General features: G+C 41.8%; 4 protein-coding genes and 1 long non-coding RNA gene across 5 annotated transcripts in view; 1 reads left to right on the forward strand and 4 right to left on the reverse strand.

Annotated features, from left to right (window-relative positions):
• Nucleotides 1–262: 262 nt before the first annotated feature.
• Nucleotides 263–6,674, reverse strand: twnk (twinkle mtDNA helicase). Its single transcript, XM_085760685.1, has 7 exons — nucleotides 6,282–6,674; nucleotides 5,094–5,760; nucleotides 3,542–4,244; nucleotides 2,432–2,672; nucleotides 1,803–1,910; nucleotides 1,545–1,686; nucleotides 263–1,190 (listed from the first exon to the last, which is right to left on the reverse strand). Exons 2-7 carry the CDS (start codon nucleotides 5,733–5,735, stop codon nucleotides 870–872), a joined length of 2,157 nt encoding a protein of 718 aa, XP_085616811.1. The 5' UTR covers nucleotides 5,736–5,760; nucleotides 6,282–6,674; the 3' UTR covers nucleotides 263–869.
• On the forward strand, nucleotides 6,551–8,718 carry mrpl43 (mitochondrial ribosomal protein L43). Its single transcript, XM_085760686.1, has 3 exons — nucleotides 6,551–6,849; nucleotides 7,634–7,740; nucleotides 8,171–8,718. The coding sequence occupies exons 1-3, from the start codon at nucleotides 6,719–6,721 to the stop codon at nucleotides 8,380–8,382; spliced, it is 450 nt and encodes a 149-aa protein (XP_085616812.1). The 5' UTR covers nucleotides 6,551–6,718; the 3' UTR covers nucleotides 8,383–8,718.
• Nucleotides 8,719–14,847: 6,129 nt separating this feature from the next.
• sema4gb (sema domain, immunoglobulin domain (Ig), transmembrane domain (TM) and short cytoplasmic domain, (semaphorin) 4Gb) lies at nucleotides 14,848–57,199 on the reverse strand. Its single transcript, XM_085760684.1, has 16 exons — nucleotides 57,084–57,199; nucleotides 50,904–51,155; nucleotides 35,003–35,151; nucleotides 34,545–34,607; nucleotides 34,115–34,213; nucleotides 33,923–34,016; nucleotides 32,739–32,852; nucleotides 32,201–32,355; nucleotides 27,155–27,330; nucleotides 23,830–23,968; nucleotides 23,091–23,313; nucleotides 21,487–21,602; nucleotides 20,911–21,065; nucleotides 17,882–17,943; nucleotides 16,386–16,933; nucleotides 14,848–15,647 (listed from the first exon to the last, which is right to left on the reverse strand). Exons 2-16 carry the CDS (start codon nucleotides 51,046–51,048, stop codon nucleotides 15,228–15,230), a joined length of 2,658 nt encoding a protein of 885 aa, XP_085616810.1. The 5' UTR covers nucleotides 51,049–51,155; nucleotides 57,084–57,199; the 3' UTR covers nucleotides 14,848–15,227.
• A 1,411-nt stretch (nucleotides 57,200–58,610) lies between these two features.
• On the reverse strand, nucleotides 58,611–59,913 carry LOC146967429 (uncharacterized). Its single transcript, XR_015034394.1, has 3 exons — nucleotides 59,829–59,913; nucleotides 58,811–58,910; nucleotides 58,611–58,669 (listed from the first exon to the last, which is right to left on the reverse strand). It is a non-coding gene; the product is annotated as an uncharacterized LOC146967429 (long non-coding RNA).
• Nucleotides 59,914–68,011: 8,098 nt separating this feature from the next.
• The window catches only part of LOC146967430 (alpha-N-acetylgalactosaminide alpha-2,6-sialyltransferase 1-like), a 7,231-nt gene continuing 3,719 nt past the window's right edge, over nucleotides 68,012–71,523 (reverse strand). The window contains exons 7-8 of the mRNA XM_085761524.1: nucleotides 70,164–70,263; nucleotides 68,012–68,205 (exon numbers count right to left, since the gene is read on the reverse strand). Coding sequence (XP_085617650.1) covers nucleotides 68,014–68,205; nucleotides 70,164–70,263 — 292 coding nt within the window. The 3' untranslated portion in view covers nucleotides 68,012–68,013. The remainder of the gene's footprint in view (nucleotides 68,206–70,163; nucleotides 70,264–71,523) is intronic.

A 71,523-nucleotide genomic window follows, 5' to 3' on the forward strand; every position in this document is an offset into this window, starting at 1 on the left:
TGGCACCGTCTAGTTAACTTACCCGCTGAATTTGGGGTCCAAAGCTGCAGGAGTAAGAAGAAGCCCGTTTGTTTACAAATAACACAGACATCTGGGGCTAATTGCTAAATGTTAAAACAGTCCCAAGTGAAGCTTGTGAGGCGAAGCTGAATCAAACGCACATGTTTGTTTGTTTTTTACAGTCTATGGTTTGCACTGGGTAACTTATAGCCACAATTACGTAGTAAAGAAAAGCAGTGATGTACTGTGACCATTCAGTGAACTGTCGTGTGTAAAGCACACACTGCCACCTGCTGGCTGCCACGTAGAAACACCGACCAAAGAAAACAACCGCTGCATCATAGCATTTTATTTAAAAAAACTAAATCAAAAGTAGCTCATGTAATATTCAGTAAAGAGTCAGTAGAGTTCACACAGTGGTACTGTGCAAGTGCTTCATATCAGACGCTGGTAGTGTTTTACCATGAAGTACAGGGCATGAAAAACAGTATTTGTGTCACAGTATGAGTTGAAAGTTTGAGAGTTTAACTGTTTGTTTGTTTGTCTTTTTAAACCATTAACACTTATTGAGAATTCAGTCTTATTATACAGTGGTACTACCTGCATAGAAAAGCTTAGGATCTTTAACACTTTTAGCCATCATTATTTCACATTCTGGCTCCAAACTTCATTACACAGTGAAAAACATCTTCCGTGATCTGAAACATCGCTGGGATTTACAATCAACGCTGTTAGCTCATGAATATACATCTTATTTGATATTAACTTTAAGTTTTGACTTGGCATCATCTTTTCTGACAGAAGTGATACGACAGAGAACTATACACTTTTTTATATATATAGGTATATATAAAGATACTTGGATGGTTTCACTTTCCAGTTGCAGGAGTCTTTGTTGTTTTGTTTGATTTCTCCGCCTTCTGCTTCTTGACCACAACCTTCTTCGGCGCCACCTCGTACCCCTCGTTCCCCTCCACGTCCTCGCCCTCCGCCTTGTTGTGGACCTTCCTCAGCTTGTGTTTGCCTTTCACCGGAGCTGAGAAGGTGAGCGAGGTCTTGATGAAGTCCAGAGGGAAGATGCCCACGTCGCCGTCGAAGCGGTTCTTCGTCACCTGCAGAGACCGGCGGCCGGGACACGTCACCAGCTTCTTCTCCTGCAGAATGAGGACGTTGTCGGCTTCTTGACTCGCCTGGAGGGGAGTGAACACGGCAGATGTCAAATAAAAAAGGTTGTGCAAAGTGTATGGGAGCAATTTTCCTTTCTTTATAAGACAGAAGAACTTCTTAGTATTATCATTAGTCTCTCCTCCTACACTTTATTTGTCTACTTTTATATTTCAATGTTTGTTTTGTTATTCATCTCTTTATTCACTATGTGTGTTGCTGCCTTTTTTTGCCAGGTCACGTTGTGAAAGAGGTCTTAATCTCAGTGGGTCTTTTATCTGGTTAAATAAAAACATAATGTAGCTGTGCAAGAAACTCTAAATACATTTGGTCCCTAATCTAATAATTTTAAGCCATGATGAAGCATTTCCTGGTCTCACCTTTGCAGAGCCAAAGATAGAAGCTGTTTGCAGCTCGCGGTCGTCCTCCTCTTTCCTGGGGTGAATGATCAGAGTGACGTGGCAGCTCGTGTTGGTGGCAAACTTCCTGAATGCCCCGATGATGTGGTCCTGGACCGCAAACCTGGATCAGATGGAAAACCACAATTTATTTCCATATATGTCACAGATAGTCCACCTTAAAAAAACATGCATGAAAAGGTGGATAAATAATAATAATGATGATTGACTCTTCCTCACTTGTCCACTGAGAGGTTTTCCTGGCCCATCATGAACTGCAGGTTGTCAATGATGACGTGATTTATGTCATAGACGTAAACAGCATGTTGCATTGTTTCCAAAACCGTCCTGTGGAAATGGAAGAAGAACAGATATTGATCAGGTTTGGCTAATACAATTAAACTGCTTATTAACAAATAAACAATGTTTTTTCATTCTAAATCTAATCTTCCAATTTATGTGTCCAGAAATCAAGCTCACAGATCTAATAAATACTCAATAATTATAGTTTATGGTGAATTTCCAGTTTAAAATGATATAAACAAACAGAGGCATTAAATTCTGACATTTTAAGAGCTGGAACCAGGAAATGTTTTGCATTTTTCATAAAAAAAAATCCATTAATCTATGCTGTAATGGATTGCCACAACAGCCATTTATCAACTGATGAATCATCTAATACTCGCAGCCAAGTTTAGCAGATATTTATCTAAATATCTGATGCAAGCACTGGTATATTAAGGCATTGACACATTAATATGAATTGAAAAAGGCTTTATCGACATTATTCTGTCTTTTATATTATGATTTATTGATTACTTGATGAACTCTAAGTAGAAAGACGGCTGTAACATCGTTATGTGTCTTACTTGATGTTCTGCTGCCCGTGGAAAGTCATGAAGTAAAGCGGCAGCTCCTCAAACTTGTCCGCCCAGAAGTCGTACTGCTCCAGGTTCTCCTCCAGCCGCTGCATGGAAAACTGTGTGAGCATGATCTTAGCCAGACGCACGTTGTTGATCTCAAAGCTGCCCCACAGCGTGTTGACGCCCTGCATGCAGAGGTCCAGCGCCACCTCGCTGATGAAGGTCGTCTTCCCACTGCCAGTAGGACCTGGTTCACAGAGACACATAAAAAACATAGTGAGATGAACTCTATTATTTGTTTGATTGTAGACTGTGTGCAGTGGGCGAGAGATAATGGAAAAAGTAGAAAGTCACATATTCAGACTCTGGTTCACAGTCCAGAACCAAAATATCCTTTTCAGGGCAGTTGGATTAAAAATAAACTTTGATGTACTGTGTGTGAGTGGTTTTTTAATCTATTCATTATTTCTTATCATTTATGTAATCCTACTCTATTAATCCATATTTAAACAAACAATATACGTAAAAACATGGAATATGAACCTAGTTACAAATTGATTAATTATAATAAAAATGCATTTTTAAAGCTGCATGAATCAAATTTGGACACTTAAGATATAACGATTTAACGACTGATTTATTCACCATGGATCATAATAATTTGCTAATGGTGGGCACATGTGTCTATAAATAACACTGGGAGCAATTTATCCTCTTTCAACGCCTTCCAACACAAATTTGTAACCAAATCCCATTTGCATTAGATATAATCTACATGCCAACTTTAAATCTTAACTTTCCATAATAAACTCATACTGTCATATAAGATTTTTGTTTTTTCCACCAAGAAAGATATCCACAGGTTAGTGATGAAAATGTTTTATACATTTCCTCTCACTCAGAAATGATTTCAGAAACTTAAAAGTACGGTAGAAGAACGGTAATATTCAAGTGTTTCCACCACTGGTTGTCGCCTTTTTTCACTCTGGTTTTTAGTGTTTATCAGAGTTTTTATGCTGAAAGAACTGCAACCTGCTGTGATGTGGGGTCAACAAGGAGTTTTGTTATTAAACATGTACAAACCAGGATCATATATGAAGTTTATTGTTGTTATACCTGTGAAAACCGTCAGCTCTCCCTTGCGGTGTCCCTTCAGGATCCGGTTTAGTTCTGGGAACCTCGTCCACTTCACTCCGGCCACCTGATCCGTGTTCAGCAGCTCCCCGTACACGTCCTCCCTGAGCTGCTTGAAGGACACGATGGACTTGTGAGCCGCCGATATCGAGGAGTTGACGATGTGGCTCAGGTTCTTCCCCCGTGCCAGCGCCTCGGAGGGACACGGCCGGTACTCGCCGGGTCGCACCAGAGAGCACCGCCTCAGGCCCAACTTCCGTGAAAACAGCTTCGACGCCTCCCAGGAGCGGATGTCGCCTCCCAACCAGAGCGTCACCCGCTTGAACTGTTCTAGGTAAGGCAGCAGGACCGGGGGGAGGCAGCTGACCCCCCGGGGGAGAGCGACACTGGGGAGACCGGTGGCCTGACTCACGGCCAGAGTGTCCAGTTCGTTACCGGTGAGAACGACCTCGGAGTCCATGCGGCCCAACAGGGGCAGGCCGAACAGGTTGTAGTAGGAGCTGCACTTTGGGACCGTGGCTTCGTTGTACGTCACTTTCTCAGTGTCTGTGTTCTGGGCGGAGAGGAGCTTCACCCCCTTCAGGGAGGAGTCAGGGCCCCCGAACCAGGGGAAGACCAGACTCTTGGTGGGTTTGAAGAGTCTCACACCGAACTTCTTGAGGGTCGCATTAGAAATTTTTGTGATCTGCAACAACAAATTTAAAAACATTAACATCATCTGAGCTTAACTTAAACTAACATCTTTTCTCTTTGCTTTTCATTGTCAATTTAAATGTCAATTACAAATACAAAGTCTCATTAAAGGGATAGCTTATCATTTTAGCAAATTATTCGCCTATTGCCATAATCCATATAGTCATAGCAGTAGGTTCATTACCTTTAATTATCGGTGCATGTTGTTTTGAGATTGGCGGGGCAGAGACATGAGCTACTCAGTTAACACAATGGAGGTGAACGGTACAGGTCCCCTGTCCCTCATCAAACTCATCAAATACACAATCCAACAACTCCAAAACGCTCTGGTGGACAAGTTGTGACCTGCACATTCACCACGCTATGAAATAATATTTGCATTAATATGAGTATTTGCTTCATGTGTCGTAATGTTACATAATTAATAATTATGTAACATTGCTTCATGTGTCGCTTCATGTGTCGTAATGTTACATACGACACATGAAGCAAATACTCATATTAATGCAAATATTATTTCATAGCGTGGTGAATGTGCAGGTCACAACTTGTCCACCAGAGCGTTTTGGAGTTGTTGGATTGTGTATTTGATGAGTTTGATGAGGGACAGGGGACCTGTACCGTTCACCTCCATTGTGTTCGCTGAGCAGCTCACGTCTCTGCCCCGCGGATCTCAAAACAACATGCACCAATAATTAAAGGTAATGAACCTACTGCTATGACTGTAGGGATACGGCAATAGGAGAATTTGCCAAAATGTTGAACTATCCCTTTAAGTATGAGACCAAATTTAAACAGGAGTGAAATGGCGACACATCTCTCCCTACTTCACTCTCAGTACCTGGAACATGGTTTTAATGAGCTGGGCTTCGTCCTCCTGGAGGTCAGAGAAAGGCATGGAGCTGGACCAGATCCTCTGCACCTCCCTCAGCTCCCGCTCCCTCTCCTCCTGCTCCTCCACACTCTCCGGGTATCCCAGCAGCACCCGGGGACTGAGGAAGTCCTGGCCCTCCTTCTGCATCACCTCCAGACAGTCCTGCAGGTCCTCCCAGCTCCCCTCCACCAGCGTGTCCTTACACAGAAACTGGCCCGTGGTTTTGTCGATGAACAGCGAGAAAGTGTCCTTCCTCTCCGGGGAATCGACGAAGATGCTGGAGATGTGGAGGCAGCTGTAGCCATCGTGGAAGAGAATATCTTTGGAGCGTAGGTACTGTTTGATCTCTGTGACCGTGATGGGACTCGCAGGGAACTCCACGGTGGACTTAGCATCTTTTTTATACGTCCTAGTGCCGCTGTGCGCCGGGAAGAAGCCTGCACCCCGGAGCCTGAGCAGCGCACACGGAGCAGCTGCAGATCTGTGAATGAGTCTGTGGGCGTCACACAGCCTCACACACAGGGAGGGGAAATGTCTTTGGTGGAGAAACTTTGGCTTTGCCACCTGCAGGACACAGGTGGTGCCCCTCAGCAGCAGCCGCCTCCACATTGGTCACCTGGTTACGGCTCTGCACCTGCAGCAGACACGAGAAAAGGCACAGAACAGGACAACGACAAATAGTTTATACCCCACAGCAACAACCACACTCAATACCATTAGAACCTAATCACAGTGCAATATGGGGTTGAGCAATTCAGCATATTGAATGTAAGGTTGTGTGTTTGTTTTGTTTTATTTTATTTCATTATCAACATTATTTATTATAGCTATAGCTATTTTTTTAATGCTCCTTTACAGTCTCTTTTCTTTTTTTGGATGGTTGCACCGTCTGGTTTGGCATTTTAAATTTCGTTGTACATGTGACAATGGCAGTAAAGGATATTCTACTATATTCTATAGAAAATGAACAACTATCAGCCTGTAAAACTTGCAGTGGTTGACCCAGATTAGTCGGGCAGTGATGCAGAAAACCGCCGTTTTTCTAGTAAACTCAGACAGACAATATGTCAAAAAATTAGCGTGGAGGCGTAAGAAAGCTTTAACTATGAATAAACTGGGTTAATTAAATAAATGAACACGTTATATTGTACTTACTGCCTCTGTTATCTGCACTCATTTTCCTCCATGCTCCTCTCACCCGGGCTTTTCCGCGCGTCTTCAAAACACGTCCGAGTGAAACATGCGCCGAAAGGAACCAAACCGCTAAAGTATATGAGTGAAATACATTTATTATGTACCTATACAGTTTATTAAAAATTAAATATATTTAAAATGTGTTGTTTTAGAAGACATTAAGTGTTATATCGACGTTTTTGATTCAGTCTAGGTTTTTTAATCTGTAGTTCCTGTTACACGTTTCACGTCGGACCCTGTTCTGGACGGACTGCGCCACCCATGCCCGTGAAGTCGTCCTCTGTGAAAACCAGAGCAGTTTACCGTCTTTAACCGGGCTGTTTTTGTCCAGACGTGTTGTACCGGTGGATGAGTAGTTAGCGGATAGTTAATTAATCGACCCTAACCCGGTAGAAACGATGACGTCCAGAGGGACACCGAGCCGCTTCCTGCGCAGCGTCCTGCAGAACGGCGTCGGTCGCTACGTCGGTCAGCTGAAGAGGGTCTCCATCATCTTCTCCAAAAAAGCACAGAGCTCGTTGGGAATCAGGTAAATAAATAAAATAAAATAAATAATAACAAATATAGTATTGTTGATTATATGTAGGTAATATGTGCACTCTCGATGATCACTTGATAAGGAACACCGTACTAACACTGTAGTAAGCAGAGTCTGATTCTTATAGCTGTGTAGGTACAGTGCCTTAACCCTTGAACTTTCCACATTTTGTCACGTTCGTTATTGGGGTTTTATGTGATAGAGACCAACACAAAGTAGTCTTTGGTTTTCACAAATCAAACACCAAAATTTAACTTTTGGACATGCAAAACGCTATGTGCTGTTTCCTCGCCGATGTATCTTTGTCAAAAAGGCTTTAAATTGCAGAAATTATATTCAATATTTTATATGATCTTGTAGTGAGGAGAGTGGTGGGGTGGGGGATGAGTGACCTGTGATACAGCAGTTTACAAATAGAAAAATGATTAAGACATGATTATTATTTTCAGGCCTGATTAATATACATTATTACCTTTGATAGTTTTAATTGAGGCATTAACACATTTGTAGCATGATCATCTGTTCTGTGTGTAAAGTCTTAATCTTGTAAATATCCAGTAGCTACAGAGCAGCTACTAAAAAGTTCAGTATTTCACTGTGAAAGTAGATTAATTTAGTGGATAAGTGGAACAAATGACTTCTAAACTGATTTATACTGATAAATATACAGTTGAAGTAAAAGTGCTTGCTTATATTGCATCATGGTGAGTAATGGAAATAAGCATCATCATCACTAACAGCATCAATTCTTCTGGTTCTTCTGGTTCTTCCTCAGGGACTTTATTGAGGAGGGGGTGGTGGATTACGCCAAGACGAACCCGGGGACTGTCGTATACGTGTCTCCTCAGGCCTGCAGGATTCCCAAAATAGTTGCAGAGTACTGTAAGTACTTTTTAATTACTCAGAGCAAGTTGTGTTAAATATTCAATTCTTATTGATTTGAAATCCAGACATTAATCCATTTTAATAACCTGAGGGTTACCTCTAGGCAAACACCTCAGCTGCATTAGTTCCTCTTATGATTTGCACTTATCACATTAATTACACAGAAATTTTAAGTCACATGTCCAGTCTTTTATTTTGAAGTTTAAACTGTGGTTTTTGGGAAGATATATGGTACAAGATGTTTGTAAAGTGAGCTGTATATTTGTTACTGCTCATAGATGCACTAGGGGGCAGTATAACACCAACTTTCATGAGGTAGAGGTCTGTTACCACTGGAGGTTTATAAAGTAGTTTCACTCTTATTGATCTTCTATAATAATAATTATGTTTGTCTTATCAGTGATTTCCTCTCTTTTCTCCCCTCCAGTGAACGGCAACGTGAGGGAAGAAATCGTCACGGGCAAAACGTCTCCGCAGATTGCAGAGCTTCTGGCCAAACTGACCAACCAGTCGGGTCTGGACATCATCCGCATCCGCAAACCTTTCCACACGGACAACCCCAGCATCCAGGGCCAGTGGCACCCGTTCACCAACCGGCCGCCGACCGTCGGCCCCATCAGGCCACAGAGCCGGGACTAGAGACAGTTTCAGTTCATCTTTGAGCTCTGCACAGACGGGTTCTGGTGTTGGTGCTCCTCCTGTTCCCGGTGTATCTGTTGGATGTTCCTGCAGGAGGCGCCGTCACACTGTTTTCTGTCCGTCGCTGGCAGCAGAGAAACGTGAGCTGAGCAGGAAGCAGCTCTGAACAGACTTCACATGAATCCACCTGAGACCTGTCAGCTGACGTGATTAAAAAAAAAACTAACAAACCAAAAAAAAAGCAGGTAACTGTTTTTTTTTTAAGGTTATTTGAAGATTCATGTTAAAGAGCAGATGGAAGTTTGTATGAAATAAAAAAATATATCAAGTGCAAAAGCTGCTGTTGGTGTTTTAAATTTAGATTTCGTTTGAAGAGTTTATCAGAGACACATCGACAGAGCAAAGCCGACTCCAACGGCGCATTCGGCGTCTAATTCACCTGCAGTTGAAATCCTCATCAGACCAGACACAGATGTGCACAGGTTTTTTATTTCAGGGAAGAGGCGACACCTGTTTTTTGAGGGTTTTTTTTTTACAGTGTAATACTGCTGTGACTGAACGTGACAGATGGTTGTGTGATAGCTTGAGGGACAACTCTTAACTTTTCAGCACAGAGCTGTCGTCTGCAGCGTCACAAAACCAACACGTCTCTTCAATTCAACAAGGTGAGGTTGGAAAAACTTGCTGCTTTTCTTTACAGTTCACATCCCGAATTCATTCATTCATTGGTTTGTTGTTGTTTTGACTGCGAGAAGCACATCCTGCTTTCCCTGCATAGATAACCTCACTGTTCTTCCTCATATACAGACGTATACAAGTGAATGCTCGTTGTTGGATGAATACAAATGCACAGTGTGAATGGGGGAAAAGATGCCCCAGGACAGATTGTCGGTTTCAGTTGATTGATGGATACAAGTCTGCTGACATATAAAACTCTGCCTGCAGGAAATGGTTCGGCTATTTGTAATAATATATGTGGAATAGGAGCATGAGGGAGCTGCAGAGACACAGCAGTGGAGCTCTGCAGCTGGATGATGCTGCTGATCATTTCACTCATTTCCTCCCAAGTATCTGCACTTGAGCTGCATTTATGATAAGAGGACGGACGCAGCTTCCCTTTAAATTACACTCACACTCAGATACTCAGTATTTCATACTGTTACCATTTCTAGTAAAAAAAATAAGGTTCATACTTTAACGCTTCTCCTTGACGTCGTAGTTTTCCATTTCCTCTCTCAGCTTCTCTGTGGATCGCTAGTAACAACAGGTCAGCCAATCAGAGGAGAGGAGGCTGTGAGTCTCTCTTCTGACTGGTTTTCTGAGTGATTCAACAAAGTTAGAGCAGATTTCAGGATAAAACCCAGAGAAACCAAATCTAGCAAAATGTTGGATGGTCGGTTTAGGTGGGAGGGGCTTGATAACTGCTGTGACATCACAAAGTTAAAGAAGTCTCAACAAATTGTTTCTAGACAGTTTTTGAACACATGCTATGTACATTTTGTGCATGGATTACACATTTATAGTATTAATATAAAACCTAGACTTGCTTTAATCAAGAAAGACATAGACCTTTGTACAAAATAGGACCTCTAAATCTTTAAATCAAAACTACAGTAGTAACAGCAGAAAACTGTTCCTTAAATATTAAAAAAAGTAAAAAACACTGATTATGCAAAATGGTTGGCATGGTAGAGATCATTTTAAAAGCTGTTTATGCTGTTATTGTTGTTCGACCTATAACATTTTATGTAGAAACTATTAATTTGTAAAGTTAATTGTATCTTAGGTTCTTAGTCACTGTCACTGTTTAGCCAATAGAAGTGACTAAATTTAAATCATCTGTATAATTCATACGACCACGTTCAGGTGGCCCGTGGCTGTTTCAGTGGAAAGACACTGAATTAAAGCACCAAATGTCTAATGATGCTCATTTCCTGCATTTTCATTTTATCTATGGCACCAATTACATTTATCAGAGCCACGGTGCTCTCATCACACCCGCGCTCTCAATGGGAACTGGCACAACCTGACCCACGCCAGGACTCTAAAAGGCTCTAAATAAAGATGCTGTTGCTAAGTTACTAGCCTTGAATGCTGCTTTGAAAATGGTCATTTTATCCCCACCTTGGCTTATGTTATACCTCTGACTCTGTTATATACAGTATTTACGTATGCATGTGAATGACTCTGGGATCACGTGGGCTCCACTCCCGGTGGAGGACGGTGACCGAGTATCACGGCGTCTTGAGGAACAAAAACCAGTGTGAACATGTTTCTTTGCATGTCATTTCCTGACTTCCCCTCGAGGCTGTTGACAATGAACATCACCCCCCGACCCCCCCCTACCCCCACCCCCTCCCACCCCTTGAGCTGAACATAATGCAAAGTGTTTCTTTTGTTTTATCTTCACAAAAAAGCAAGTGAAAATTTAATGAATTCAAATAAATAGGACATGAGACTCAACATAGAAAAAGTTCTTTCTCTGAACAGCTGAAGTGGTTGTTTAACTATCATACAATAAGCAGCAATGTCGTTTCAGCCAAGAAGACCACATGGGAAAAGTTCATTATCTACATCAGAAACTCATACAGAACCAACATGATGGAAAGTGTCACAGTTCACAGGGGTTAACGACAAAGTATTTACGTAAGAACAGTGCAAAATGTGGACTTTTACTTTTTACACCAGTATCTTTGGCCAACACTTAGAGAAACGATCTACGTCTACATAAAATATACTGTAGCTTGCATATTGAATCAGCTGGGAAAGAAAAAAAAAGAAATGCAAAACTGGTAGCCGAACACATTTGATATTTTTACATAAAGTCCATAATAATAGAGAATGCAGTGTGGAGCTGTTGGCCGTTGTAAACAGATTGTCCATGAGCGAGGAAGAAGCAGCAGCAGCAGCAGTGATGGTCGCAGATTCAGACAAACTGTCCAACATCAAGATTGTCCACAAGTTGAGCTTTGATATAATACATGGGATGAGTGCAGCAAATTTTTACAGATTGCAAATGTAACCCAATGGAAACACATCCTGTGAATCATACCTTCTATGAGTTATCATCGATCAGAACATCTTATTGATCCTGGTCAGACTTTCTGAGCACTGTGGGTCGGGTGAAATTTATGCAAATAGATAAATCCTCACTCAGTCCGATGCTCATGGGTAATGGTACGATTAAAAACAATTTCATAAATCACAACCTCAGCTAGAAATGTGTGAGGAACATTAATCGTATGTTTGATGTTTAACTAATGCAGATAATCTTCTTGTTTTTTTCCCCCCAGTCCCCCTCGCTTTCACCGACACAAACTCAAGTGCTCTTTGAAAACTGGCTCTAATTGATTAGCGGCCATCACGGCCATTTGTAAACTCAGCAGGGTCCTTGAGCGAGAGTGTGAATGTGAGCAGACAGAGTAATAGATGATGCTGTCATGCAGGGGGGATGAGATGGGAAAAGAACAGAAAGAGGCGACAGAGAGAGAAAAAGAGAGAGGAGAGTGGAAAGGAATGAAGATGAGGAAGAAAAGAAGTAGTAAAAGGCTGAAGAGGCTGATGGAAATAGAGAAAGCTGAAAAGCTCTTCTCTTCATAGACAGCCAAGGTTTTTAGATCAGGTATAACAACCAGGAAAGGTCAAGGGACAAAAGAAACCACCACTCAAAAGCACTTTTTTTCTCATGTACGGATAAAGGAAAGGTGGTGGGTTCATATAATATTGATTTACTGAGGTCTAATGTATAAAAGTAGGTCGTCTGCATAAAGGGACACTTTCTGTTCACTTGCCTGCTCTTTTCCTTTATTCACACATAAGCAAGTAACTGTTGCTCGCAGGTATATGACAGCAATGTAAGCCAAGTTGAAAAATACTTCCATTTGTAAAACGTAGGCTCACTCCACCCAACTAAAAGCTTTTTTTTGTCCTCTCTGGCAGCCGGAAAAAAAAGTCTGTTTGTATTTAATCTGTTTTATATGTTGAAATAATGCAGGACCGAACACCTTCTACTTTCACAAACAACTTATGGGCAGTATCTGTTACTCTGGATGTTATATTTCCTACATTTGTATAAAAGCGAGACTAGTGCTTGGCGAATGTAACATCACACACCAAAAAAAAAAAGAAAAAAAGAATCAGCGGTCGTTTGTTTAAATTTGTGTAACGTTGAAAACCAACTGGGTAAGGTGCGTTAAATGGAGGATAACAACACATGTATTTACTGCACAGTCTCTCCTCAGTGATATTCACGGTGCTGCACTCAGAGGTAAACACAAACAGGGACAATGTTTGCTGTGCAAAGTCTAAAAAACAAAACAAAACAAAAAAAGAGAAGGCTTCATACACCAGCACAGAGCCAGATAAGGACTTCCTCTGAAGCACTGGCTGGGCTTTATATTCTCTCCTCTCTCTAAAACAAGGTTCATAATAAAGTGGCTTTCAAGGAAAAACAAGGGGACGACATGAAACCTTCGAATGCAAAACAGCTCCTGCCTCATTTCATCACCATCTCCTCCCTGCATGGCTAACCAGGACACGGAGGTCAAACGTTTCCTGTCCTACCTCCACCTGCAGAGACGACAAAGAAGCCGCCGTCCTCCCTCCCTCCCTGCCTCTCTCTCCCTCTTCTCTCTCCACTGGAGTCGAGCCAAACGCTGCTGTTGCTGTCAGCGACGCTCTGACAGATGAACGCCGCGGGTCGCCACAGAGGGGCCTGCTGCTGAGCCGCCGCTACAAGAGCTGAGTCAACACTTTGCCTGCAAAGACAGATCTTTATTTACCACTGGCCGTGACACGTTTACAAACTACCCCCCGAGATTCATTTCTGTCACTTCTCCCCAACTCGTACAAGCGCTGTTTAGTCATAACACTGTTCACCTTGCCAGAGAGAGAGAAAAAAATACAGTACGCTCTGCAGTTTGTGTTGTTTTGGCATTGCTCTGATGTCAGGTAAACACTGGGGATGTTTTTTTTTTTGTGTGTTGCATGTTTGAAGGTCCTTCACAGCAGACAAACACGACTCTGTCCTCCTGACCAGATTAAAAGCCGCTGCTTCTTTCTCTTTGTAACATCACGATTGAAAGAATCCAGTGTTTTCAGATCGCTGGCATGACGCTGCTGTCTTCATGTCTCACGAGAAGGTAAAAATCTTCAAGGTGTAGTGAATAATAATCCAAAAATAGAGCGCCAGGCAGACAACGACAAAGTAGAAGTATATAGGTGTATAAATATAACAACAAGTAAGGATTTACTTTACAGTTTTTACTGCGTGTTGTTTTTCCGCTCTCAGCCTCCTGAGCCCTGAAGTCAATCTGTGGTCTTCGGTGAATTGAATCAACCTGACCACAAAGTGACTGCTGCTTTAATAGACTGTAGACACAGCTCTCTCTCTCTATTTCCCAACACACACTCTCACACACACATACATACAGATGATAAAACCAGAGAGACACTGATGATTGAACAAAGAAATAAAGTCCAAGTCGCTGCAGAGTCGGCTACAGGTGTTTCCATCGGGACGGGCACAACACAGAGCTACTAACAGCTGCAACAGTGATGTCATCATTATTGCTATTTACATGAGAAAAAAGAGAAATGAACTAAAGTGTTTGATTTGTCTTCACACCTGTGCTCTCGTGCACTGTAACAGAACCGGCTCCTTAAAGTGACACTCCGCATAAAAAATCTACATTTCACGCGCCAAACACATAAAACAGGAGGCTTTGTGAACGATTAATAATTTAAGTATAGTGAACAGGTTTTTAACTGGTCAGACAAAACAAAGAGGTTTTCCACTGCTTATCTGAAAGTAAATGTTTTGAGTAAAATAAAGAATCACTTGACACATTAATGGATCATGAAAGCAGTAGTTAAGTGCAGCCCTAAAACAGACTCCAGTTTTCACTGTGGGGAGAAAAAAAACAACAAAAAACGTGATGAGCTTCTTCTGCTCGTCCGTCCATGTGCTCAGTATTTGGCAAACACAACTGTTTTGTGCAAATATGGAAAAACAAACAGATCAAAAGTCTTTCAGAAGTATAAGAAGAGACTGTTGTATTACTGTCGGGGAGTGGGATGTGGTAGGATGAGGAGGTCTGATTGGACGGAAAAGCAAAGGTTTGATTTGTTGTTCTGTACTGTGCAACAATTAGACTGGACCCATCCGTCTCTTCTGCCCAGAAACCAGCCGCCAAATCAAACCACAGAGACCATCAGACTTTGTGTTGGCGCTGCAGAGTCAAACCTCAACGCCCCACAACGCACAAACACACACACAGACAGGAGCAGGCACATCATGTGGATGGTACAACGCCATGTTTTCAATGATTGAAGATAAAGGAGTATCACATTAAGCTCCGTAGAGTGCTAATATTACATGGCATTAAAAACTTCCTGAAATCTTCCAAAGTTGGAAAAATACACGATCACCTCATGGCCTCATTATTATTATTTTGATTATTATGATTATTTTTTTTACCCATGTTGCACTTTTTCCTTTTGTGTCATGTGACCACCGTCTTCCAAACAGAGGAAGCGTCGCTATAGGCTCCTCGCTTAACGGTGCAACTTAAGTCTCGGGGTCGAGTTTTTTTCACAGCTTCGCTCTCTGAGTAGAAATCTCTGGTCAGTGTCGAGTCCCATCCGTCGACGGGAGTGAAAATCTCAGGACGTTCAGTCACAGGAGACACAGGAGGCAGCACGTTTCACATCAGGTTAGGACACAACCTGCAGGTTTCTCTGACACTGTGGGTAAGTAACAGCAGCGCTTTGATACAGTCGGTTCTTCCACACTTGGGGTGATAATAAATAACTGTGGGACAAAAAAAAGACGGAGAGCGGCGTTCCTAGATGGAGCTCTCGTCGGGCTGCAGGTCCAGCTGTGTGTGTTTCCTCTTCTCCAGGATCCTGTTGAGCTCCTCCGTGAAGGAGTGGTAGAGCGGCGACATGCCCTCGGGGTCGGCCTGCCTCAGCAGCACGTAGCTGTTCCCGTTCATCTTCCTCAGCACGCTGGGCAGCGTGGCCGACAGCCCGTTGGCGTAGTCCATGTTGGGGAGCGGAGGCGGCATGGGGAGGGGAGGCGCCGGAGGAGGCGTTTTACACGGAGACATCTGCCCTTCGCCGGGGACGATCTGGAGGAAACCGTCGCCCAGGTCCGCGAAGGTCGGCACCGAGATGGAGCGACGGCCCTGACGGCCGTTGCAGTGGCTGGAGATGGTTTTGAGCTCCAGGTGGGAACTCCTTTTCCTCTCCGAGGCGCCCAGCACCTGCATATGGCGAGCAGATTTAACATTTAAAAGCTAAGTTTGACTATCAGGAATTAACATTGTAGATATCAACAACGCCTTTCTGACTTGTCGTAATTACATTTTGAATAGTTGGATTTTTCATTCAAGATATCTGTAATTCAGTTTTGCCGAGTCAAAAAGAACATTTCTGATATCCACAACTACTGATGTAACTTTTGCCATTCATGTGTATGGGGTTTGTCATTACAGATATCTACAATTCAGTTGCAGATATCCACTATGTGAATTACGGATATCTGTAACTGAATTATGACTAGTACTAATTCCAGTTTGAGATACTGTATCTACAACGTCATTTTGACTATAGTCAAAACTTAATTTAAGATATCTGAAAAGGGACGTGCAGATATCTTAAATTGAGGTGAATTAAAGATATGTTGAACTGGAATTATGACTAGTCAGAATCAATGTGTAGATATCTCAAACTGGTATTAGTGCTAGTCGTAATTCAGTTACAGATATCCGTAATTCACATAGCAGATATCTGCAACTCAACTGTAGATATCTGTAATGACAAACCACATACACATGGGAATACACTAGGAAGATCTTAGTCGTGGATATCTGAAATGACAGGATAGGAAGAATGTAGTTGTGGATGTCTTAAATATTCTTTTTGACTCGGCAAAACTTAATTACAGATATCTGCAACACATATCCAGTCTGGCTTTTAAATGTTAAAGTGGTTTGCCATACCTGCAGCCCTTGGTGGGAGTACTTCCGTTCCCGAGCGGCCCGTCTGGTGCAGAAGCTGACGTAGAGCAGCACCACGGTCAGCACCAGGCACAGGCCTCCGAGCACGGCCACCAGGGAGATGTACACGGCCTCCATGTGTCTGTAGGTGCGGAACTCGGGCTGCGGGGGCATCGGCGCCGGCGGCGAGGGCAGCGGCTGCTCGGTGGGGCTGCTGGTGGAGGGGACTGCGGGGCTGGAGACGGTGGTGGGGCTGGTGGTGGCGGTGGGCTCCACGGGGAAGAAGGGGTCGGTGTGCACCCGGACCGTGTAGAGATAAACCAGCACCGAGACCGAGTTCTCCACGGCGAAGCAGCGATAGGAGCCGCTCTGCTGGGCGCGGGCCCCGATGATGAGGAGGCCGTCGGTGCCGATGCGGTAGCCCGAGTTCAGGTCGAATCCCTGCAGCTCTTTGCCGTTCAGAGTCCAGCGCGGGGTCGCCAGGTTGGATCGGAGCTCGCACTGCAGCAGCACGTCGTCGCCCGACATCACAGAGCGCCGCCGATGGACCACTGAGGGACAAACAAACAGAGAACTGAATTTGGTTTTTTTTTTTAAATAAAGTGCGATGCCAATTTCTTTTGGAAAAAATTATCGCATCAAATCAAGACAAGATAGAAATGCATAACAAAAAATGGGAAAAACTTAATTTTGAGTGAATGTATAGGCTACTAAGTAGTTAGCCTACTGTTAATTTAATTTTAGTAGTTTCACATCCTTTCTTTGTTGTAGTTGTTTTGTTGTTTTGTTTTGTTTTGTTTTAGTTTCTTGTGCGTGTTATTTTTTTATTTTTCTGTCCTGTTTTGGTCATGTTTTTGTTGTGTTGTTGAGTTTGCTCTGTCGTTTGTCTTCTGTCTGTTTGTTTATTGGTCAGTGTATTGTCGGTTTATACATTGTATATGCCTGTTCCCATAAAAAAACAAAAAACAAACAAAAAAAAAAACAAACAGAGAACAGATTTAAAAAAAAAAAAAAAAAAAGTGCAGAGGAGACAGGATGACAGGAGTGCAGCAGGATATGGAGAGAGAGATGTCAGGTCGCCAAGGTTACGATTTCAAAGTGCAGGTGAGCAACCTTTCAACATCACTTTCTATTACATTTCATAAGCCTCCTGAAATGTGCGGGGCCCTGCAATGCAGCCAGCTCGACCGACTGACCTCCAGCAAGAGAGGAGCTGATTAAAATGTGTACGCTGGGACCGGGGAGAGGAGGGGAGGGGGGATAAGAAACACACACCTAATGAAATCCCTTAATAGCTGCTAAGTGCTGGAGATTTCAGGCAGAGAAAAGAAGGGATGGACTTTTTTCACCCCATAATCCACGTGTGAGTGGGAGTGTGAGATAAAGAGAGAGAGAGAGTTGTGCAAACTAATCAAAGAGGAGGTGAAATACGGAGCAAAACTTTACAAACATTAAAATAGATGAGGCGTGTGTGTGTGCAGGTGTGTGTTCAAACGTACCATTTCCTGAATTCTCCCTGCAGCCCCTCACCCCTCTGAGGATGTCCTGGGTCAGGTTTGACCTGCAAAAAAATGTGAGTGATTTCAAGGTGAGTTACATTACTGAAGAAATTGGTTTTTCACTTTTATTTCTTAGAGCTGAGTCATGACCATGAAAACGCTGAACAAAACACGCCACGAAATGACAAAATAAGAAGAAGGTGGTTTTGAAATCACTTCTTCAATCAAGATTTTAATCTTGAAAACAACCTTTGTGCCACCTCAAACAAAACAAACTATGATGGGAGACAATAACTTGATGTAATCTTCCACTCTGAACAGACACTACCTCCATGATTCATTCAGTTATTTACTGATATGACACATGACATGTACAGTATATGACAGTACAATATTAAAACTCACATCCACACGTACATCTACATGTATATTTATCATATTGTGTATTTCAATATTTATCTTTATTTTCTATCTTTATCCACTTCATTTCCTCTCTTCTTTTCTAAGGAATCAACTGTAATCTACTAATTTCCCCCTTGATGCTACTGAGGGACAATGGAAAACTCAAAATGTGTTCCTGTTTTTAGTAAATGTATCTACTTCCCCTTAGTTTTCCCTTGAATTTAGTGTGTACTGTATTGATAAATATGTCTGCCTGTAACTTATTGTTGTTATATTGTATGTCAGATCTATTTTGACAGTGAGATCGTCTGTTTGAATAAAATAAAGTACCCCGACTTCGAACAATACTTTGAAGCATTAGCAGTCAGAAGAAGAAGAGAAGTTTTTCTGCAGCATTAATTTGAATTCACAAAGGGACGCCAGATTTCGCAGTTTTAAATCTACCTGCAGAAGTTTCCAGACGGCCTCTACAGAGATCATTTTCTACGCATTTAAGTCTGTCTGTCCACACCTCTCTGCTCTCCAACACCACAGAGCGAAGCCTTTATAGAAAGCTCAGGATGACAAAAAACAATCTAATTGCTTTTAGAAATGAAGTGGATATTGTTTGTTATAGACCGAGGGGACCAGGGAAGATCTCCCATTAACTTTCGATTCTTTTTTTTTTGCTGCTTTCAGCGAATGTGCTGCTGCTGCCCTCGGAAACTCCACAACAAATCCACAGGAGAGGCCGATGTGTCTGCTGCCGTAATGGAGATTAAGATGTCTGAGACTCACTCATGCAGAGTGAATGGAGAGAGGCACAAACAGCCACCAGTGCCAGAGTAAGCTAAAATATGTGTGTGTGTGTGTGTGTGTTTTCAAGGTGTGTGTGTGTGTGTGTGAGAGAGAGTTTGGGGCTTGAACTGGTTCCTGTCTGTGTAGAACCACCACTTCCAGTTTGCTCCGATACAAGATTAAAAAGTTTAATTAATTTTTCCCCACTGTTTTTAATTTAAAGGAGTCACAGTTTTGCATTCAGAATAGTATTTCTGTTTAATTGTGATGTAAATGCTGTGAATAGTTGTTATTTGCCTATAAAATGTATATACAGTATGTATATATAAGCTTATGCATTATTATAGATAAGGCCACATCCAACAGCTCCAACAGTAAAATGCCAATTATACTTTAAGGCATAGGAAATATTCGTCTGTTCCAATATGTTGGTAAGAAATGAGAGAGGATTTTCTGCAGGTTTGTAATTTTCCAATAATTTACCCTAAAACTCTGCAGGAAGACTTTGGTGATAGTTAGAGGAAGAAGTGCAAAGTCATTATTCATTTATTCTTTAATCTCCAAACAGCACATGTTGAGTTATTTTCTTCCTTGAACACAAACGCCACGTTCTTTCTTTACATGTTGCTCTGACCTGCTGTGCTCTTACTATTGTAGTCTCTCTAGTTAATTTCACCAGCAGTTACATGAAATTAATTACTTGAAACTGTGCCCATTAAACACTGCATCTGTTTTCTGTATAATTAGTTACAAAGTTGTTTCCAGTGAAGTCCTGGGAGATTATGGTAATTGTCACTATAGATCCCGGCATAAACATGAAACAAATAAACTGCAACACAATTAAATGCAGTTTTTTTCAGATATAAGTGTTAATGAATGTGTTTGTAGATATATATAGTTAATAAATATAAAAAACAATGAATTACTGATATAATCTATACATTACAGAACCCTTTTTATGCTCACAACTACATTACAGTGTGTTCATGCTCATTTCTTTACTACTATACTAATTAAAGGGATTTAAAGTCAAGTGTTTCCAAATGAGGTCGGTCAGTTTCACTTTTCTTCTCTTCTAGTCACAGATTTCAGGTGTTTTTAAATCTGAATGTTTTTTTTTTCTAAGGTCATAATTGAAAATTCAAAACACTTCCCACTCCAGCAGGAAGCTCCCGCTGAGCTGATGAGGAAAAATTGAGGTCGACTACATTGTCTTAGACCTGCTTTCATAAAAATTCTGTTGGAAGGGAAAGTAAGCTGCATAAATAATTCATCAGACTCCAGGATTGCTGTTGGGCCCAGAAGGAAGAAGTAAACATCAACTAAAAAGGTCGAGTAATGCAAAAAAAATGAGCCCTGTGTCAAGATTATTAATTTCTGCTTGGAGCTTTATTACTTATTTCAAGAAGGTCTAGTAATAATCATTATTCTTAATGTGTAGTCTGAGGAATTCACTTTGACTGTCATGTTAACAAAGAGCTCTGAGAGAATAATATATAATGTCACTATATCTTTTTTTTACCTGAAAACAGACCTTTATTTTCACTTTTCAACTTAGCGAATCACTCTTTCTTTTGAAAACTCTGATATTTCCATACAAAAATGGACACACGAGCAGATGGAGAACAAACAGAGAGAAAAGTGTAAAAATAGGCTTCATGAGCAGAGTTGACTGATGCAACTGCAGAGCGGTTTTGAGGGTTATAGACTCAGGATCTATGGGTGAGCAGAGTAAATTTATCTGTCTGGTTTTCTAGTCTTAAGTACACACACTCTGTGTTTGCCTCCTCGCCTTGGCGTCTACATGAATCAGTCTGTGTGTGTGTGTGTGTGTGTGTGTGCCCACTCACCTCTGTGCACGTGAGGATATCTCCACACACACCCTCCCGTCCCAGCCACAGAACGGGTCTCTGGCAAACACGCAGTCGTAACAGGAAGTGTATCTCTGACAGGCCGACATCGGCACCTGCACGACTCCGGAGTGGGAGCCCACGTAGATGCTCCGCTGTGACACGACGACAGATAAATGATTCATCTGTTTCCGCACCGTCACTCATTCTTTTTTCAACCCGCTGAGCTTTGAAGCCTCAATTTACAATAAGCTATTGTAATGCATTCAAATACTAAGGAGCATGTTTGCTGAAACACCATCAATTATTAATGGATTTGGGAATGTCAGTGGAAATTTATATTGTCTGCTAATTGTAGATTAGCTTTTTATTTTGTACAAACTTAGGTCCTGAAATATAAAAATTGTATTTTATATTTTCTAACTTAATTCAACAGCATGTTTCCATGTTTATGAGGTAGATTTATTCACCAGAACGTGATCTATCATATTTTCATTTGCACCGCTTTAGCATAAAAAGGCCATTTAAACCCTCATTATTTTTAAATGTATTACTCTGCATTACATGAATACGTACCAGAGCTGATGATATGACCATGCTCTCGATGGGCTGCGGTTTGTCAAACAGCTGCAGCTCTTCTATAATATGCATTTCTCCATCGATGTCTACGGCTCTGTGCAACCACCCGTCGTCTGTGGGAAAAAGAAACAACCTTGTCAAACAGGATGAGAGAGTAAAACTGTGCAAAATGAAGTCAAAGCCGGTTTGTCTCTATAAAAAAACAGATCACAAATATACAGTTTAATTAAAGAAGGTCAGGAATTTCCTAAAACAGCCGGCACAAACAAGATAACAAATAGCGTTTGGGGTTATTTCCAGCAGCAGGATGTGCACATGGGAAACAAATTACAGTGTCCATGGTTCATGATGAGGGGACGTGTCACCCAGTGCAAGATCACGTCCATAGACTGGTGTGTTTTTAGCCATTTAGCAGCAGTGCCGCCCCCTTCAGGATGATCGGTGGTTGTTTAACATCGTTATTAGAAACCGATCACCTGTACCAAAGACGGTTAAGAAGCAAGACGCCCCACGACAAGTCAGTGTATCTGTGTCTCATCAGCAGCATCAAGTCTTGAGTGTTTAAATTTGACTCCAAAGGGAGAAGTAGAACAGATTTGTTGATTATTTTGCCCAATAGTCTCTGAATACTGGAGTCATTTCTCACAAACTTCATATCTGCTGTCTCAGCAACTGCACACTCTCACGAGATTTATTTGGCACAGGTCTCCTACGTAGGCTAACACCAAGGAACGTTCGTGAACACCAGCGCTAACTAATCGTAATGGTAAATATTGAATGTTATCATATGAAAATATAAATAGCTCACTTTCTACTACTGTCTACTAACAACTTTTGTAAATCGACACACTGGTTCACAACACGAGGAGAGGGGAACCGGTGACCATGCCCACTCAGAAGACAGTAAGTGTCGGTATACCGTTTCATTGGCGCAGTTTGTAATGAGCCGTATTGTCATGGTAGAGTATCTTTGCCTGTACTTTGTGTTAAGCGCTGATTAGCAAAGGTTAGCATGTTAACACTAACGTGGTGAGCATCGCAAACAGTTAAGATGCTAAACATCAGCACGTTGAGCATAAAGCCACATGGTGTGGCTTTATGTGAGGAAACGCATTTCTTCTGTAACTCCAAGCTCACAATCCACTAAGTCTTGTTTTTATTAAACCAGTTGCATCAACACTTCTGCAACTTGTACCCTACCGATAGATGTTAATGCTGCTTTCACATGCAAACTTATCGGCTGGTAGGCTATTAGCTTACAATGTTAACACCAGCTAAACAAAAGGGTTGTTTTTCCTACTTGTTACCAACTCATGAATGGAAATCTGGTCAACTTGGATGTGACGTGAATCCCAGATCTGAATCCCAACATCCCAGGTAAAGTAACGAGTCAACAGCCTCAAAAAGCAGCTAGATGCTCCTACATCATGGTAGCATTGTGAAGTCGCATAAAGTCTGAAAAAGCTGCTTTTATGATTGTAGCTACACTCAGTCCTGATGCACAGCAACAAAGCAGCTCTGTGCCAGACACAATCAGGCCTCAGTCACAGTCAGATTGATTTATCGATCACAGGTTTTGTGTGTTGAATAGTGAAACCCACCAGTTCCCAAAAACAGGACGGTATAAATCTTCCCGTCCAGCGCCGTCTCCTTGTGCACGGCTATCTTGACGTAGTTGACGCTCCTCTTGAACAGGAGCGGTCGGACTCCCATCGGGTGAACCTGGGTGGCCATCAGCGGGTGCCGTCTGGCGAACGTGAGGACGTTGTCTGGGAGGTCTCGGGATGAGTTGATGCCCTGTGATCTGTGCAGATCTGTGATACACTGGGAAGAGAAAAAGAAAAGACAGGCCGAGGAATGACGACAGATGCTCTTTTGTTGAAGGGGCCGTTACAAAGAGAGGTTTTGGCAACCCTTTAATTTACAGGCCGTCCATTATGTGATAATGTCAAGAAATAGCCAAGAAATAGCAACTGATTGCGTAGTACTGCCAGAAATAGCCTAGAAATAACAGTCAATTTCATAGTAATGTTATTCATAAAGGCAAAAGATTACACATGCTTTTCACGCTTTGAATTTTTTGAGAACGGCCAGATTTTTTCTCCACCAAGTCCTTACAATTGACCCATATTTCTGGGCTATTTCTATGCAATCAATCGTTAGCCTATTTCTTGGCTATATTTCTCGACATTAATATGAAATTGAGCGTCATTTCTAGGCTATTTCTAGACATTATGACGCAATTAATTTTTTATTTCTTGGCTATTTCTCGACATTATCACTAGGAAGTAGCGGCCTGTAAATTAAAGGGTTACCGAGGCTTTGACTAATGAAACTCACGGATCCAGGTCTCGGCTCTGGCACCTTTCCCGTGTACTCCCTCCACTTGGAGTCCTGTACCTCCATGTACGGCCCGTCGAAAACCTTCTGTACATCTGAGAAGGCGTACTGGCAGATAGCAGAGGCTTTGATATTCTTCCTGAAAGGCAATATCCACCACACACACACACACACACACACACCACCACCACCGCAGAGGACACACTCAGGATTAATGATTCAACGATGAATAAACACTGAGGGGTTATTATCTGGGGAGCAGCTGCCACACAGATCGAATTTCAAACCCATCACAGGTCGTCAGTAGCCACTGACAGGTGAAAAGGTAACTAGGCTACTGAAGAGCCTCCTCTGATCTCTGAAAACCGTGGGTGTCACGGTGGTTAGGTTTAGTTTTTTCTTTTTTTTCTTACATTTTCATTTTCCTGTTGGATTTTAACAATTTGTCTTGCATGGACATGTGGGAGCGGTGTCACTGACAGGTGTGTAATTTCCCTCTCTTTATCTCCAGCCACTTCTCCAGAAGGAAATATTTGTTTTGCATGTTTTTTCAACACCGCACTCGCAGAGCTAAAATACCCACTCCCTGTGAGTCATAAATAAAGTGGTTTTGGTGGCGCACCTGTGAAAGAAAAGATTTGTTCAGCCACATAACAACAGCATGAGTTGGAGAGTTGGGAGCCAGGTGACCCTTAATCTTAAACCCTAAAGGTGAGATTAGTAATGGGGGGTTGTGTGCGTCACATTCTTGGGTCCATTGTGTGCCCACCTCAGTCTTCAAAAGCATTCAAGTGAGGAAAATGAGACAGAAGTGAAACCAGAATCTGTCTTCAGAGCTGGTGAGCAGCACAGCTCCGGGGCTTTACTCACGCTCACACACTTCAGTGATGCATAGTAATGACTGCGACTCACACAGGTGTGTCTTTTTTTTTTTTAAGGAGACTAGAGGAAGCTTCTGTACTGAACAAGACGGCAGAGGTCGAGCTCGAATGTCCACAAGAGAGAAGCACAGGAGTGAAAAAAAAAACACAATAAAAAAAAAGAAAACACGACAGACAGTGGAAAGCAGTGTTACTGTCCTGTTGCGATGCGATCCTCCTCCATCAGAATCCAAACACCCTTGGGACGGTTTTATGCAGCATGACTCTGCATATCAGCATAAACACACACACACACACATCGCTGCCAGATATCCCACTCGTCCTCTGACACTGTCACACAGCTCCGACTGCAGCTGAGCTTCTCTGGTTTGATAACGACTCACCTAGGGTTTGGAATAACGAGTTTTTTCTCATTATCGGTTCATCTTTTTTTTTTTTCTTTTCAAACAATTTATCATTTGAAACAAGTTCCCAGAGCTCAGGGTGACATCTTTGGGAAACTTGTTTGGTCTAATTTATCATCCATAACTCCACATTTAACTTTTACTGCCTTTACAAAACCTGCACAAAATAACATTTTATAGCACCAGGGATGTTTATAATACATAGGCTGCAATAAACCATAAACACTTTTCTGTGGTTCTGCACTGAGCCCTGATCTCAGTGCCTCCAAACGTGTCTAGGATGAATTTAAATGCAGACTGCAAACCACAACTTATCACCCCACATGAGTGCTTGACCTCACTAATGTTCTCGTGTCTTGCTGTGCCTGGAGTTTCTTCTTGCAGGTTGTGGTTATTTTATTTTTTTGTGCTCACAAAGGAACCCTTAAAGGTAGTGGAGGAGATCTTGGATCTCTGGAGTGTTTTTTTTCACTGTATTGCTTGAAATCCTCTTCACATCCCGATTGCGACCAATTAATTAAATGCTTTTTCACGAAAATGAAAAAATTCAGTCACTTGTGTAACGGAAAATCCTTTTGAACGCCACCAACGAATTCATTGGATCGTGATGTGACTATCAAACTTTCCTCTGCCCCTCCCTCCTCCCTCGGCACGTACCCTTTTTCGTGCACAGGCTCAGAGTCTTCAACGATTTACAATATGGAAGAGACAACGCCAGAGCTTATGCTAGTTTACTAAATTCAACAAGACAGTTGCAGCAATATTATGGCAAAAAAAAAAAAAACTTACAGAAAATCCACATGAATTTGCCATGTATTCCACATGTGAATATTCACATGTGATCCCATGAGTTTAACATGGGAATTCACATGTGATTCACATTAAATCGGGCCAAAACCACATGTTTCACATGTGCAAATAACATGCTTCACATGGGTTTCACATGGGCGTTGGCATGGATCTAACATGTGATTCCATGGGTTGCACATGTAATCCCATGGGTTTCACATGGGAATTCAATTCACATGCGATTCACATTAAATTGGGCCAAAACCACACTTTTCCCATGTGCAAAACACATTTTCCACATATTTCACATGTGAAAAATCCCATGTGCAAAGTCACATGTGCAAGAGTCACATGTGAAGTTCATGTGGTTTTTCTGTAAGGGACAACAAACAAAAACAAGCATTGAGAGTTCCTGTCAGGGTTAGGGTTAAAAGAGCTGCTACAGTCTGACAGACATGTTATTACACCAAACACTAATACATCCCCCGTCCCATCCATGCTTTGGAGAAGAGTTCTTTTTGAAACTTGTACCTTATTTTGTACATTTAACCAGTTTGTTTCTATGTTTAGTCCTCTCTCACCCCCAGAAGTCTGATTTAAAGATGTGCAGTCTATGGCTCTAACTCTATCTGTCTTACATGCTTAGGAAATGATGACGGCAGAGCAGACTGCGGCTGCGGGAGAGAAAAGCCTGATGCTCACGGTCCAATACTGGTAACACTCATCAACTCAAAGTCGCTAGTTTTCCCGCTAGGCACCACAAAAAGAAATCCTTAGTGGGGTCTGAAAAAGTCAAATCGAGCTCTGGTGATAAATAATTTCCCAGGACAACTCAAGCTTTTCCAGGACATTTGACCTTTTTTTAAAAAAATTTTCCATGTGTTTTCCATGACTGGAAAATTGGTCAACCACTTTCCAGGTTTTCCAGGACGTGTGGGAATCCTGCCTGTATTCTGGAGGCGTGGCTTCGGAGAGAAGTCTGAGGAAAGGGGCTTGGACTTTCAAATTGTGTATTTTAAAAAAATGTAGCCAGCTCAAACAATTTTTCCATAATCTCCTACTCAGCCTTTCAATTTGAACTCAAAGGTTTTGACTCCTGAGACCAACCGCTGCGGTGGATAGTGGTTTGTAAACCCCGACAACACTCTTCCCTTTTTCTCCTTTCACATGATAAACGAGAGATTGCACAGAGTTTCTAAAGCCTGGGAGCGGAGGCTTGCAGAGACGTGACTTAAATGTGATTTTTCTTACCACTCGAGGCCGAAGATGCCGTAGAAAACGGTGCTTTGAGCGTCGCGGCCCTGCAGCACGAACACGCTGCGCAGAATATTGAGGTGCAGCTCGTACTCCGGGACCGAACACACCATTCGCGCCTTGAGGAAGGTGGTCCACTTCCTCTGCAGCGTCCTCTGGCCTCCCCAGTCCGTCTGCAGGACACAGAAAGACAGCGGATGACTGACCCACTCTCATATATCATATACACATCAGTGGCATCCAATCTGTGACTGCATTAACAAGGACACAAGGAATCAAAATCATAGTGTTCAGATAGTAATACGCTTATAAACAGAGGCGGCTGTGAGTCTCATGGAAGTGGGGCTGAAACGTTAGAGTATGTCGACTTTAGCACATTTGCTCTAATTGCATCTTGGGAGCACTGGGAGGCAAAACTGCGAAAAGATCTCTCTCTCCCTGAAAGAGTAATTTAGCACACATCATTTAAAAGAGGGGTTGTATGGGGTGGGGGGGTGGGAGGATGGGGGAGAACGATGCAGACTTTTTACTTTTCTTCCCTTTTTTTGTTTATCTGAATTATAGCGCTTCATCTTTCTTCATTTATGTCTTTCGCAGAGATCTGTCGCTCTGCCTGCCTCTGCCACCCACCCACACACACACAAAAAAAGGCAGCTTAAGTCACCATAAGTATCTAAAACACAAATGCATCCGGCATTACCAACTCAGTTTTTTGGTGTAAGAGAAACATGAAGGGAGGGAGGGGAGTGGGAAAGGACTGCAGACAAATGCACACAATGTTGGGGTTCATTCTTCACCGCAGAGCAAAGTCTCTGGAGGGATGGCGTCGGCAGGGAGGTTAGTGAAGCAGCAGCTGAGATGGATGCTACTGAGAAAACAACATAAAGCGTTCTTATAGAGATGGATGCAAGGTTATTATTGTGGAAAATGGCTAAAGGGATGCACTGATAGATTATAATCCACGTCAGTCAGACTCAGCGTCTGGGTCACTGGGCTGTCGTGACGTAGATCTGAGGGAGTCACAGCGAAGACACAAGGCCTGTGGGAAGATCAACCCTGGAGGACACAAACGACGGAGGCTGTGATACCGTTCCAGCGACGTTGAGGTTCCTTCTTAGGGATTTATGGAGGTGAATACTAAAATAAAAACACAGTGGCACTGAGAGGGCCTTGTTTTTATGCCATGTACGCTCCTCTGTGTGAAAAAAATAGGTCATGATCACTGAGGAAGTCGATGCAGTCTGGGCTGCGAAGTGAGAGACAGAGGAGAGGAGAGGAGAGGAGAGGAGAGGAGAGGGGCGAGCAGTTCTGCAGCTAGCCTATAAAAATGGCAGGTCTTCAGTGGTTTCAGGCCAGAGGCGACTGCCAGGCCCCCGTCAGGATCTACGGATCTGCCTCCAACCAGCGTCTGGTGCTGTCTGTCTGTCTGTCTGTCTGTGTGTCTGCGCTGCTGCTGCCACGTGGGCGAAGCCGGGGACCAGCTCGACATCTGCATGCGCTGCTGTGGCCTAGTTCAGACTGAGTTATTACACTCTCTGGTGCTGTGACAACTCCACGGTGCCGGAGAAGAGAGCAGCCGAGACCTTATTTCCAGAAATGATGCATAGAGAATCACAAGAAGATGAACTGTCACAGAGCAGGGGATTTAAAAAAAAAAAAAAAAAAAATTGAGGGAGGGATTAATTCACTGCCTGCAGATGTGTATCACCTTTTGTAATGTATTTAAAAATGTGTGACCACCGGAAGAAAAGACAAATATGATTTAAAGATATAGCTGCAGAATCATTTCCTTTTTTTCCCCTCCTCTTTCTTGGGGCAGAGTTTGTGCACGGATAACTTCAGCGAAGAGACACAAAAGCTCCGTTTAATGCACAACAGAAATGGAGGGGGTGACTCACGGCTGAATAAAAAGATGTGCACCTAAATGTCACAGCAGTTTAACTTGTCATCTCACGTCCAAACAAGTGCCAGAGTCACTTCTACATAAAAGTCACGGCTGGGATTACAAGGTCGGACCTTGTAGAAATTTCCACATCAATTTCATCGTGGCAAGTGTGAATACTGTCAGATTAATGTAAAAGCTGTAGAGGCAAAAGGTGAAACATGCAGAGAGAGGAAATTAACCATTAATAGCAGGGCAATGAATATACAAATCGGTACATCAGTCTTAATTTATTGATGCATTAAGATAAATCAAAACACTAAAACCAAAGTGGCATATTTCCCTTTATTTCTAATAAACAGAGCTAGCAGGACACTTGTCGGAAACTATGAGTCATTCAATAATTGTACATCCTTGGATTCACTGTGAGAAACAATAATTAAGGCTTCAGTGGTGAAATATGTTTTAAATTTAGCTATATTATTATTATTATTATCAGCTCAAAATGTATAAAACAGACAACACAGATGATAATGACAGCCTAATGATGGCTTGCATAGGCCTATAGCCTAACGCTTTTCTAGGCACTCAAAGGGCTTTACTGTATAAAAACCATTATTCATTCATACCACATTCATACTGTGGTGAAACGACTTGTTCAATCACTGGCTGACTGATTGGGAAACAAAAGTTCAAACTATGTAAAATGTTTCTTGTGTTGGTTTCCTAGAAAGTGGAAAAACACTTATTTTGTCGTTAGGAAATTGTAGGATCAGGCCTTGAGGTAGGGTTTAAAGATGGTTATCGTTTAAGGAAACACCTTGTTTCCTTCTGTTTGGACCAAAAACTGTGAAGTTAGCTTAATTAGCGTCTTTATTTTGTTTATGTTGTTTTTTTTTAGCTTGTAACTGGCTAACAGTGTGTTAGCAACTGTGCTAATGCAAACTGTTTTTGCATATTTAATTTCTTTATGTTGAAAGTGCAGTGTTTCTTAAGATAGTTGGTGAACTAGTTAGCCACATGTTTTATAGAAAGGATCAACGTATGAATTTCTGGTCACTGGGTCAAAATGGAAATATGTAGTCAAGATTATTTCACTCCTGATAGGCTATGTTTTTTTAAAAATATTGATTTCCATTGGACGGGCGATTGGTGCTAAATCTAGATTCTTGATTCGTAACCTTTGCATTGATTTCTTGTTTCACAAAAGGTGTAAAACAATAAACAAAGGTGTCGAGTGTAAACGGTTTTATCCCATTAAAAAAAAAAAGCTTCAACTAATGATTTCAGGACAACTGCACAGTGCGATCCTGGTAATTACACCACCATGTATATGGGATGAAAGAACCTACAGAGAGGAAAGAGGAAGCTCCAGGAAAGGTTGCTGGGCATGATGTCTAGACCGGAGATGCTGATCGTAAGTGAAATGAGGTGAGAGGGAGAAAGGGGAGGAAGAGGAGGAGGAGGAGGAAAAGGAGGACGAGGGAAGAAATGGCAATTAAGAGAGCGTGAGGGTTTGCCATTGGAGGTGGAGGTTGGTGGGCTTTTTAGCAGTCTGCCTGGCAACAGTGGCGACAAAGAGGAAAATGAAAGAAGGACGCCAGACTGCAGGTTCATTCAGCACTGAAATTACAGAAAGAGTAGAAGCAGCTGAGAGAGAGAGAGAGAGAACAGAAAGTCTCTATAAACCCATTTACATCATTACATCTCTGTGTATTAGGGGACATGAAGCATTAAATCATCCTGCTGTTGCTGCGCTGCCAACTTTTCTCCTCCTTGCAGCCATGAAAAATCTCTTACGTGAGTTGAAAAAAGAAAAAAACGACTCTCCAAACCCAGTAAAACCATTAAAGGGATAGTTCCACATTTTGGCAAATTGGCCCATTGCCATAATCCCTATAGTCATAGCAGTAGGTTCGTTACCTTTAATTGTCGGTGCAAGCTATTTTTAGAACGGCGGAGCACAGCGGCGAGCTGCTCAGAGCTACGCTATGGAGGCTCATGGGATTTCTTTGTTTCCCTCATCAAACTCATCAAATATCACAATCCAACAACTCCAAAATGCTCCCTCAATGCAGACAAAAAAAAAAAATGAATGGATGAATGGCTGTCCTGTTTTCAGAATGTCACAAGAGCTCCAGTTTATTGGATGTGAATATTGTGCAATGTTGCATGGATCCATGAGAAGAAGGTTTATGTTTTGCAGCAAGGTTTGTTTGGATGGACAAACTAACAAAGCTAAACCTGTACCCTGACCCAGAATATCTATCATTGCGTTGTTTATTGTTCGCGAGATTAAAAATCTGAAACCGGCTGACCGTTTTCTTTTGAAATCAGAGGACATCTGCCGACCTTGCCTGTGAGCTTTTCACTGGAAATATTGACAAACACCCCCCGAAAAAAACATGTTTTGCCATTGTTCTGTATTCTTCAAGAAAGTTTTATGTCTTGAAACATTCTTCCAAAAAGCTCTATAACTTATAGTTGCTTATAGTTGAGCTCTTTTAAGAACTTAAAACTTTATCTATTTTCTTTTATTTGCTCTTGCTTTTAACTCTGTTTTTAGTGTTTTCTTTGTTTTTATTCTGTCTTATGCTTCTTTTTTAAATGTTTTGTCTTTATGTAAAGCACATTGAGTTGCCTTGGTATGAAATGCGCTATATAAATAAAGATGCCTTGCCTATAACTAGCCTAGTACATTTCACATCTATACTGATTGTACCATTGAGTTTTTATAAAAGGCTACATCATTTATGAAAACAGGTGCATTAGCATTACTCAAACAGGAGGAAATGGTGGCTTTGTTTGGCACTATTTACAGCCATGGATTAAACCCCCCCCCCCCCAAAAAAACCCCCCAAAATGCTCTGTGCAAAATGTTTCGTTATTGTCTCATAGCGTGGTTAATGTGCAGGTCACAACTTGTCCACGAGAGCGTTTTGGAATTTTTGGATTGTGTATTTTGATGAGTTTGATGAGGGAAACCAAGAAATCCCATTATCCTCCGTAGCGTAGCTCTGCTCCGCCGTTCTAAAAATAGCTTGCACCGACAAATAAAGGTAACAAACCTACTGCTATGACTAGATTATGGCAATGGGCCAATTTGCCAAAATGTTGAACTATCCCTTTAACTACTGTCTGGTTGCGCTGGTCTATCTGACCTTGCAGACTCGGGCCACCCTGGACACCTTGGTCTGGCTCGGGTAGGTGATCTGCTCCTGGCTTTTCTCGGTGAAGAAGAAGTAAATCTTGTCGTCGTCACCGATGGAGCTGTTGACGCTCTCCTTCAGCAGCGCCGAGCCCACAAAGTCCGCCTCTGTAAACACACACACACATGCACAAAAACAAACAAAAAGACACACACCCATTACACACACACACACACACACATATACCCAAACACAGACCTATTAGCTGCCTAAGAAGTGTCTCCTTGGAAACTAAAGACGGAGCTTTTAAGTCTGATTGAATTGCCACAACTAAGCCAGTTAGAGCTGCAGTGCAGTGAAATGTTTGATGTGATTTTTTCTTTTATTCTATAGGGGGAATCAGATTTTGTTGAAGCAGCAAAACATCAGAGATAAAAAAGACGTGCAACATTTCAATGAGGTTTGGTTTATTTAGTGTTTTTACCGTCAGTCAAACCACATAGTAACTAAAACCAGCATGTGATGCGTCTGCGGATGTTTGTGGATTTACCCAGAAGCCACCGGGTCGGGGCCTCCTCTGTCCTGAGCGTTGGGAAGGGGAGGTTCCTGCGCACGTCTGGAGAGCTGCGAAACTCGTACTGAGAGGCCGTGAACATCTCGCCGTCTTGATCGGCAACAGCAACACACGAGTTTGTTCGTGGAGCAAAGAAAGACGAAAGGGAGACATGTAGAAAAACGAGAGAAAAAGACGTGAATGGAGGTTTTTGGCAGATTCTTCTGCAGAGAGATGAGCCAGTGCTGTTATAAAATTCATAAATGGTAATTAGACATAGATCCAAGTCTGCTTAGGATGTTAAAACTGAATCAAGAGAGCGATTTGAGTTCTTCATTTATGAAACACTCGCTCTAATCAGTCGTCTTGTCCAGGCTCCAGTGAAATGATTATAAAAACAACCACACAGTCAGAGGTGCAGAGACTAAATCTACTCTTCTTCTGGAAATAAATGTTCTCCCAAGTTCATCTGAAGCTAATTAGACTGATTGATTCAGTGTCTGAGTCCTGTAGTAGTGTTGGTGTTTTGTCCCAGCAGCAATAATAATAAGTCTTTTTTGGGGGGGGAGTCAGTTGCAGAAGGAAAAGTTTAAGATTTTAAAACTATAAATATATAAAACCAATCAACTAAAAGCTCAGAGAAGAACGGCCTTGCTTCCAGAAACACTAGTTAAAACTGAATTAGTTTGGCCTCTACAGTTAAATTGTGACTTGCAATATTGTATGGTACCTGTACTTGAAGTCAGTTTTTATTTTCATGTTGTGCAGGTTGATTTTATTGTATTTCCAGAGATATAAATAACGTTGCATTGATCTGTGTTGAAGTTTTGCACATTAAATGTCCTTAAAATACCCATGTACTGTGTGAAATATGTCCTGAGTACAATAGCTACCAGTGTATTACCTCTTCAGAAGTACTTCAACAAAGATATGCTGTAAATGATACTATGATAAAATTTTGTCGTTACTGTCCAACCTTAAAATCGACCGCAGTAAATGAGTGTACTGTGTCCTCCAGTCCAACTTTGCCTATGTTATTTTTGCTTGACTGAATGACCATGATGTCAGTGTGATACAATCAGTTTATCAAATCTCTTCAGTCAAATAATGTCTGGTTGCTGCAGCCTGTTCGCGGCTTTGACCTCAGCAGAAGTAATTAAATGCAAATGCAGGATTCGTACCCACGAGGAGGCCGGTGAATCCTTTAGCTGGGTCGTAGGGACAGCGGTCTCTGCCCTCCTCGAAGCCCGAGGAAAAGCTGAACCGCTCTGCGTCCTGTCGGAGGAGGAGAGTTGGAAGCAGATTAATCGCATCATTTAAATGCAGCTCATGATCTGAATTGTTCTTTTTCTTTCTTTCTTAAAGGCTCTTACTAAATAAGCGCAGAGCGGTCTGAAGGCGTTTGTTCCACAGACGTACAGGTGAGTCTCGTTGAAGCGCTGCAGAAAGCGGATGTGATTGTAACACTCTGTCTGCGGAGAGCGGAAGGAAAAACAGGTTTTAGTTATTTCAAGCTCTGCAAAAAAAAACAGGAGAGCGTGCCGTCCACTTCTTTCATGCACAAAGAGCTTTTTTTTTTTCTTTTAATGTTCAATCACCCCCTCCTCCCCAGTTTAGTCTCGGAGGGAAAATGGATTAAAAGGCAATTGAAAGGATTATCCACCTTTTTGCTGTCAGAGGCATTCTGCTCATCTCAAAGCAGAGGTGTTTCATTCACATTCTCCTCTAATAACTCAGTAAGTGGAGACTTTAGGAGACGAAGGGGATGAACAATGAGAGCCGAGAGCTGCAGCCGACGTGTACCTGATTGTCTCTGCCTTTGCTGAGACACTGCCTCTTCTGCTCAGGGGAAGCGTCCCAATCAATCTGCAAACAACAGGAGGTAATAAGTGTGAGTCAGCTCGCTCGGAAAAAAAACAGATAGAGAGGAAATAGATAAATATAAAGATCTCTGTATGGACGGGAAAGGGGAGGAAAACAACAAGTGTGTGTGTGTGTTGAACAGGAAGAGAGAAAAGGGCAGCGCATTATATTTTCTGGCTGCGTCACTCTCCTCAGTAACCCTTGACTAAACGTCTGGTGCATTAAATCCGATATCCATAAAATTGGAGGAACACAATGGGATTTGTTCAATCTGCTTAAGGCTATTATTAGTTTGTCCTCTTTTAGGAAACAGCAAGAGAGAAAGAAAAAAAAAACTTGGTTGTGAAATGAGTTTTGCAGCTTCTCCGGCGGCAATTAAGCAGCGTCCCGGGGCTCACCGTGAGGTTTGCAGCTGTGGAGATGTTGGAGGTGTTGAGAGCGTACAGAGCTCCTCGGCCTCCCACGTAGAGCAGCCCCGACTCCTCCTCCAGCAGGAGTGTGCTGTAGTTCCTGGAAGAGCCGGAGAAGCGGGTGCTGCCCAGGAGACCTGAAACAACACGGTTCGACACAGAGGAGGAGAAGGTCATTTCCTGTTGCAGCTCAAAGTAACATCACCTGAACCATCACGGGTCTTTCTAAACCGTTTCTGTATCAGGTGAACATATCCTGATTACTTTTAGTTACTTTTGGATTACCGCAATACCTCAGTTCATTTGTTATTAATGTGCCTATACTACGACAGCATACGGTATAAAGGTACCGATAATGTTCCTGCAGTATCATGATGAGGCAGGTTTAGGTTATTTATTAAGGTTCCTTTTCAAGTATGACAGTAAGGTTTTTTGCTGTGTTCAATACAACTCGCAACTCGGAAAAAAAAACGAGCTCTGAGTTGTGAAAAATGAATTGAACGGCGTCAAAGATTCGTATCATCTCAGAGCTACGATTTTCCAACTTGACGTCTATGACAGCAACGAAACACGACGGCCCTCATCATTAATTGTAAGAATGAAATTGTTGTGTCGATGTTTTCTTTAGTAGATTATTAAGATTAGTTAGTTAAAGGTACCATCCCAGGCAGCTCATTTTGGGCAAAATTATAAAAATCTGAGTATATCTGGTACTGTAAGTAGGCAGACAGTAATCGATGACATAAGTGATTTGACATATCAATGATGAAATTTGGTCGTCTGTGTAAGGAACAGGGGCCAAAATTTGTCCTACCAATCAAATTAATCTCAGACAACTGAGGGGGTCGGTGCAATTTGAGAAACAAAATCGTAACTCCAGCCGCCTGGGATGGTGACTTTAAGAAGCTATACTTTTACAAAACAAAACATATTACGAACAACATAAAATTTCTTCATAAAAAACATTATGCCTCTTCTGTTTTCACACTTGGCAAATGCATCCTGAGGGCCGGATTGGACCCTCTGCCGGGCTGGTTTTGGCCCGCAGGCTACACGTTTGACACCCCTGGGTTAATAAGCTGCAGTGAACTGAGTCTTCTGGGCCACCGTACAGGAAACATATGTACAGAAAGTACAATCTGGTGTAAAAAGCTTTTCTCTTGGCTTCACACTCCCAGACTCTCCACATGCACTCCTGAGTGAATATGCTTAGTAGCGTGACTGGATGAGCCTCAACAACAGATCTGGGAGATGGGGGGCAGGGTGGGGGGGTGGGTGGGTGGGGGGTCGTCGCTGGAGTGATTGCTGAGAGGGAAATGTGGGGATGGGGCCACAAGGGGAGGCGAAATTTTAGGGCATTCAGCAGGAATTGTGCCCCAGTACTGCCAAATCGCATCAGCAGCACTGCGACAGCATCATCACCATCACCATCATCATCACCACCACCACTGCTGTGTGAGTGCATGTGTGTGTGTGTGTGTGTGTGTGTGTGTGTGTGTGTGTGTGTGATGGGGGAGGGAGGTTCACACAGTAAGTGGGCCAAATTAGGGTTACAGTAGCTCTGTCACTGAAGAAGAGTGTGTAGATGTCTTTTTTGGTTGTCAATCTTTTGTCCATGGCGCCGCCAACACTTTATATCCATCATGAAATAATTGGCCTGGTGCACTACGCTGAATATTTGAACACACAACTGTGTAGCACCTCAGAAAATGGGGGCAGGTCGCTCTGCTGCTGTGAGACAGTAAAAAGGAGGACGTTGTTATGTTTTTTTTTTTCTTTTTTCTTTTTTTCCGTGGGAGATCTCCCTAAGAGCAGAAAGAGATTCACAGAGTTTGCATGAAAAGTTCGAGATGGATGTCTGATTAAATCGACCTGACGTGCAGCAGAGAGAGAGACAGAGAGCAGCTGTCATTACACAACGGAGTAATTGAAGGTGTATCGGCGGCTGAGTGGAGGTGGACACATTGATCCTCCTCCACCTCCATCTCTGAGCGGCTGTAATAAGAAAACCAGTATTTGTCCCAACACATATCGATCTGCTGTGGTGTGAGGCCGCTCGCGCCTGTCGCTGTTCATCTGCTCTCCTGTTCATCGCTTCTCTGCGACTCTCTGAGGCTCCAGTGGCCGGAGGTTCACAGAGTAACTGCTGCAGAGGGATATGGATGGTTAACCAGCGTGTTATTTTACACTGCATGGGTCATAAAGCTCAGTGGAACATATTGAATTAGATCAGGGTGAGATGTAATGTAGTGAGACTGAGCATTAAATTTATATATAGGTCTTAAAATCATTCTAGATGTTTTTGAAATGAAACACAAAGCAGGACAACTGAATCGACAGCCTCCAAAAACACACGCTTATTCAGTTTTAACAGGGTGAGTGAGTAATACTTCCTATGACCAGTAAACTTGATTCTATGTCTGGTTTAGTTCCCCTTTAAATCAGGAACTGTGTCAACCAAGAATATAATAACAACATTATAACTGAACTAACTGGGTGAAATGTGAACTTTTGGTATTTGGCACAGACGGCACTGGGTCTAAGGGTCCAGGCCGACCTGCAGGAAGTATCTCAACTTATGTCATCAAATGACTACAAAGAGACATAGAGCGACCACAAATAGATGCAAAACAGCCACAATGAGGCACAAAACAACTAAGAAGAGACACAAAATGACAACAAATAGATGCAAAACAGCCACAAAGAGAGACAAAATATTAGAAAGTGTCACAAAACAGCTACAAAGTCACATAAAACAACAACAAAGATGCACAAAACCACTATGAAAAGACACAAAATGACAAAAAATAGGTGCAAAATGGCCATGAAGTGAAGCAGAAAGATGTAATTACCAAAAGAACAACTACAAAACAAGCAGATATACAAAACTACTAGAAGAAGGGCACAAAATGAGACAATACAAAGAGATGGCGACATAGAGACACATAAAAAAAAACACATTGGATGTAAACTACAACAGAAATGATTAAAAAAGAGTCAAAACAACCATAAACACCTGTGTTAGTGTGTTTGTTGTCACTCTGTCTCTTATATTACAGAGTTGGGGTGTTGTACATGTCTGTGCCCAGGGGGCCTGTTGTCTCATTATCCCCTCCATTATCCATGCAGAAACACTTAAAGGTGCATCATCCAGCCACAGACTTTCTGCATCCAGCTGTTTGTATTTAATATAAAACTATAGCTTAAGTATTGAGATACGTTTGTTTAAGAGGAATAAGAGATTGTTTCTGCTTTGGTCAAAAGATGGAAAAAATGACAGGTTTCATGTCAACGATCAGGTTCGTGTTTGACAGGAAATGCTGTCAAACCAGTTAAAGGACCCTCCCACCTGAAACTTGAATCATTGTTTACGTAAAAACAAAGATACACAAAGACACACACACACACACAAACTCCTGGAGGCTCCACACTAATACTAATACTCTTCCTGCTCTAATTCACAAACACCGTGACGATAATGAGTCTGACAGCGAGTTTTGATCTTGCGTAATACAACAGTTTAGAGTGGTTGCCCCCTCCCCGACATCACATGGAGGGTGTTTCCTCCCCCACATGACTGGCTGCCTGTCCAACTGTCACATGGACACACTGACCACTGACTGACGGATCGTGACAGCGTCCCGTTGAAGAGCAGGGACTGGAGTCGGGCTGCGGTCCCTCTCACCGCCCACCGTCCCTGCTGCTCTATCACTGACAGCCAGACAACTACAGACGCCCTCTCACTGGTCAGTAATTAGGTCGTTACCATACTGCCGCTGTCGTACCTGTCACACCGATCGTCCACGCGACAGCTCCGGGGAGGATGACACTGCTTTTTACAGCTGCAGAAGGAAAAAAAACTCTGCACCGACCGAACATCCGCTCTGCATTTTTTTTTTCCATCTTAAGAGCGGTGACATTTAAAGGACGCAGCATTTTAACATCATTAATCTTCACAATGTTCATTTGGAGTCATTAGCGTGAATCGTACGAGCCTCTGCAGCTCGTAAAAAAGTTATAAACAAGCCAACGCTCTCAGTAGATCACTTTGACTACCTCTGCATGAAAAGGCCACACCTGAATTAGTGCACAATTACACAAACACAACTAAAGCTGCTACAACAGTTCCAGTTACTTCTCACATCAGAGAGTTAAAGGGATAGTTCAACATTTTGGCAAGTTGGCCCATTGCCATAATCCCGATAGTCATAGCAGTAGGTTCGTTACCTTTAATTGTCGGTGCAAGCTGTTTTTAGAACGGCGGAGCAGAGCCGCGAGCTGCTCAGAGCTACGCTACGGAGGCTCATGGGATTTCTTGGTTTCCCTCATCAAACTCATCAAATACACAATCCAACAACTCCAAAACGCTCTCGTGGACAAGTTGTGACCTGCACATTCACCACGCTATGAGATAATAACAGAACGTTATGAGACAGAGTTGTTTTAGAGGTAAATGCAGAGACTGCTTGCTGAAAACTGCCCCTGATGGGAACGCGCATCAGCGGTTTTGCATGAATTTACCTCTAAAACAACTCTGTCTGGTAACGTTCTGTTATTATCTCATAGCATGGTGAATGTATAATGGGCCAAATTGCCAAAATGTTGAACTATCCCTTTAAGCTTCTTGTTTTATACAGTGGTACAACGAAGTGAAGTGAAATAGATGCTACAGCTTCATCGAAGAAGGGGAAGGTAGTTAGATCTGGGTGAAACCAGAGGAAGGATGCTCACACAGTTTTTTGTCTTCTCTGTTGAGCTCTGGGGGAACAGGTGTTGATTGATTATTACTAACATCTGGGGGCCGAGCCCAAGGCCACACGGTTGTTGAGCATCCGGGAGTCCACGCTATTATCTTTCATTACACTTCCTGATAATACTTCCTAATAATGACACACAATATAATCCGTTGTGATTAAAACAAATACTTTTATATCATAAGAAAAACAAGCTCTTCTGCAGATCTCGCTGACCCAGAAAACCTACTAGCCCAAAATAGGTTTTGAACCCACAACCTCCAATTCCATAGACGATAGCTCTCCAGCTGGATGTGTTCAGCCTTCAGGTCCACCATGCTATTATTATCTATCATTATACTTCCTGATAATACTTACTAAGTAATAACACAAAACACAATTAGTTTGTGGTTACAGCAAATACAACAATAAACAAGCTCTGCAGATCTTGCTGACCCAGAAAACCTAGTATCCCTAAGTGGGATTTGAACCATTAGCCTCGCATTATCATCCAGCTGGATGAGATAAAGCCTCAGGTCCAACATACTACTGTATAATCTTACATCACATTTCCTGATAATACTTAATAATAATGACGTCAACTGAAATGTTCTGCTACCGATTCCAGCAAATGCTTTTCACATAAGAAAGCTCCTCTTCTGCAACATATCTGCAATGACTGTGAACTGAACCCACAGCCTCCCAAGTCCAGTCCAGTGTCCTCGCCCACTGAGCTGTCGAGCTGGATGTCTCCTTCAGAGATGGGAGACGGTGGCCGGCTCCCCAGTCACCCTGCACTTGGTCGCTGTCTCTTTAGACAAGTGCTTAAACCGCAGAGCTATGGGGACAGACCCAAACCAAAGCCGAGGAGGCCAGCAGCCATCAGCCTGAGCAATAATAAACTATTCTTCTGTTGACCCAGGAGCTTAAAAGCCACACCGCACTGAGGGATTCAAACCAACAGCCTCCCGGTCTATAAGTCAATGCCGTTACCCACTGAGCTCTCCTGGAACTGTCTGCATACGTTGGATAATATATCTCCTCCCTTTGTGATTGTGAAAATAAAAAATCTGTTAAAAAGTATGATCTCATATTTACTGAATAAGTTTTTCTTTTTCCTGTTTTGCTGTCAACCCCCTGGCATGTTTGTTTGTGTATTAATGTTGCATGAACTCATCTCATCTCTAACTGTACTCAGTCCTGTGTATACTCTTGTTGTCAATTAAAAAAAAGGAGCAAAAACCAACAACTTTGTTATACAACGACGACCTCTACGGATACAGACTCTGTGACGAGCATCTTTTACTCGTCAGATTTCAGTGAGCAATGATGAGCAGCTCCTGTCACACAGCAAAGGTCAGGACACGCCGGGAGGCGGCAGCGAGGGGCAGGAGCCACGCAGCAGGGGCGCACTCTCCTCCGTTCACATGTACAAAGCCGTGCACACACACCTGTCTGTGCACGGGACATATTGATGAGCAGGAGATGACAGACAGAAAACAGATGGAAAAAACATGCACATATATGAATAAATAAACAAAGTTAAAGTTCAGAGAGACTAATAATCCTTTTAGTGGGAAGCCGGGCGGCCAGTCACACACTCAGATAATCAGTCTGAGTCAAACTAACAAATCCAGACAGGAAACAGGCAGAACTCCAAAAAAACAGAGAACAAAGCTTAGTGAGAAACGACAGAGAGAGAGAGAGAGAGACCAACACACGAGGAGGAACAAAGACGATCTGACAGGAGAACAGGATGATAGAGCGTATGGGAGGTTGGATGATCGCAAAACACGGGGCAGGTGAGTAATTGGCAGCAGGCAATGATGGATGAACTGAAACTATACGAGACACGTGAGCACTTCCCGAAATAAAAAAACACTGATCAACAAGACGTTACGAGGAAAGCGGCGGCGCTTAATCTTGTGAGATGACGAGAGTTATGCAAACACAATGGAAGCCCAAGGCCGTGTCGAGACTCACCGCCCATGAGTCATCTCAGAGCGCAAAGCACAGGCCTTGGTTTCTATATCTTATAAAAATAGTGGCTGCTGCATGATATAACAACAAGCACGGCGCTGATGAGAAGGACCACGGTGACGTACGCGATGTCCCCGGCCCCCAGGGGCCACAGCGACCTTGTCTCAGACCTGGCATGATGAGAGTGTGTTGTGTTGTTTTGTGCTTCTCTCAGTATCTTTGGTGACAACACACACACACGCAGACCTATGAAGGAGAAAGTCAACGCTTCAGTTTAACCCAAGTCACAGGAGTGAAAATCAATGGGCAGCAATTACAGCTGTTCTCCAGAACCAATCCGTCGTCTGTGAGGGAATAAGAAAAGAAAGTGGACTTTTGTTTTGTGCAGAAAGTAAAGAGCTTCTTCTCAGTGTAGAGAGAACAGACACACAACCACATCATGTTTGTATAGAAAGCGTTTTGAAGATTCGATGCAGTTTAGGCCCAAAAATGGACGAATATTTTTAGTTTGAGTAAATAAACTGAAACTTATTTTATCTCAAACATGTGTTTTGTTATTGTTTGTGATAAACTGATTCTTCTAAAACGTCCTGCTGATTATTTTCTTCATGTCTTTGTTTTATTATCAGCCTTGATCAGGTTATTGTATCTTTGGTTAATTTCGTCCTATATTTTGTTTCGGTAAAGTTATTATTAGTGACTTGAGGAAGAACCGCATTGTTTATAAAAGGGTTATGAATGGGTTTAATACGGCTGAATCAAAGCAGAAAAGTTGTAGGATATAAAACCAACAGAATAAGCAAAAAAAAAAAGCACATTAAACATAACTCTCCGTTATGTTTTTCTTTTCTTCTTCTTTCTTCAAGTGAAAACAAAAGAAACTTTTACACACTGACTGTACCTTGTGTTTTGCTTCAAAATCAGTGAGGAAAGTCAACAGAGCGCCGAGGTGTGACAGACGCCTGTTAACTGGTTTACTGTTGTCTTCATGTGGGCGTGTGTGTGTGTGTGTGTGTGTGTGTGTGTGTGTGTGTTATTGCAGACCTATTTGTGTGAATGTTCAGTAGGCCTACATCACTGGATGAAGGCAAAGCATCAAAAACAACTGACCCTTAAAAACATCTGTCAGTTTTTTCCAGTGGCCACACACACACACACACACACACACACACACACACACACACACACACACACACACACACACACACACACACACACACACACACACACACACACACACAGAGACACACTCCCACTCACACACACACTTTGCACTCATTTTGCCCTTCATCTGTCTTTTGAAATAGGGTGAGGAAATCTCTGTCAGCGAGTCAGAAGATCTGAGCAGCGCGTGTTCTCTCTCTCTCTCTGTGTGTGTGTGTGTGTGTGTGTGTTTCCCCAGTGTCTCAGCTCTGAGCCGTCACAGGTGGCGAGTCCAGAACGCGCCCGTTCGCTCTCCGACGTGTTTGTAATCCACCATGTGGGCTCCAGGATGATAGTAAATCCACTGTGTCTATCACCACCACACACAGTCATCGCAGTGTGTGACTTCCTGTGTGACTCAGTGGCTGATCGCTATGGAGAGCATGTGACACACACACAAACACATGCATGCATAAACACACGCACACACACACACACACACACACACACACACACACACACATACGCGTGCTTACAAAAAAGATTTGGGAACAAATGCTGGAAGGAAAAAGTGACTTAAGCTCGTTGGACAGTGTCAGAACTGTCAGTTGTCATCAACTCCGTCGTCCACGTTATATAAGCGTTTCTTCTCCTTCTTCACGTCTTTATAAGGCGTAAGCGTCAGTAAACATGACTCTGCATTATGTAAGCAATAATATATAAACCCGGATGTCCTAGTGCGTGGTCGACAAAAATAGATGGCAAACATTAAGAAGCCCCCCTCCCCTCTGGTACCAAGTCGTCCATTGTTGTTGATATTTTTTTCATCTGGACGTGTGTTATCATCACGCTCACAGCGGGCGAATACAGACGCTGCTGCTGTGTTTCAAATTCGTCTCCTTTTTTTTTTTTTTTTGCTTTTTTATCGTTTGTTTTCATGGTTAGGAGGATAATTTCACTGTAACAAGAAAAGGAAAAGTACTGTTGCTATGGTTACCTGCAGTTTACAATAGAGAACATAATTGACCACACCGCTGTCGTACTATACTGGAAATGTGTCTTTGATTGCAACTGAACCGCAACAACAGACAGACAGACAGCAAACAGAGAGGTGGAGACATTAGTGAAAACCCCGTTTGTCATTACAGACAAAACAATAACAAACATAATCGAATCCCTGTTTGTTTTTATTCTGTATAATGGACAGTTAAGGAAGAGGAGAGATGTGCTGTAGGTTTACAGAGCTCAGCCGTGTGCTGAAATCGAATCCTGTGTGTTTCTTGTATAATGTGAAGATTGCATAGATAGATAGATAGATAGATAGATAGATAGATAGATAGATAGATAGATAGATAGATAGATAGATAGATAGAGTAGATCCCGAAGGAAATTCTTCTGCCAGGATGCTCCAAAGGGAAATGTGCAAGAAAGATAAATAGGATACAAAGAGTAAGTATATGATAAAATATATCCTACAATGTCTAAAACAATAGAATATACGCTACAAGTGCAAAGGGAGCAACCTAGACATAGGTTAAATACTGTGCTACATAATTTGAGTGCACTACATAATGCGTATAATGCGCTAATTATTTAGTGTACAGTAATAGCTGTTTAAAGAATAAGAAAGAATACCATAAAGTTACCATTTGTTATTGTCGCAGTGATTGGTGAGAACAAAAACTGACACAACAAATAAATGCTGTATTTCTTGTTAAAATACAGTGACTATTGATGTTTATTGATTCAATAATTGGAAGTGTAACGACACCTTCCAGCCAGGTATAAATGCTAATATATAGTAGTAGTATCCGTACCAGGTTTTTGTTTCATCTTCCCACATTTTGAGATGCACATAAATCTCGTTCACTGGAGATCAGAGGGAAGAAAAAACAAGACGAAAACTTCAACAACAGCAACAACAACATCTATTTCCCATTAAGCCGGGACTCTGCAGCTCTCACACGGCCTGTTTCTTCAGTAAAGGTTAGATCCGTTGAGAGCCACAGTCCTCAGCTGTGTGAGGTTCACGGGTCTCACTGTGGTGTTTCTTTATCGCCACAGAGTGTGAAGTCAGACCATGAAGAGCAGCGGTGAGAATGACATGTGTTGCTATTGTTTCTGACCATGACTGGACTTCCTGTTAATTAGCGGCGCATCACGCTGCTGTCAGTGTCACTGTTCTTCTTCTGTGTCGGGTCAAAAACAAAACAAAACAAAACAAAAAAAAACGCTGGATCGGATCAAATTATCCACAGGTGTGTTGGGACTGAGCCAAGGTGTCAGATTCAGATAGTGTTAGGTTTAGGCTGAGTGACAACACTCAAATATGTGTAGCGAACAAAAATAGTACATGTCAGACTTTGTCAGGGTGAACTTATATTTCCCTCGTCGTCCCTGGTGTTCAACATTCAACATCCAATTTTAAGATGCTAGAAAAAGCATAAAAGACACCGGCTGTTCTACATTTCATTAGATTATATAATATATATAACCTATATCTATAATATTGTATAATACAATTTTAATATATTCATATTTCTGTTAAGGAATACATTTAACAGCCATTGTTTGGGCTTTGCTTTAAAAGCACCAGACTGTAGGAAGCTTGACCATCTGTGACCAAGAGTTATAACTGCGCCATCTAATCATAAAGTGTAAGGAACACTTCTGTAAAGTCTTATCATCATTATTAATAATTAGATATGACATGACCTGGCCTCCATGGGAAGCCAGTGAAGCTGTAAGAACTGAAATCTTAATCAAATCAGTTTGTTTTGTTCCACTCTCAAAGCTCAGAGGCTACCATGAGATAATCGCTTAATCAAACAACAAAAAGGTTTTCGACTTTCCACAAACACAATTATAATCACTATTATTTGATTTGAGAAAATGGTCATCTTAGTGATGAATTAAAACCTCGTCAGCAGTTTGAAAGTACCAAAAACTGCAGTTCCTATAATGACCACTAGAGTCTGGCTCCAACAATGAGTCAGAGTTATAGGGGCGGAGTCAGGTGCTGCCAAGATGGCGACAGTGGAAGAGCCCACTATGAGCTTCAAAAACTCATTATAGGTGACGACACAGAGGCTATGTACATCTATCTTTATATATACTGGATGTAGGCTACGGTTTTAACATGAACCTTATGTGCAGGTTGAAGTTCATCCCAATTACCACTTACTTTTCAGGAGTTAAAGTTTTTGAGGCTTAAAGAAAAAGCAGGAGCTTACAACTCTAAGCCCTGTGCTCAGTTCTTCGTCAATAAAGTTGTCAGACAGACAGCTCACTTATTATTATGTCAAAGCGGTCTCGTTGTGTTTACTTCACTACCCACGATGACACTGACAAAATTCAGAGCTTGTCTCAGAGCCAGAACTTTCACAGGACTCGGTTGGACCAGGGAGACTGCAGAACGAGATGAAAGACAGCCAAGACTTTCATCTCAGGAAAAGAAAAGCCAACCCCACGACGTACAACACAACCACCAGCGCTTGTGTTATTTCAAGCCTCGTCTGCGAGATGCTGTAAGTGAATCACCGATAAGAGCCTGTCAGAATCACACATCAGCACTATCAAGAAGGGAATAAGATCAAAGCGTCATGGGAATCTCATGGTCCAAGGGGCGTGAAATATCGCCACGGAGAGGATAGCATAAAAATTTTTTTAAAAAAGTGAAAATGAATGGTGTCACACATGCTGAGGTTCAGATTTAATAACTTCATTCAAAGCAGCCAAAACCCAGCTGATAATATGAGTAAATTATCAATGTTTTCAGTGTTCAACACACAGTCGATGCAGCTGCTCGGGCTGTTTGTGCCGACAATAATAGATTTGGATTTGGCTGAACAGTAAATTGGTGGCTATCACTGGCCCAGCTCCTCAGTGCTGTAATTGCCCAGTACTGAATAGAGAAAAGAAAACTCTACCAAAAAAGAAAAAGCATCAGGCTGGCAGCAGGGTTTATTATACCAGGCAGATCCACCACCACCACAATATCACTGGTGTCAACAATAAGGACTCTCACTCACCACCGAGACTGCTTTTTTTTTTTTTTTTTTACTACCCAAGCTTGTCACAGCAGCAACAGACAACTTACAGCATATCAATATTTCACCACTCCATTACTTCAGGTCTGGTGAAGCAGGCGCCCCACAGGCCAAACAGCCGGGTTCACAACATGGCCAAGCATGAATCTCACCTCTGGGGGAGGTAGAAAACCATCGGCACCCTGTCACATACTGTAAAATACACAATCTAACCCTCAAATGTGGCTATTTACGCTTCACAAACAAATCACTGGACTTTATATGGGGTTTTATTACCATTTTTAAATTTATAAACCATCGTGTCTAATGCTTGTTCCATCTTGTTTGAAGGTGAAACCGGGTCATGTTTGTTATTTTTCACTGAAGATAATTCAACTATATGGCGGATGCTGATAAATGTAGCTAATGTTGATAAGCTAATCAGTTAGTCAGCTAATCATTGCTGCAGCTCCTCGAGCTCTTTAAAGGGGAAATACGCACATTTTTTTTCTTAGAAGCCGGCGAGAAATCAATCCATGGAGCAGTGGAAAGCGTGATTTATCATAAATGTATGATGTGTATATTTATGTAGTGTTATTTGTCCTAAACAAGAGATTACGGGTTACAGGGCATGTTTGAGCTGGGTCGAAGGGTTTGATCTTACAAAGTTGGTTTTCGGCCAAGAAATGCTAGGTGGAAGGCAGAGAGCCTCCATTCTCCCTGGAACAAGTTACAGGTCATTTATTTAACCATCACTATTACTCTGAAGCTGTTTAATTAAGGTAAAAATGTAGCATAGTTAAGGTTAAAATCTTGCATAGTTCCTCTTTAAATGGTAGACCTATAGTACTTTAAGGCAAAGGTCACAACTCTGATATTTTATTGATAAGCGAGCAATGATTTGATGGATCTTATCTGCAGTGGTGACAAAGTTTACATACACAGATGACGTGTAGTTGTTTGTGGATTAGATGACTAGCTACCTAGTAGTTATTATGCATTTAGTAGCTGTTAAGTCTGTATAGGAGATGATGCTGAAAAAAACCCAGAGAAAATGCCTGTTACATCTTCTTTGAAGGTGAAACTTGGTCATGTTTGTTATTGCTTTTGCTTTAAGATTTTTAAACTATCAAAACAGTTGCTGATATTCAATTGGCCCAGTCAGCAGCTCCTTTACTGTATACTTTTAAGTTATGTTGTGGTTTCCCAGCAGAACTGTCCCTGGAGATTTCCATATAAAAGTGCATAATGTCATCTAGTCTCATTTTCTTTCCTGTATCAGTGTGATCTCCCTCTTATATACAGCATGTCCTTGTACTCCCACTTATGCAGGTTATCTGCAAAGCATATACTGTAACTTAATGAGCGCCCCCTCACCCCATCTGAGAAACATAATATAAATCCTCCCACGATACAATATCTCCCATAGGTAGCGACACCCACACACAACAACAGCACATCCCTCTTCCATATACATAGGCTACAGCAGTTTGCGCCCAGGCAGTCCACCCCTACCCCGTCCCCCCGCCAAGTGACGTCTGTCTCCACAGGGGAAGCGACAAGCAGGTGCATGTATGCAGATTTTACACGATATGATTGAATGTAAAAACCCAGATAGCACTCTCCTCCCACACACACACACACACACACATGGGCAACTGGGACAACATGCATGCATGGGGACTGATGAAACTCATGCTGACACACGTGCACACACTCCACTCTCACATGCGCTGACATGCTTCCTCTTGTGGTTTTTTTAAAAAGTAGGTCAAGGACGACTTTCTGTGAGGGCAAGGGGAAAAATAAAATGTGCGGTGATAGACTGGCTGTGCCTGGAGAAGCCAGGCAGTATGTATGATTTATAATCCGAGGCAGAGTCAGAGACGTGTAAATAAATAGCCGGAGACACGACGATTTAGAGGCTTTCAGAATAGACAATGAGCTCTGTCTGTGATGTTTGTTACAAACTTTCTTAATGAGGCCTCATGAATTATACGTGCTGCCCTGTCTGACGAACTCCGCAGAGTTAATCGAGCGTGTCCCTTTTCATTTCGGCTGATAAATAACTGTGCATATTAGGAATCATTTCAGTGCTGTCAGTTCCCAGTGGCTGTGGAGTAAACAGCTCCATAACAGCAGCAGAAGCATACGAGGAGGAGTTCCTCTCTCTCCAGCAAACTAAATATTGCCATTCGAATCATGAAAAAGTAGCAGATGCACACACAGTATCTCTAATTGATTGTAATTCAGAACGCAGAGCAGCAAATCCTCCCATCATCATCACCATCATCATCACATGCTGCAACGCTCTCAACAGCTCTTTCCTCCGACATTGCACCTGCGAGCTCGGCTGGAGATGAAGCCGGGCCCGTCCTCTAATAATACTCATCCTCTGAGGACTGAAGAGGAAGTGGAGAGGGAGCGGAGTGGAGCTAAGAGCGCCGCTATCCCATCAGACTGCCAGCGCCCGGAGTTCCCTCTCTCTTTCTCTCTCTCTCGCTGCAGCTGCAGCAGTGGCAGTGGCAGTGGCAGCCTCTGCCGCAGTGATGGGGGGCGAGGAGAGAGAGCGAGGGGGGGGGGGGGGGGGAGAAGGAGGGGAAAGGTGAGCTGGTGGGAGCGAGGTGAGGTGGGTAAGGTAAGAGAGGAGAGGCAGCAGCAGCAGCAGCTCTGGTCATGTGTTTAAAAGTGCCAAAACACACCTATTCAGCAGTATTTTCTGCACGGACACTAATCAGGCCCAGTGTGCTCCGGTCTTCTTTTATGAGGCCCTCCTGTCTATTGTTTCATTAGAGGTGTTTGCTGAGCCGTGTGATCTAGGACAGGGCTTGAGAGAGGCGATTAATAACTCCGAGCATGGAGGAGCTGTCTTCAGGGCCAACTTCGAAAAACTGTGCCACCTCTTTTTAACGTGGGGAGGGGGAGGGAAGAGGCTGGAGCAGCATCAAATGGGGACAGCGAGCCGAGGTGAGTGTTTAGTCGGCTGCTGCTGCTGCTGCACGTGTGTTTGCATGGATGGACGACGTGTTTTAAGAGTCAACAACCTCCCACCACCCTTGGGAGATAATTATGTCGCCATGTTTTTGCAACTGCAGCCCCCCCCCCCATACTGCTGCAGATAGCGATGGTGTGTTCAATTCACCTTGGAAGTCCGAATTCAGACCTGGGAATGACATCACACCCGAGTTGACCAAGTCCCAGTTACTTTTCATGACGAACGAACGCCGTTGTTTCCCTCTTGGTGGCTATTGTTGTAGTTGGCATTGCCAGCTACTGTAATCCCAGCCAATAGCAACACACTGTGAGAGATAATTAGCGTTTAAACAACATAACAGCATGTCCTCAGTAAGAAGTTGCAAAATACTGCCGTTCCGACTAATTTAAGGACAAAAAAAGCTGATTAACAGTGTAATTTATAGCTTTTATTCACTGTTGACGCATGGAGCAGCCATCTTGAACTGCATGAATGAAGTTCATCCAAATTTCTGAGTTGGCACTTCTGACCTTTTAGCGAACTGGAAACTTGGAAAATCTGAGCTTCAAGTTGAAGGAACACACCGTTATTATTATGTTGTCAGTTCATGTTTTGAAACATGTCTAATCTTTTTAATCTTGTATTTGTTTAAATTTTTTAAACTAACATGTGTCGAATTCACTTTTAGCAGTTCCTGTTGGCAGTGTGATGACTAAAACTCAGCTAATTTTCAGACAGGCACCTTCTTCCTCTAATGTCTAATTAGAGATATGGATTTGTGATGGACGTCATGTGAGAGAATCTGATACTACATGTGTCATGTTCATTTGTTTCGAGATGAGATGAGATGTCATGAGAAGCAGCGGCTGCTGACGTTGTTGCTGAAGTGCGCAAAAATCAGCAAACCAGCACCACAACAACCAACTTCTCCTTGATGCGCATGTTCACCATTGACACAGCATATCCTCGTGTCTCCCACAGCTGGAACAACAACCACTGACCTAGAAAAACTGAGCTCAGCCAGCCCTCACCTTTGGAGACGACAGTTGTCCTGGGAGTGACGTCCAAGTCCAAAGACGGGCTGAAGGGGAAGGCCCACAGCTGCGACAGTCTGGCCAGGAGCAGCAGGAGCAGCAGCGGGAACAGGAGGGGTCGGACTGACCTCTGGTGCCCCATGTTTCACACACACCAACCTTGATTGGTTGTGCACAAATAATCTAAGTTTGAGAGGAGTTTATCTTCAGGCCTCGGACTCTTTGATTATCCTGACAGCTGAGAGGAATCTGTGCAGAGAAAGAGGAAAACAACGATTATTAGATAAACAAGAAACGACCAAATGAGCTTCTTGTATTGAGGTTGAAGTTGTTTCAGAGACACAGATTAAAATCAAGATGGACATCAGCAGAACAAACAGTCATTACTCAGGAGAAACTATTGGTATTAATAGTCAAAGTTGTTGTGTGCAGCACAACAAATCATGTAGAAATACTTTTGTCAATCAATCAGTGAGCACTCAATTAGTGAGTGAAAGAAAAAACTGAAATGGACTCATCTTTAGAGACTAATGAACACAGACAGCAATATTATAACATGCAGAACTGAAATAATAAAGAAGGGTTCAAAAAAGAGTAAATAATACAAGTACTATGTAGTTAGGATAATAAAAATTAAAAAGTTAAAGAGAAATAAAAACATTAAGAGAATGAAATATTAGTTGTGATATTATATTTATAGCTATATATTAGATTATAAAGATTGATAGAAACAATGTAAGAAGTTAAAACACTAAAATCACAAAATTACAACTCATATGTGATTGTAAGTGATATTATTATAGATAAAAATTTTTATACAGATCGAACCAAATGTGCTGAATGCAGTACTTTGCTGTTTTTGTTGGCGGTGGTGGAGCTTGTTCTACATCTTTAATCTTTGGGGAATTATTTAAATGAAACCACTGGAAATGTTTATAGCAGAAATGTCTCCTTTGGTGCTGCTGCTCTGTGGAGGCTCACACACCAAAAAAGGCTTCAACTTTTAAATAATGCAACGTCTGCAACATCTGAATCTGAAAGGCTACTATTGTTTAAAGCTGTCAGATGAATGTTGTGCACTTTAAAGTATTCAAGTCTCTTTTGAAGAGTATCTGTTTATGAATAATGAAGTTAGTTACTTTACACTATGGGTTATTGTAGTAGCAGAAAATGAATGAAATTACAGTTTTTCCTCTAATGTCCCCTGTGTTCGCCAGAAACAGACAATAGCGATGCCAGAACGTGCACAAAGGGCACAATGATGGTGAAGAGACTCTTTTGCCTACTCGGCTGCATGAGCAGAAAATTAGATGCTGATATGCATGATCACTCTCTGAGTACAACCAATTAGCCAAAGTGAACGACAAAGGTGTCGTTACATAAAAAGACCATTTAAAAAGTTTGGGGAGTTTAAATAATGCGTCTCCCTCCACCCTACCACACACACACACACACACACACACACACACACACATACACATACGACTCATGATGCGATATTGCAACACACAACTTCATCTCTTAATTAGCTGTGTGCACACTGGAGCAGCATGATGGATAATCTAGAGATTAGGCCCCGTGCCATCAGCACAATCTCCGCCTGGCTGCTCGTTCTCTGGCTCTGTCACCGATCAAAGGGTCAACACTGTGAATCCTGCTCCGCCGCGCAGTGACACTGGAGAATAACCAGCTTAATCTCCACGGCTGCTGCTGCTGCTGCAAATCACTCGCAGCATGAAGCACAATGAAGCTAATGACCTCTCTGTTAGCACTTTGGCTGCTAAGCTCTGTAACCTATGGGATGAGACAGTGAGAGATGAAATGTGACAGATTTAGTGACGACGTTGGCTTTACATAGTAATGTCCATGTACTTTTGCTGCCTTTCCTACAGTTGCTTTGCTTTAACCAGTCCAATAGATATATCTAAGCTCAAGTTGTGAGGAAGAAGTGAAACTGCATGATTGTCTTCTTGGTGTTTCATCTGTATCCTATAAGTGAGGAAGCTGAGGTGAGGAGGCCGTGCAGACCAAACATCAGTGTGACCGGTGGTTTCAAGGAAAACTTCTCTTTACAGAAGTACATTAAAGCAGAGGGAGTGTTAGCAAAATCAGGAGCTCCAGAAAAAGCTGTTATGTGAACCCTCAGTTAAGACTTTTTTTTATTTATCGGTTCATTTGTCAGACACAGTACATATTGGCAGTGTTACATCTAATTAAAGTGCAGCCAGTGTAATGTATACAGGGCTTCTGGCCATGGTCAATTTGCAGTCCTTGCTGCTGGTTTGCCTTTTTCGCAAATGATGCACATGATACATCACAGTAAAATGGAAATGAAAACTGACAATCAAAGCCACATACTCGCATAAAAACCTACACAGGCAAACAGACTGATTGATAATGACTAGGAAAAGGAATTAAGGTTGTCAACTGGTGTTACAGCTGAGAGCAAACAAAATGAAAAGATGCTCTGACATTTGTAGCTGCTTGCAAATTAGACTTTATTCCAGCCATAATTTTGCCTCAGTATTTAAAGGTTTAGAGTCAGTTTAATGTTTTCACATCTAATGGTAATTTATTCCAAATCTGTGGTTTACAGTTACTGCTAACTTCACCTCTTCCACAGGTTCCTGTACTGGAGTATTAGCATCATTTATCATATAAGGTCTTGTTGTTTTGTCGGCATAACACAAAAATAAGTAACTAAATAACTATTTATTTCAATGACTGAAGAGTTTTTGATGTCGCACGAGCAGTGGAGTTCCCCTTTAAACGCTGTTAAGTGAAGGCAACATGAGCTAAAGCTGGGAAAACAAGCGGCCGGCAGCAGATCAAGCAGCAGACAGGCGGGAAATGCTGGTGAGAGGCCCTTTGGTGTGGTTTTGCCCTCATGCACGCATAGCTCACAGCAAACACACCATTGTCTCAACACATCTGCATCTGCGCCGGGTGCAGGAGTTGGCAAGGGCGATGATGACGTGGTGACGAAAGCATGGAAACTCCAGGAGAGGGGGGGGGGGGGTGAAGGTAAACAAACACATCAGCCACAGATGCACCGTGCATGACAGGAGAGGAAGGGAATCGAACAAAGACAGCAGGCGGCGTCTGAGGCACCTTTTACTTAGCAAAGACTATCAGTTTCTTCCTGTCCATTGATCCATAGAGCTGGGCCTCAGACAGATCTACTGGGACTTTTTAACCTAATTTTGGTGATAGTCTCTCTGCTCTTCTGGGCTCATCAGACATCTTGAAAAGGAGCCATTACTCACCTACAGAGTATGAAGACATTTACAGACTGTGATGAAGCTGTTTTCCAATACGACCATCTGTCAAGCAGGACAGAATGATTTGCTAAACATCTAGTCTGACATTTCTGCGGGAAGATCAATAAGACAGGTGAAGTGTTCTTGTACTTTTCTTTCATTTGAAACCACTTAAGATGCCAAACACGCCACTGTAGCTTAGATTAAAGCAGCTCCCAACAAACACAACAGCATCAACATTATATTTCATTAAAGGAATTGTGTGCAATACATACTGCAATTCTTTTTTTCCCCCTGTCTTTCTTTCTTTCTTTACCCCAAAGGTTTTCACAGAGCTGAAGCATAAATGAGATTAGCTGCACATTAAGGGAAGAATGAGTGGGCTCACCCTGTGGGCCACGTTCACCACGACGTGAAGAATCTGAAGACAAATCTTCTTGGAGAAGTATGAAATTGTGATTTTGTTGTAACTAACCAGAGTCTGTGTAAACTTAAAATTACAGAGGTTTTCTCTGCATGGGTCAATCTGATGTAAAAACTTGCACATTATTGCACTATGACACTCAACACTGACCACATGTGATCATCAGGGACACGAGACACTGCGCTGAATTTCAACGGTCAAATAGACTGTTCTTCTGCCTGTTACTGAAATCTTCCACCACACAATCAGGTGATGACAGTCCTTGGATGGAAAGTCCTCCAACCTAAACAACCATGGAGGTCGTTTTTCAACCCTGCGGTGCGAGTGAGTGGCACCTTCAACGCTTGAATGGACCTTGGTTGTCATTGTTACCATAATAAACACTGCACCAGACAGTGTAACACTGTGGTTACTAAAATAAAAAATCATGGTTTGGTAAGGTTTAAACACAAAACCGACTTGGTTAGGTCCATAATTCTTGTTGAAATCAGCACCTTTTCAACATCTAATGATCCTTTGTTGTCTTGGTTTCTATAATAATGATGTGTTTTACATTTCTGGGTAAAATAAGCAACTGGACTGATACATTTAGACATTTAGCTACAGCAAACACCACATATGTACACACAAAGACTAAACACAGTGGCCTCGGATCAGTTATTTCCCCAAACTAACCTGAATAAATTGTTCATTACAAAATAAATTCACATTAAAGAGACCCCGAGGAGTTTGCTTCTGGTTATAAAAGAGTCTCATACTAATGTGGATTAATCTACGTTACCAACACTTGTTAATGGGTCCATTTTCAATAAATATATCGTTTTGTATTTATAGTTATTTTGATATTATTTTTTAGTGGTCGACTCGCCCAGCATTTCCTAGTTTTGGTTTCCTGGACCAGTGGGAAAAGTTGCTCTCTTCTCTTTAGCAGTGACGAAAACATTATATCGACTATCAGACGGTGTAGAGAGTAATCACAGGGTGCAGGATGATACTGAATCTGACCTGATGAGGTTAAAGTTTATTCTTCCAAGACATGTGAGACCATGTTGTAATGCACTGTATATGTCATTATAACCTATTGTGCAATTATAACCTATTGTGCAATACATGTTCTGTATTTATTATTCTAATATCAAATGTCATCTGTTGTCTGTTGTAATGACAGATGACATACTAACATTTAAAAAGGTACATGCAGCCCTTTATTGTTGACTTATTCAAGCACTTAAGGAGAATTTCGACAGTATATAGGCTTATCTACCACTTTACATATCACAACATTTCAGGAGAAAATAATGTGCTTATCATCTCTTATAATTGTGCGCCAAATCAATTTAACAACAGACTATGATGGAAATGTGAGATTAAACTATCTGGTTAATTATCTGGAAGTATATGAATGAGTTTAAATCAGCTTTGCTTCCTGCCACGATAGTGAAATACATAATAAGATGATATAATTGATTGCATATTAGATTATCATAATACTTTGAAAAAGCCCATTGAACACGACATGTATTGTCTCTGTACTTATTCTTTGCACAGATATGATTTGAATGCAACATTGTATTTCATTTTGCTTGTATTTCTTTCATGACTGCTCAACAGTCAAAGAGCTTTTCCCTCAACCTGGCAACCATGCAGAAGTTTTAAATGGGCCCAAACTGATTTACAGAACATTAATATAACCTTTGACTCAATGGAAAGCAGTGCCAAGCTTTGGTAATGGATTCAGTGACAGCATACAGCACATGTAATGTATGATTCTTCTATTCTACCTTTGACTTTAGGAAAACAGTGGAGCCAGCTTTAAGGAATAAATGTTTTCAGGTCTAATATAGACACTAATACAGACACCATAACACTTTAACCTTCCTGTGGTGCTGACTGAGCGCAAATTTGACCCATTATCAAATGTTTTTAAAACATAAAGGAAGGTTTCTCTCAGGGTTCTCTCTTGTAAGTGCCATATCCAGACCACACTGATAACTATTTCCAATTGAAATGGTTTCCAAACAATATCCTGATTAGATTTGCACTCAAACATGATGTGTGTTTCCATAAAGCTCTATTGACCATACAATTCAAAAAATAGTGTGTAAAAGTTGATAGAAACGCTGCAACGACGTAGATCATACTGTTTTCATCAGCAGACAAACAGTTCGGGTCAGGTTTGACAACACAAAGGTTAAAGCGAGAACGTAGCTACTACAACAGCGTCTGTCCGCCCCATGTGCACCTGTCCGACCTGGACTGCAGCAGCAGAACAGCACCGACTGCACAACGTGTGGTCACCTTCACCTGCGTCCACATACGTGTAGGATAGAGAGAGAGAGAGGGAGTGTGTGTGTGTGTGTGTGTGTGTGTGTGTGTGTGTGTGTGTGTGTGTGTGTGTGTGTGTGTGTGTGTGTGTGTGTGTGTGTGTGCGTGTGTGTGTTGGCGGGGGCAAAGTGGGAGAAACACACGAAGCGCATGAAAGGACCGACTCACCTGTCTGTTTCCTGGAGTCCGCGAGAAATCCTTTCGACTCTGAGTGAGAGAGAGAGACGTCCTCACCGCTGCGAAGCACCGAGCTGCTCTGCCGCTGCTGCAGTTACCCAATGCTCTCTCTCTCTCTCTCTCTCTCTCTCTCTCTCTCTCTCTCTCTCTCTCACACACACACACACACACACACACACACACACACACACACACACACACACACACACACACACACACACACACACACACACACACACACACACACACACAGAGCTCAGCCCACCCCTGACCATTTCCTCTTTTGCTTTTCTTTTGTTTTGGTGAATAAAAGTTGGTACGATTGTTTAAATAATTTAACAATGATATATAAAATCATAAATTAAGATAATCATATAATATTCTCTAAGACAAATGCAACAAGCCATATGGTATGTTTTCATGTCTGTTCCTGTTGCTATTTCCAGGTTGGATAGATAAAAAAAGAAAGAAAAGAAAGAAAGAAAGAAAACAAGTATTTTAGTGAATGGAAACACTATAGTGAAGTTATATTTCAATGTTGAATACAGCAAACCACATAGAAACATTACTGAAACAGGTCTGGTTGGAAATTACTTCAATATGATTTTTTTTTTCTCTCTCAACATTCAATCTTTGCATTTAGGCTCCTTAATTTGTCAGACTTAGTTAGGTCCCTCCTCATACAGGAGAAGACTGAACATGAGTGTGTCCATGTGATCCATGTTTAGTGAGTGACCCCTGCTGGAAAAGAACGAGAACAACAAAAATGTTTTTTTCACTGTTTCCCACCAACAGAGCTCCATGAAAGCCAACAAATATACTGTACTTTATATAGGTGTTTTATAACCTGTGTGTGTGTGTGTGTGTGTGTGTGTGTTAGGGCTGAAGTGATTGGAGCTGATGCCAATACTGATATTAGGGAGTAAACATGTCTGAAAACCTGAGATTGAAGAATGCAGAAATCCATGTAAATTTCAGCTGCATGGTTTACACACAAATCAGTGCTTGCTCACGTTTCATGAATGAGACGACTGAGTGTAGTAGCTAGTTGTTTTGATTTTTTTTTTTTTTTTTTCAATTATGTAATACCAGAGACGTTCTATATTGCCTAGAAGGACTTTGGTAATACTACCATTCGGATTACTTCGTTATTATTATTATTATTATCTTTTTTTCATATGAATATTGTTTTATTTGATTTAAGTTATATTATCTGCTGATTTACTACTTTATGTTTTTTCTGGGTGAGCCTATATGTTGAGTGACCTGTTGATTTTTAAGTTGGACTTAAAGACAAATCGCCACTGCCCTGAGCTTATCTAGTTTTCAATCACAAGAATAAAAAAGTGTACAAAATCTTAATTGTATCAGTATTACATTTGCTCTCATGTCCTTGTGTCTGAATCTGTTCTTTGAAACAGTTTCATTATTTTAGTGTCATGTAGTTTTTTCCAAGTTTTCATCTCCAGGATGGAGTCGTGGTTGATGAAGAAAATGACGCGGGTTTTGGTGCCCCTATCTACATAATAGTTGTAGTATTTCTTGTAGTCCTCAGTCATGAATCCATACGCATTTACCTGAGAAAAGAAAGAATTAGGGAGTATTCACACCAAAGAATAAGTTATATCAAGGTACAGTGGTTCACGCACAAATCTCTCTAATGACATATTAGATCATATTACAAAGGTGCAGCAACTAGTCAAATTTGATCAACTTACTGTGTCACAGGTGTGTAGAGCCAGGAAGAGAGTGAATGCCCCATTGGTCGGTCTGACAAGTGGCCAGTGGGTGGAATTCACATTACGAGACAGTAAGAACCTGTAGGTGATGTTTAGAATTTTGGTTTTAATACTGTCGATCATAGCATTTTAATGAATACATTGGGAACAGTGCTGTGGTGGGGATTTTTTTTAACTGGATGGATGCCATCGAAATACAAAATCTGTGACGTCATTGAAATAAATATGTGACGTCATTGAATATGTGACATCTGCCACATGAGAGTTTAGTGTCACTGAACAAGACTGTAATGTTTGATTGTTATCTAGCCTAATACTGTCACAATCATTCACTCCAAGGTGTTGAAAGTCCAAGCCAAGTTTTTATAATCTCTAGACCAGGGGTGTCAAACTCAAATATATCCTGGGCCAAAATTAAAAAATTGGTACAAGTCGAGGGCCGGACTGGTTGTTTATTGAAAACTTATTGAAATGACCTTTTTGCAGAAATTGAACCTAAAACTAACAAAGTCTGTCATAATTAAATACATTAAAAAATCAGTTGCATTCATTTCTAATGGCTCTATCTGCAGCTCCATTGTAATTAAGGAAAAAAAAACATTACTGTTCCGCTGTTTTACTACCCCTCTGCCCTGCCAAGAGCATTTGTTTACAACAAAACCGGTGAAAATATCAATACAGGGATGTTACGACGTGTATATTTGTGTAGTCTTAACTGTCATAAACAAAAGATTACGGGTTACGGAGCGCGTTTGTGTCACGGCGCTGCAGAGAGGAAAGCTGGGACACCGGGGCGGCAGCGGCCAGGTACTACACTGATGTTGCGAGGTTGGTTTTCAGCCATCAGACGCCAGATCATGTAGTTAACTATCACAATTACTGCTAGTTTTGCCATTGTTCCTTTATCATTATTCTTTTTTTGGTTTGAATTTATGTTACATGAAAAGTTTTATCATTGTTATAATAAACCACATCAAGTAAAAAGTTTGAGTGTGACCTGTTTCGCACATATCTGAGGAAATCCTGGTGCAGGACATAGAAACGACTCTCATTGTACTGCCCGCCATAGTACGTCCTCGGTCTGAGGGGAGAAAATACAAAATCTAAAGTGATTATTGAAGAACAACGTGATGGTAATAAGTTTAGTTACTACTTTGTTACCGTTTAGTCATGTCATATTTATAAGCACTGGACAGTACATCGTTGCAGACGTCATAGGAAATTTGGACGTGTATTAGTGTGTACTTGCCGCCTGTTCTTGTAGGGACCAGCTTCAACCCTTTCTCCTTTCAGAAGACCCTGGAGCCAGTTGTAATCCCTCATCCCCTCGGGAATCATCACATGCTTTATACCCTGTCAAAAGGAGAAGGAGGACTGATGAGTACTTTGCATTGACACCCAGTTCACAGCTCCGCAAATCGCGCAAGATTCCGGCAGAGCAACACTGGGAGCTTCCGCTACAAACAAGCTTAAAATATAGAGTGTATAGAGTGTACTTATTTAATTTTTTTCGGAACAATTTCTCATGTTGGGGCTTCAATACAAGAGGGACATTACAGACGAGCACTATGGAGGTATTTGGATGTTTTTTTGGTGTGTCTTTTTGGACGAAGAAAAGTGAGGCCCATTCGCAACCGTCATATGGACATGTAGTGCTGCGCCGAGCCCCGCTGTAACTCAGAGAAGGCACGGAGGACTCTGAAACTTCTCCCAACCCTTAGTCGACATGAGGGTGAGTAGATCATGAGTGAAATTTCAATTTTGGGTGAACTATCCCTTTAACCACTCAAATGTAAATAATTAACCATGATTAAAAGTGATGGGCAAGCATTAAAAACAAAAGTTCCTAGGGAAAAATCCATGCAGGTCATACCAAATGTACAGATCAGAGCAAAGATATGGTCAGCCATGTTAACCCAGTCTATTTAAAATTACAATAGGGCTTTCGCTGGGCGACTTGCAGTCGCCGCTTGGGCCCTAAAAAACTATTTGAAGATGCTTACCGTCAGTCTAGGTGGGGCGTCTTGGTTATAGACCTCCTCGAAGTCCCAATGAGGATACTTTGTGAAGTTTTTTCTGTAGAGTATGGGCATGGGGGTCTCAGCCTCAGTTGCAGGTGGTGTGGTAGTTTTAACCTGAGGTGGTGTGGTGTTTATCTTTGTAACAGATTTTGTTGTCATAGAACCTGCAGCTTTGGCTCGGGCTGTGCTAAACACAGTGTGCAGGAGAGTCAAGTTTCCCCTTGTATCCCAAAATGTAACGTCACTGTTGGTGTGTTTTCTTGAATAACCAGTGCTGTTAAAAGTGCAAATGTGACAGAAGAGCAACAGATGCAACATTCATGAATTAGCAAGTCACCTTAGGAGGCTTCAATTTGACAAAAAAAAAAAAAAAAAGCTAGACCTAAATGTGCTGCTATACTTAACTTTAGGGTTAATAATAATAATAATAATAATAATAATAATAATGATAATGATAAACTTTATTTGTTTGGCACCTTTCAAAACACAGTTACAAAGTGCTTTACAGCTCAAGTAAAAATAACAGTCATCAAAAACATTCAGAAAAACACAAAACCAAAAACCTGATCTGCTTTACAGAGTGAGACAAAACAGTCATGATAAAAGCATAAAACCATAATCAGTATCTATGATGATGATGATGATAATAAAACAAATATAATAAATGAAATAAAATAAAAAATAAAAACAATATTAGTGGCAAACAACAGAGCTACTCTAAAAAAGCCTTCCTGTAAAAGTGGGTTTTAAGACGTGACTTAAAAGTGGGCAGAGAGTTAGCTGACCTTAGCTCCTCAGGCAGGGAGTTCCACAGCAGTGGGGCTCTAATAGTAAATGCCCGATCACCATGGTTAAGGTTAAAAAATAATATAATCACCATAAATGTAATACAGAGAGAACTGTAAAAAAAAAAATATTTAAGTATTTTCTATTGTCTTAATAAACAAAATACAAATACAAATACAAATACAACTTACCCTCTTTTTGATAAATATTCCCATGATAAAATGAAAAGTACACTGGTCACACACATCACAAACATCAACGAAAAAGTCCTGTAATTTCCGCCTGCCATCCCCTCCGGTTTGGACTCTTTGCTGCTCAGTTAGAAAAGAAATCCAGATAAGATGGATGTGACAGGTATGCCACCTGCAGTATATTACGTCAGCACAGTTTGACCATGACTAAATAAATACTGACAAGTAAAAAAAAAAAAAAAAAAACCCCAAAAACCCTGAAATTGTGTTTTAGCACCAATTACTAAAAAATAATATATGTAAAAAAAACTAAAACTAAACTTAAAGGGATAGTTCAACATTTTGGCAAATTGGCCTATTGCCATAATCGCTATAGCCATAGCAGTAGGTTCGTTACCTTTATTTGTCGGTGCAAGCTATTTTTAGAACGGAGGAGCGGAGCGGCGAACTGCTCAGAGCTACGCTATGGAGGCTAAAGGAATTTCTTGGTTTCCCTCATCAAACTCATCAAATACAAAATCCCAAAACTCCAAAACGCTTTCGTGGACAAGTTGTGACCTGCACAACCACCACGCTATGAGATAATAATGGAACGTTACGAAACTGAGCCGTTTTCGAGGTAAATACAGGGTAAATACAGAGTCTGCTTGCTGAAAAACTGTCCCTGAACGTAACACGCATCAGCGGTTTTGCATGAATTTACCTCTAAAACAACTCTGTCTGGTAACGTTGTGTTGTTATCTCACAGCGTGGTGATTGTGCAGGTCACAACTTGTCCACGACAGCCTTTTGGAGTTGTTGGATTGTGTATTTGATGAGTTTGATGAGGAAAACCAAGAAATTCCCTTAGCCTCCATAGCATAGCCCTGAGCAGCCTGCCGCTCCGCTGCTCTGTTCTAAAAATAGCTTACACCGACAATTAAAGGTAACGAACCTATTGCTATGACTATAGCGATTATGGCAATGGGCCAATTTGCCAAAATGTTGAACTATCCCTTTAAAAAGAAAACTAAAAGGAATTTCACGAAATGCAGAACCAACCTCCTTATCAAACCTCCTAAAAGAAGTTGTTAATTATTACCTAGGCAAGATTGATCTCATTATTAATAATGATAATAATTTATTGCTGCAGGGGTGGACACAAGTGCACCATTATAACTAGAAAATTTCCTCTGGGGAAATTTTGAAAGGCCCACGGGGCTACTGCCGGTTTTGCCATCTCTGTCAACATGGAAATCAAACCCACGATCTTAAGGTCAAGACAGAGCTGATCAGACACATGATCATCTTTCTATAAGCACTGATATGGAGGAGCTGTAACCACATTAGGTTAACTGTGTGTGTGTGTGTGTGTGTGTGTGTCTGTAACTGTAATCACATGAAGCTGGTTCTAGAGTCTGTGTGTGTGTGACTATGAGCTGCATCCTGTGTCAGTCTGATTTAGCTGTGTGTCTGTGTATAGAGGGATTATCTGTTTACCAACAAATCAGGATGCGTGCGCAACCTGACTGCAGAAAGAACCGGTTGTCATGGTTACCTCTATGGATCTAGTGTAGTCAAAGCGGTGTTTGCTAGCGATGTTGTCAGCCTACTACAACAGTTTGTCACCTACTGATGTAGTGTGTGTTTTATACATAGACGGTTTTATAGTTTTATAACGGCAGGAAAAAAAAAAAAAAACGTCAGGACGGAGGATCGAGTTTGTACCGCGGCCACGGCAACTCAGCCACGGGACAAGCCACGGACACTCACAGCACGGCGTCGGTCGGTCAGCGGTAAAAACAACACTGTCACTGTGCATCCCTAACGTTACCTACAGTTATTTAACAGACAATAATGTTCAGGAAAATACTCACGATTACAAAACTCAGTGTCTGTGAGGACTGAGGTGCTGCCTGGTCAGAGACGAGGGAAGAGACGGACCTGTCTAAAGTCTGGAACAACTGCATAACGTAACTGTAACGTTACGTGCATGGCTGAGTATGTACCGGTAACGTTAATGTAAAACAATGTAGCTTAACGTTAATTAATCTCAGCTTGCTTTCCATTAGTATGTGACCTCGTCTTCAGTCACTGTCGTAGTAAACATTTCACAACTCATTCGCTGCAGTTCTCCAGCTGTGCCTGTGGGCATTTAGCTTTATCACCATTCAAACCAACGTATCTAACACGTTATATTGCTCGAAATTAATCGCCAATGTACTATTTTCTCTCTCGTTTGCCTTGAAAGGGGTGCGAGTTGACGCTATTATGTAAATTTTGCGCGTTTTGTTATTTTTATCAAAACAATTAGTGCAACTTCCAGCACAAAAAGACATGATCACGGCTCTTGCTGCTCTCTTTCTGCAGGCGACATGCGCAGTAGAACCTCTGTGACGTAGGCTGGTAATCCCTCTATATAAACATTTAAACGAGCGCCAGGTGGATTGTTTATGAAGTTAATGAGCTCTGGCCTGGTTACCACGGCAACTCGAGGTGGTTACCACGGCGATAGGGGCCCCCCCAGGCTGAGGCAGACAGAAACGTGGAGAAAAAGAGCTATTTTCTGCCTCTGCACCGGTCTCACATTTAGGCTTACTGTGACAAAACGGTAACTCCTATCAGAACAAAACACAGATCACGTTGCTCTAAGGACTTCCTGAAAAATTTGGTACGATTTGGTGTTTCTACGGTAAATATTTTGGAGACGCTGGCAGTTTTAAAACATCAGTCCGTTCTGCTTCTCTCAGAAAATATTTGTATTGGAGTCAATGAGGAGCAGAGACAGACGTGGCCGCACACAGAGGCTTATTCTGTAAATTCTGTAAGTCTGTCTGATATTTTGAGCACATGACATGAGAGATAACAAGTTTGTCTTACAAATTCTGAAAAAATTATGTGTGTAGAGTGTAAATTGTGGCCGGGCCGGGTGTGGAAAGAGAAAAAATCTCGAGTTTTTCTGGCATCTCTCCCACTCTAACCGATGATGTCACGCACTCTGACACGAACATTCCGTGCAATACACAACCATTATAATCTCATAATTTCTCCAAAAATGATCATGGTCATTGAACAGGGATTAATCAAAAACTATATGACCTATCAAAACGTGGAGTAATACGACAATACACAAGACTTGTGTCTACTGTTTAAAGTTTAAATGAAGTCTCTAGGTGAAAGTATGCCTGAGCAGTAGACGTTTGTTAAACTCCAATGATTGGTCTTTTTCGCTCTTTTTTTTTCCGCCCATCCCATTGACTTCAATGCAAAATTTTGCACAGTTTTTCGCGATTTACGGCGCGAAAAATTCGCAAACTGTTGAGAAAAGTAATAGCATACCGATCCCGATCAAACCGCGCGTTTTGATATATAATTTGTAGTAGCGAATCGAAAATCGTCCAGAAGATGAAAAATAAAAACTAGGAAAAAATCCACACAATAACAGTGCCCGGTGCGATGGCCCGTGGCCCTAATAAAGTGAGTACAAGTGATCAATAGTGTTCAGTTTCCTGAGTGGATTATTTTTTAAATTGTATTTGTAAAAACCAAAATACAAGCTACAAATTAGAAATTTGTATTTGTGGATAGCAAAACGCGCGTCCAAACCAAGAGATCACCTTCTGTGCATTTACAGGTATTAATGAGACAAAAATAACCCCATAGAAATCTCCCACCTTGATAGAGGTAGGCTACTAAGCTAAGCAGGCTATGAGCGGATCACCTATAGAGTGACTGGAAAGGAAGATATATTCAATGAAGTATGGGGCCCATTCGTAGCTCAACTGCTTGATACGAAAGAATGACACTACCTCTACATAACTTTTTATTTGGTTCAAATACAGGATGTATATACTACGGTATGTAGACTTGTTTTTTGTTTTGTGATCCATGTTTTGTGTTGTAGATCTGACTTACTGATTTGTATGTTGTTGCTGGACTGTAGACTGCTTTTTTTTTTTTTGGAAAGAAAAGAAAAGACTGGGCAGATACTGAAAAAGGACACAATGTATGTTATTCTTATTTATGTATCTGTAATAATGTAAAAGTTATTTCCTTGTATTTGTCTGACCAAAACATCAATTAAAATTATAGCTGCTGTGCAGCGATGGGTCGGGTCCGGGCTATTTTTTGGCAAATTTAGAGCAACAAACAGGAGAATAGGAAGACAAGACAGCTGACCTTGTAATGTTCATTTTGCACCAGTTGAGGATTGAATCTGCAACTTCTGGAACCTTTGTCTATCGCACTGAGCTAATTGGCAAGTGGCAGTTCAACAGTGGTTTCACAAATTGAGTAAGCCATTCACTGTCGTGCAGGCAGATTTGAAACCACAGTAAAAAGAAAAATCAGTTTTTGAGGTAAAATAATGATATGTATTTGTTAAACATCTACTGTGACTCTAAGATGTTAGGAGCCTTTGCACATGGTCCAGTCCAAGCTATTTGGATTTTTATATTTAGAGGCTTGCTGGGTTGCCACCATTAGGACAACTGTCATGTCGATGTCATGTCGATGTCGTGTTGAGGACATCTGACATTTTGATCTGTCATCATCATCATCACCCTTGCCGGGTCTCGAACTCACAACCTCTGACACCAAGAACCAGCTCCTAACTCGCTGAGCTAATTGGCTGGTAGTGAGACCTGCTGTGTAGCTTCATTTATCCACTCAGGTGAGTCAGTGCCCGGGCAGCTGTTGTGATGAAATGGTCAAAATGTCGAAATTCTGTTATCTAAACAAAAATCTGATAATACATAAATTGCATCTTGACAGCATGGAAATGTTGGTGATTTGTTTTTAATGATAAGTGTTTTGCTTCATAAGAGAAAATATGATGTTTATAAATTCCTCTCTCACATTGACTGCAGTTGTTCCCATGAGAGCAGAATTCAAAATGTTCTCAAAAATTCAGTTTTTGAGATAAAATTCTGATATTTGTCAAACTTCATTAACCATGACTCCAGAATATTCTCATTTTTTTTCAGGAAGATTGAAAATGTATTTATCAAGAATTTGATGGTATATGTTTACAGTAGTGTTTACAGTCAAACGTTTTCATGCACTGTAGGCTCAATTTTTGCTTAATCAAAAATCCGAGAAACAAGTTTTGTGGAGGACAGTCTGGAGATGCTCTGTAGCAAGTTTGGTGACAATTGAGCAAAAAATGTGGGAGGAGATACATTTTAAAAGTTTTACAGTTATTGAAAAAAACAGAGTGATGGACTTCATAATTTGTAATGAGTTTAAGTGGACAAAAGTTTCAGCAGTATTGAGGCTACATTGTGGTGAAGTTTCAACACTGTAGCATCTACTGTTGGTTTGGTAGGATTTTTTAAAGTTTTTAAATTTAAACGCTTATTGTGCCCCCCCTAGGAGGGGGGGGCACATGTCCTTGGAGTTGAGTGAATCTGGCATGGGACTGGACCTTTGTGCAAAGTTTGGTGAGTTTTCGCCCATGGGAAGTATGACTTCCTTGGAAGAAGAAAGAAGAAGAAGAAGAAGAAGAAGAAGAAGAAGAAAGAATTCCTAGGAATACAATAGTGTCCTGGCAGCTGCGCTGCCGGACCCTAAAAATGCCACTCTTACTGTACGTTGACTCCAGTTGTTCCCATGAGAGCAGAATTAAAAATGTTCTAGAAAATTCAGTTTTAGCTCAGCGAGTTAGGAGCTGGTTCTTGGTGTCAGAGGCTGTGGGTTCGAGACCCAGCTAGGGTGATGACGATGATGATGACAGATCAAAATGTCAGTTGTCCTCAACATGAAACACAAGACAATTGCCCTAATGGTGGCATCACAGCAAGCTTCTAAATCCAAATAGCTTGGACTGGACCATGTGCGAAGGCTCCTAACATCTTAGAGTCACAGTAGATGTTTAACAAATGCATATCATTACCTCAAAAACTGATTTTTCTTTTTACTGTGGTTTCAAATCTGCGTACACGACAGTGAATGGCTTACTCAATTTGTGAAGCCACTGTTGAACTGCCACTTGTCAATTAGCTCTAGCTCAGTGCGATAGACAATGGTCTTTAGTTCCCGAGGTTGTGGGTTCAATCCTCAACTAATGCAAACTGGGCATTAAAAGGACAACTGTCTTGTCTTCCTATTCTCCTGTTTGTTGCTCAGAATTGCCTAAATTTGCCCAAAAGTAGCCCGGACCCGACCCATCGCTGCGCAGCAGCTATAATTAGTATTACATTTGCTCTCATGTCCTTGTGTCTGAGTCTGTTCTTTGAAATAGTTTCATTATTTTAGTGTCATGTAGTTTTTTCCAAGTTTTCATCTCCAGGATGGAGTCGTGGTTAACGTAAATAATGACGTGGGTTTTAACGCCCCTTTCTACATAATAGTTAAAGTATTTGTTGTAGTCCTCAGTCATGAATCCATACGCATTTACCTGAGAAAAGAAAGAATTAGGAGTATTCACACCAAAGAAGGTACAGTGGTTCACACACATCATAAAATCTCAAACTATTCCGTAAAGCAGAAGTAAGCGATCCGGTCGTTTTGGCTAACTTCCTGTCAGCCGATGGAGTTAGCAGTCCCCGCCCTCGTGCCTACGTCACCACATGCACACACAGAGAGGACCGCCCCTTTATGCCGTTCTCTCTCCTCATTGGATAAAGGTTGTAGGATACAAGGAAAGTTTTCTCCTCGGCTTACAGCGGGATCTCAGATCACTCACTGGCCTGGTTCTCTCACTATCTCTCCCATCGGGTGCAACGTGTAAGGTTTGGCAACTCACTTTCTCACCCCCTCCCAGTTACTAAAGGTGTCCCTCAAGGCTCTATACTTGGCCCTTCACTGTTTTCCATTTACATCAACAATATTTCCCAGGCTGCTGGTAACTCACTCATTCATCTTTATGCTGACGACACAATCCTTTATGCCTATGGTCCATCTCTCTCCTCTGTCCAAGCCACACTCCAGGATAGCTTTCTCCAGGTACAGCAGGCTCTATCATTATTAAAACTCTCACTCAACACATCCAAAACAAAAGCCATGTGGTTTCACCGGAAGGGCACTCCCTCTCCGTCTCCACTAATCATCTCTACCTGCGAGGGAGCTATCCTGGACCATGTCTCTGCCTACAAATACCTCGGCATCTGGTTAGACTCCACGCTATGCTTCTCACACCACATTTCTCAACTACAGGCTAAGGTCCGGGCTAAACTTGGTTTCCTTTATAGACATCGTCTCGCCTTCACTTCCTCTGCTAAACAGACTCTCATTAAATTGACAATTCTCCCTACACTCGATTTCGGTGACACCATCTATCGCACTGCTTGTAAAGGCACTCTTACTAAACTGGACACACTCTATCATTCTGCTATCCGTTTTGCCACTAACGCCCCTTACAATACCCACCACTGTAGTCTTTACTCCCTGGTAAACTGGCCATCACTTCACACCCGCCGTCAGATCCACTGGCTCACTCTCATTTACAAGACCCTTCTTCAACGTACACCCCCCTACCTGTCTTGCTTGCTGCACCGACTTCCTGTCACATACAACACTCGGTCCTCTCATCTCATTCTGTTAAAAACTCCTAAAACCAGATCTACATCCGGCCTTGCATCTTTCCAGTCAGCTGCTGTCTCTGACTGGAATGCATTACAAAAACACCTTAAACTGGATAACTTCATCTCCATCCCGGCCTTCAAAGACGCCATCTCACACCTTTTTACAGATTCTTGCAGCTGCTTCCCTACTATTTAACTACTCAACTATCTAACCCTTTTCTTCAGTTTCTGCTTGTTGAACGCCCATACCTACCGCCGTTGGCCTAGGCCACTTTCTGTGACACACTGCTTGCTTATGAATCCTGTAATATCTGTAACAGACATTTACTCTCTTTTATGCTTGTAATAATCTTGTCTTCTATGCTTGAATATCCTTGTTATTAACTTTTATGCCTTGTTTCTGCTAAATGTTTGTATTGTTGTGTATATTTGCTATTGTCTTTTAACCTATCTTTTCTCCCTCACAGCCCCCCCCCCTCCCCCTCAAGAAGCTTATGCCTCTTGTCAGGCCATCATTGTAAATAAGAACATGTTCTTAATTGATTTCGCCTGGTTAAATAAAGGTTAAATAAAAAAAAAATAAAACAGCAGAGCAGAGTGACTGACAGACCCGTGTTTCAGACCAAACACTCTATATAAGTGATTGCTGTCGGAAGATAGAACTATTTAAGACTTATATTAACACAAAAATTCCGCTTACTTCTGCTCTAAAGTTTGATGTGGGGTTGTGTGAGGTTATTATAGATTTTCAGTAAGTGTGTAACTCTCTTGGCATATTAGGTCATATTACAAAGGTGCAGCAACTAGTCAAATTTGAATAATATTAACTTACTGTGTCACAGGTGTGTAGAGCCAGGAAGAGAGTGAATGCCCCATTGGACGGTCTGACAATTGCCCAGGAGGAGGAATTCATATTACGAGACAGTAAAAACCTGTAGGTGACAGTTAAATATAAAATCAGCTTAATGTATTAAAATGTGTTTTATAAGAAAAAAACTTAATTCAGCCTCCAAAATGACCTTAAAGAGTAACTAAACCCCTCAGTTTTGGCTGACGTGCTCTTAACTGGAAATTCAAAAAATGCCTTGATTATGGGCGGGGCTCCAGGAGTAGTTAGATCCGACTCTCCGCCGCAAACAATTCCGATCCAGCCAGCTGTTATCATTCATTAGCCGGTGCTGAGGGGGCGGGTGGGGCTAACAGTGGTGGCTCGTGACGAAAGCTGCCTCCAAAAACGTCATCGTCCTCCTACTTAGCCAATAGCAAAATTCGATTGTAATAGCCGGGTTTCAACCCTTAGATGGCAATCACTCTTACATTTTTACAACAAAATAAACCAAATTGAAAGAGTTGGACCAGAATCAATCGACAACACTACGTCATACCCAAATATATTTGTTTCAGCAGAAAAAAAGTGGTTTAGTTACTCTTTAATGTTTAGAATATTGGTTTTAATACTGTTGATCACAGCATTTTAATGAATACATTGGGAAGTAGGTAAGTTTACCTACTCTGGGTTTTCTATCAGTGAGGTAAGATATCACTTAAAGGGATAGTTCACCCTAGAATGATATTTCGCTCATTATCTACTCACCCTCATGTTGACTAAGGGCTGGGAGAAGTTTCAGATTCCTCCGTGGCTTCTCTGAGTTACAGGGGGTCTTGACGTAGCAGTGCATGTCCATATAACGGTTGCAAAGGGACACCGGAGCTCTTCGTAAAAAAACACACACAAAAAAACATCCAAATACCTCCATGATGCTCGTATGTAATGTCCGTCTTGTGCTGAAGCCCCAAATTGCGTAATTGTCCCGAAAAAAATTAAATAAGTCTATATTTTAAGCTTGTTTGTAGCGGAAGCTTCTCGAAGCTCCTCTTCCTGGTCCGTCCAAATCTCGCGTGATTCGCAGTAACCGCACTGACGCCGGCGCAAATCACGCGAGATTTGGACGGACCAGGAAGAGGAGCTTCGAGAAGCTTCCGCTACAAACAAGCTTAAAATATAGACTTATTTAATTTTTTTCGGGACAATTACGCAATTTGGGGCTTCAGCACAAGACGGACATTACATACGAGCAGCATGGAGGTATTTGGATGTTTTTTTGTGTGTGTTTTTTTACGAAGAGCTCCGGTGTCCCTTTGCAACCGTTATATGGACATGCACTGCTATGCCGAGACCCCCTGTAACTCAG

This window comes from Trachurus japonicus, chromosome 19 (assembly GCF_045865225.1).
Source record: "Trachurus japonicus isolate A0001 chromosome 19, Traja_1.0".
Classification (NCBI taxonomy): Eukaryota; Metazoa; Chordata; class Actinopteri; order Carangiformes; family Carangidae; genus Trachurus; species Trachurus japonicus.

Excerpts from the sequence above, each read along its gene's own strand:
- mrpl43 (XM_085760686.1), top strand. The coding sequence starts at position 6,719 with ATGACGTCCAGAGGGACACCGAGCCGCTTCCTGCGCAGCGTCCTGCAG. Across the intron at positions 6,850-7,633 it reads CAGAGCTCGTTGGGAATCAG|GGACTTTATTGAGGAGGGGG; the intron begins GTAAATAAATAA and ends GTTCTTCCTCAG. Across the intron at positions 7,741-8,170 it reads CAAAATAGTTGCAGAGTACT|TGAACGGCAACGTGAGGGAA; the intron begins GTAAGTACTTTT and ends TCTCCCCTCCAG.
- twnk (XM_085760685.1), bottom strand. The coding sequence starts at position 5,735 with ATGTGGAGGCGGCTGCTGCTGAGGGGCACCACCTGTGTCCTGCAGGTG. Across the intron at positions 2,673-3,541 it reads AGAGCTGACGGTTTTCACAG|GTCCTACTGGCAGTGGGAAG; the intron begins GTATAACAACAA and ends TCTGTGAACCAG. Across the intron at positions 1,191-1,544 it reads CTATCTTTGGCTCTGCAAAG|GCGAGTCAAGAAGCCGACAA; the intron begins GTGAGACCAGGA and ends ACTCCCCTCCAG.
- sema4gb (XM_085760684.1), bottom strand. The coding sequence starts at position 51,048 with ATGGGGCACCAGAGGTCAGTCCGACCCCTCCTGTTCCCGCTGCTGCTC. Across the intron at positions 34,608-35,002 it reads CCACAGCTGCAAACCTCACG|ATTGATTGGGACGCTTCCCC; the intron begins GTGAGCCCCGGG and ends TGTTGTTTGCAG. Across the intron at positions 34,017-34,114 it reads GACCGCTCTGCGCTTATTTA|GACGCAGAGCGGTTCAGCTT; the intron begins GTAAGAGCCTTT and ends CTCCTCCGACAG.